The sequence below is a fragment of the Salvia splendens genome, chromosome 10 (assembly GCF_004379255.2).
Source record: "Salvia splendens isolate huo1 chromosome 10, SspV2, whole genome shotgun sequence".
Classification (NCBI taxonomy): domain Eukaryota; kingdom Viridiplantae; phylum Streptophyta; class Magnoliopsida; order Lamiales; family Lamiaceae; genus Salvia; species Salvia splendens.
Genome location: NC_056041.1, coordinates 16,174,188 through 16,226,657, shown reverse-complemented (window position 1 = coordinate 16,226,657; position 52,470 = coordinate 16,174,188). Strand labels below are relative to the sequence as shown.

At 38.1% G+C, this 52,470-nt stretch overlaps 2 protein-coding genes and 1 long non-coding RNA gene across 3 annotated transcripts; 2 read left to right on the top strand and 1 right to left on the bottom strand.

Moving 5' to 3' along the window:
- The first annotated feature begins 15,524 nt into the window (after positions 1-15,524).
- On the top strand, positions 15,525-17,710 carry LOC121752940 (BTB/POZ domain and ankyrin repeat-containing protein NOOT2-like). Its single transcript, XM_042148042.1, has 2 exons — positions 15,525-16,333; positions 16,589-17,710. Exons 1-2 carry the CDS (start codon positions 15,899-15,901, stop codon positions 17,426-17,428), a joined length of 1,275 nt encoding a protein of 424 aa, XP_042003976.1. The 5' UTR covers positions 15,525-15,898; the 3' UTR covers positions 17,429-17,710.
- A 7,929-nt stretch (positions 17,711-25,639) lies between these two features.
- LOC121751514 (protein FATTY ACID EXPORT 1, chloroplastic-like) lies at positions 25,640-35,283 on the top strand. Its single transcript, XM_042146261.1, has 6 exons — positions 25,640-25,868; positions 26,362-26,593; positions 34,287-34,454; positions 34,663-34,709; positions 34,797-34,837; positions 34,929-35,283. Exons 1-6 carry the CDS (start codon positions 25,758-25,760, stop codon positions 35,014-35,016), a joined length of 687 nt encoding a protein of 228 aa, XP_042002195.1. The 5' UTR covers positions 25,640-25,757; the 3' UTR covers positions 35,017-35,283.
- A 320-nt stretch (positions 35,284-35,603) lies between these two features.
- LOC121751515 lies at positions 35,604-36,390 on the bottom strand. Its single transcript, XR_006040103.1, has 2 exons — positions 36,038-36,390; positions 35,604-35,957 (listed from the first exon to the last, which is right to left on the bottom strand). It is a non-coding gene; the product is annotated as an uncharacterized LOC121751515 (long non-coding RNA).
- Positions 36,391-52,470: the final 16,080 nt, after the last annotated feature.

Below are 52,470 nucleotides of genomic sequence, written 5' to 3'. Positions count from 1 at the left end.
TCCCAAAATAGCAAATATAGCCTATTTTTAAAGAACAAAAGGAGTATATATTGGGTAGTGATAATTTGGGGCAAATAATTAGATTTCAAGATTTAATGTCAACAGATGACAAATAACGTCAACAAAAAATGTCACTACAACTTCAATCGATTGACAATGTTGACATTTTCCGTTGATGTTATTTTTCGTCTGTTGACTTCAAATCTGGAAATCTAATGGTACAGATCATAGTTTGAAGTTTGTACAATATATAGTTTTCATTTGATTATGTCCCTATATACACTATAGTTTATTTTCCTTTGAGTAGTTTTCGAAAGAATGAAGGAATTGTTTAAATACTACTCCCTCTATCACAAAGTAGATACTACTACTATTACACAAAAAGACAAAGTGTGACATCCATCTTGGTACATAGGAAATATATTACATTGGTACATAATCTCCAATTCATCTCCTTCCTTGCACATAAATTCTTCCATCTCATATTTCACATAAATTACTCCATCTTTCATAGGAGCGGAGTGATAAGGCTCATTTCATGCATTGGTTATGTGGTTAAATTCTATAAATTCAGTGAACTAATAAGTGTTTGTAAGTTCAGGTGCGTGAAAATCTGCCAGGCCTAGGAAATGCATACAAACCCGGGGCAGAGAAAAATGAGTAAAAGTGAAGCAAGGAGCAGTTCTAAAAGATCTTATTTCAAAGGGCAAAAGTGACAAATCATAAAGAAAGAAGTCCTAGGGATCTGAGCCTCAACTATAAAAGGGGCAACTATCTTGAAGAAGATCATCATTCTACACCAGCTCCACATACTCCTTAGTTTCACTTTAGTTAGCTCATTTCACACACGCACTTGGCATCAATGGGGTAATTCTGGGCAAACTTAGAGGGTTTAGTGTAATTTTTGTGGTGTAACACCGTCCTCACGGGGGCGAAGATAAAATCATTTTTGCTTTTCTGTTATTTTGTCTCGCCTTGAACATCCTTGCCGGAAGCTCGGCGACTGATATTTCCGTTTGAGCCTTATTTCAGTGGCTATGGAAGTTTATGTTTTCTGTTTTACTTCGGTCTTGATGCTTGATGTTGGATATTACTGATTTGGATGCTTTCGCAATTGGTTGTTGAATCGGAGTTGGTTTGTGGTTGAATTGTTTGGATCAGAGTCGAGGGAGATGGATCTAAATGTGGTTGATTTTGAATCAGGTTGATCTGGAGTGGAATTGTGATTTGGAGTTGTGGATCTGATACGTACTAGTGTGGATCTGCATGGTTATGGATAATTTTACTGTTTCTTTCGATTTACACGACCTGGTAGCTTAGATCTGATAGTTTTATGCTTAATCGTAATGTCTGAGATCCGATCTGAATTTGCTCTGGTTTTGACACCCTGTTTCGTTCATGCTCATGTTAACTTGCTGAATAAGATAAAGATTGTTGGTAGTTAGATTCAGATCCGTTTGTTATTTGCTTTCGCAGCTTTATCTGTCGCAGTAGCTTAATCGGGAAACCTGTCCCACTGCTTTTTCATGTTCTTTGTCTAACCGTTTTAGGAAACCTTTTTACTTGACCTGGTAGTTTGATAACCCTTCCGTAGTTAAATTTAAGTCTCGAATCAGGAATGCATTTGTGTTCCCCTGTTCTTAGGTCTAATACTCGAGTGCTTTTAATTTTCTTAACCCAGTAGTTTAAAATTCTCGACCCACTTGTGGCGTGGCAGCAGCCAACCCTCCCAAAACCCTTTAAATGCTTGTTGTCACATTCGTGCTCGGGGGATCGATCTTTTACTTCTCTATACTAGCCAATAGTGTAGTGGGTTGAGGTTTTGAAGCAGAAAAAAGTGTGTCCAACGACCGAATTCTGACAGATTCGTGATCTCCTAGACCCTGTGATCTAGCGAATCCTCTGGACCTATTGGATTGAGATATATCAATTGCACACACTCTTTTCCTAGCTACTTCACGGAGCACTGCAAATTCAGGTAAAAGAAGACTGAAGATACACGATTCAACCTTGGATTTTGTTTGTTTACTTCATGTCTCGTACTTTAATTTACTACTCTCTTCGTCCCAACTAAGTTGGGTCAAAACGTTTGGACACAAAGGTTAAGAAAGAGTTTTGAATGGGGGGATTAAATGAAAATAAAGTAAAGTAAGAGAGAGGGAAAAAGTAGGAAAGATAACAGAGAGTAAAGTATGTGATGAAATAAAGTAAGAGTAGTTAGATGTTTTGTTTTGTGTATAAAAAGGAAATGACTCAACTTTGTTAGGACGTCCTGAAAAGGAATACGACTCAACTTAATTAGTTGGGATAGAGGGACTATTTTTCTTCTTGTTTATGAGTAGCTAAATTGTAATTGACTTTTATGTAGTTCATTTAAATGTTTAATGCTCAGAACTCATTTCATTCGATTATTCCCAAACTTTTGTTCAACTGAATGACTGTTACCTTGATTAACGTGAATCTCTGATCGGTGATAACTTTGATTGGTTCATCTTATGGGATGAGTGGTAATACACGATAGAGAGAAATCCGAGTAAAACTCGAGTTGAATGGACGTAAAACTAAATAATTAGAATAACTTAAGGACATGTTTGGTTGACGGGAAAGTAAAGTTGACAAGGAAAATGATTCTTGAGAAAATGAATCCTGGAAATATGATTCCTAATAACTGTACTTTCCTATGTTTGGAAGATATCAAGATTATAAATTTTATACTATTTGATTTAAAGACTAAACTAAAAATATACTCAAACTTATTACTATTTTTATTTATGAAAAAGAATAATAACATAAAATTTTTAATAAATTATTAATTACAAATGATAATAATTATATTGTTATATTTATTATTAGTTTAAATATGCACTATCCATCATAATATATAATAATATAATTGTAATTATAGTTACGTGGAGTATTATAATCATAAATGATTATAATAATAAATATGATTATTATAATTATAATTATAATATTTACGGAAAATATAATTGAATAAATTTTATATTTAAAATTTCACTACGACTTTATTGATTAATTATTAATTTATAAAATTATTATTAATAATTATTATCATATAATTTGTACTATTTTATAGTTATATTTTAATTATTTAATAAATTATTAATTATTATTATGATAATTACAAATATATATAAATATTAAAATAATATAGTTATGATTAGGATAATTTTAATTATAGTTATTTATTATACCGAAATTAAGTATGATTTATAATTTTATGTCATTTTTAATACATTGTAGTAGTAGTAGTAGTAGTAGTAGTAATAATAATAATGATAATAATAATAATAATAATAATAATAATAATAATAAAAACAATTGTAATAATAAAACTATACTTATATTGCATTAAATATGTAAGAATCCTAAAACATGGAAAAAGAATACCTAAGAAAAGTTAGGATTCAGAATCCTGGAAAGTTGTACTAACTTTTCATGTTCTTGGATTCTGATTACTTTCCCAGTTTTATTAAAAACCGAAACAAACACAAGAATTTAAAATTTAAGGAATCAGATTACTTTCCCAGACAGAATCCTGGCAACCAAACATGGCCTAAGAGTCAATGAAATCAATTCCTTGGAACTCCATTCTTTGTCTGATTTATTTTATGTGTTTCTTTTCTTTATTTTCGCCTAATTTTAAAAATTCAAGCCCAAGAACATTTGTCTCTAATTATATAAGATGCTTTGTATATGATAGCCGGTTGTAATCTTATTCCCCATGTTTGATATTACGACCTTTAGCTATATTATCTCTAGATTGTACACTTGCATTTAGCTTTAGAGCTAATAACTAGTGCATCAGTGATGCACAATTTATTAGCATTAAAAATACTTGCAAGTATATAAGGTAAATCTAGTATAACTAAATGTAAGCATAGAGTATCGAACACAAGGAATAAGTTTAGTAACTGACTATCATCAAATATGTAACATCATACTAATATTTGGAGAAAGGAGGCTTTGATGTGTTTTAACTAAAATTAAAGGAATAAACAATTAAAGTAAATGAAAGCAATTAAAAAAGAACTGAGAGAACAATAGAGACAAGAGAATTCCCGAGATATGATTTCACTAATTTAGTCTATTTAAAACACTGTATTGATTTCCAAAAACGACTTCGGGGTTACTAGGGGAGTTATCTAATTGTTGCTTTCTACCGGAAAATGTTGATTAATAGCATTAAGGTTGTCAATCTTATCCAGTAACTCCGAACAGATTAATTAGAGCTTTAAAAAGACATCATTCTTAGATTTTCCTTTTTGGATATTAACTGTAGTAATTCTAATATAACACGTGGATCCTCTCATGGTTCCAACACATGACATTAAATCATATATATGTTGTGTCACTCAACTAGAAGCATTATCCATAAAATTGAACGAAATAAATGAAGTCTGAGATATCAAAATCTGTTATTAAATAAAAACATAAAGAGTTATTTAGAGATTTCCTTGGAACTCCATAAATTAGTTACCAATAGACGAGGCAATAAAATTAATAATAATAATAATAATAATAATAATAATAATAATAATAATAATAATAATAAAGAAAACATAAAAATAGTCAAAAGACAAAATCTAAAGGAGTGAATTTTGAAGTTTTCGTCTTCAATCTTGCCTTGCTTCCAAAACTCCAAGTTGAATGGTAGTGGAATGATGATGATGATGATGATGATGATGGAATGGTGTATTTCTGTTGGGGTACAAACCCATCCCACATCGGATGAGGGAGGGAAGTTGGAAGGTGTATATAATTCCTGTCCAACCCCAATTAGTTTGAGGCCTTTTGGGAGTGACCCAAAAACAAATCCGTGCGGGCTTGACCCAAAGCGGACAATATCAAACTAATGTTGCAGTCGACGATCCTAACAAGTGGTATCAAAGCCCAGGTGGCTATGGGTTGTGCCTGGATGAGCCCCGGTTAGGGTCGGGCCCTGAAGGACTCGGGTTAGAGTCGGGCCCAGGATGACCCAGGGGCCAGGGCTGGAACGACCCATGTTCGTGTCGACTGCGTTCCCGATGTGGTCTCGGTTTGAGGGGAGGTTTGTTGGGGTACAAACCCATCCCACATCGGATGAGGGAGGGAAGTTGGAAGGTGTATATAATTCCTGTCCAACCCCAATTAGTTTGAGGCCTTTTGGAAGTGACCCAAAAACAAATCCGTGCGGGCTTGACCCAAAGCGGACAATATCAAACTAATGTTGCAGTCGACGATCCTAACAATTTCTTGTATGGAGAATTCTCAATTGTAAGTCTGGACCTCTTCTATGTTGAATTATAGGGATTCTTTATAGACTTTGTGGCAAATTATTTAGTTAGGTAACAATTTTGGTTCAGAATGGTAAGCCTTGGGGCAAACTATGGCTAAATGAACTCGTCACACAAACTTAGCGGACTACTGACTTCCTCTCAATGGGTCACTGACTTTCTCCTGGACTCTCGGCTTTGCTTATTTTCCGCAACGGGCCGCTGGACCTCCATCGACCGTTGGCGCTCTCCGCGGCCAGGATTAGCAGACCGCTGAAATGGTCTGAATCCTTCGAACTTCAATCTCGACCTTTTTCTGCCTTTTTTCTGAGCCTATACAAATTTCTTATAAAAGACATACCAAATTGTACAAATAATGCAATTAAAGAACATGTTTTGCATGAAAGATTGTCAAATCATATCTAGGTCTTAAAAACATACAAAACTCATGTTTATCAATCAGCATGGGTGTTATGCTAACTGTACAATAGAATGAAAATAACAAATAAGAATAAGAATAAAAATGAAATATAATTATGAAAACAATAAAATAAACCAAATTGTAAGTCAATTCGGAGAAATGTTAGTCTCGGTTGGCACTCTTGGATTGACACATTATCCATAAAGACAAATGACTTCGTCATAGTTTAGAAGTACCTCAAATCTGTTAAGCAGTGGCGAACTTAACATCATTATGAGAATCGCGAGCCGATAAACTTCTAATCAATGCAAAGATAGAAAAGATTGAAAAATTAAATACTCAATGGAATAATTATGTATTTGCTCTCATGGAGTAGAATGCCGTTCAAAAGGTTCAGTATGAAGTTGTGGATGATAATGTTCTACATCACCACTTGGTTAATCTTTCAAAGATTGAAGCCAATTTGGGTGTTCGAAAAGCAACAACTCTTTTGACATCTCGGCGTTTTAGTTTGGATATTTTGTTTACGGTAGCAAAAATTGTGTTCTTCTTTTAGAGCCCAAAACAGCGATCATGATTTTTCAGGAAAATTATAAAATTTAATGGAAAATTAAGATGGAAAGTAGAAATCACAAGACAATTATAAAAATTAATGGAAAGTTGAGATGGAACCATCAATAAGACATAAGTATAAGCTTATCAGTTGATTTTTTTTATATATATAAATTTATACTCCATTTATTGCGGTGTGTTTACTTATTAATACAAATTAATATCTTATAATTTTAGCTACTACTATTTGGCAATTAATTACCCACCGACACGCAATGCTATTAAGACTGTATTCCTATATATCTACCACCTTTCTTGGCTTTTATTAATCCTTCTCAAGCAACATATATTATTTTTTATCCCTACTAAAATCCTGTCTTTTCGTTCATAACTCTAGACCTCAAAAAAGTAAGAAGGATGTTGCTTTTTTGACATCTTATAACTTAATAACATAACTACTTATAAATTAATAACGATAACAAACTACTATTCTATCATCATTGTAGTTATTAACATTACTAATTTTTTTTTGGGTTTGACCACATGTGTACCAAACCCGCCTTTGACGGAATCTGACTAATCCTGCTCGACCGGGTTTGTGGATTAAAGCCGAAAGTCTCTACTTTGTATTATAGAAATCTAGTGGCTGGTATCACTGTTATATTTTGAATAGTAGGGGCATTATTTTCTGATTTACAATATTGTTTTGGTAAAGTAATAAATAGAATATTAATATCTGCACAGACATACTACTCACTTATTTGATATGGTAACAGATAGTATATTAAGAGTTTCACTTTTTTCTGTTCCCCTTTTTTTGGGTGAAAATAATTTGGACATTCATTTTCAGCAGTGGCAATGAGTAATATCAGCAGTAGGGCTACATATAATTATATATGGTTATAATTTTAATGACCCGCTATAAATATTCTAAGTTGCCGATATAAATTTGGTATATATATTTACATGCCCTAGCTATTATTTCCTACAATTCATAATATAGTAAGTCCTTTTGGACTAGTGGACTGTGGACACATATTAATCATAAAAGAAGTACATTTTATTTTGGCTTAATTAATGATAATCCATCTAGCTAGTTTAATTAAATACATTTTTAAGTCTTTTCAAATTCACTACTGATATCATAGTTATCAAAATAATAATAGATCTCATAGTTATCAAAATAATAATAACAATAATAATAATGAATTACAGTGTTCTATTCCATTTTTTATGCATCAAAATAAGAATTTTCGTAAAACTAATAGCAATCCACCAATTAGTACGAAGATCACATGATTGTCATTTTGTTGCAAATTAATCCATCATAAAGTGAAAAAATCAAGACCATTACAACTACCCAAATTAGTCACAAAGACATTTTTTAACAAGATAAATATTGGTTCCTCATTTTTCCTCGGACTATTGGAGTGACGTAGACATTTCAAATGTCTACCTTAAGATTAATTTGGAAGCAATTAACAATCGTGTAAAATATTTAAATAGTTGAAATTGAGTTTTAGTTGAAATATGCAAAGCTAGAAGTTGGTGAAAGTGCTTGTATTTTAGATGCGTTTATCTCTGTTCAAAAAATCAATAAAATGATATCACTGTCAATGTAAATTAACAATATTGTTTTTGGTGGAGTAAATTAACCATATTGTACTAGTATGAGTTCATTTGTCCTAATCAGATTTTAAATAAATTAATTGACGAAAGTGGAACATCTACTGTCCATATATATATATATATATATATATATATATAATTTTTAGAATGTTTTCCCTGTAGCTGGCTTAAAGTATATATAGAACGGTTGTTAAAATTGGTATGCGAAGTACAAATAATTGAAATAACATTATGTCGTAATAGTAACATACCAAGTTGTAGTGATGCATGCTTACAGAATTATGATGGTTGTTGTAAGCCGTTTCTCCAATTTTTCTGGTATGAATTTAATAAGAGGTAAACTCTATAATTAAATACACATTCATTATATGCGGAAACTACACATACAATATCATCGAATTTTATTTATTGTTTCTCGATTTTAATTACTCATATTCCAATTGAAAGTAACGTGTTTCCAATAAAACAAAGAAAATAAAGGCGTCTATATAACGTGTTAATTAATTTGTTGTGAAAATGTCATTTCTATTTTATTCAAGTTCGTCATTGATTGAGAACTATAATTCAACTGTAACTTAAAAACTTTTTATAATTCATTATCCAATTTTTTTAATTTTTAGAAGATATAGTTGCAGTTTATCTGTGTACGTAATCTAATAAGATGTACCTGGCCTCTAAGAGCATCTCCAGTGGGCGGACATCCCACTAGGACATCCACTAGGACATCCCAAAAACACCTTCTGCCACGTCACTAGGACTTCTCATCCCACTGCCACGTCACTAGGACATCCCCTCCTATGTCCGACCTTCCCACTAGGACATCCCGCAATAAAAAAAAATCATACATTCACAAATAAAACAATTTACATTTACGAAAATAAAATTTGACCGAGAATACGAACGGGAAAAATTAACAACTTCATCGGAAAAAACATACATGATTCGAAAAAAAAAATTACATACTAATAAAAAAAACTTCATACATTATCACGTCAACCCCTCCGAGTCCAAACCTCTTCGATGATATCCTGCTGAAGTCGAACATGGGCATCTGTTTGCCGCATGTCGGCAAATGCACGCAGCCGCGCGACCTCTCCATGAGGTACCCCCATATTCACATTCGCGGTGGCCACGTCGTGACTTGGACCTGCACCCGTATCTTCATTGGTCCACTGAGTCAGTTCCGCAGCTTCATTTTCGACAATCATGTTGTGCATTATGATACATGCGTACATGATATCGCCGATGTTGGGAATATACCACTGCCGTGCAGGACCCTTCACAACCGCCCACCGACTCTGGAGCACACCAAATGCCCGCTCCACATCCTTACGCGCTGCTTCCTGACGGCTCGGAAAGTATGTCTTCTTTTGTCCGAGCGGATGCTTGATTGACTTCACAAAGACGGGCCAGTTTGGGTATATTCCATCCGCCAAATAGTACCCCATATTATGCTGGTTGCCGATGGCGACGAAACTGATGGCGGGACCAACGCCATTGCACTGAGTGTTGAACAGGGGCGACGACTGGAGAACGTTGATGTCGTTGTTGGACCCGGCGACTCCAAAATAAGCATGCCACATCCACAGCCGGTAGTCAGCTACAGCTTCAAGGATCATCGTGGGATGCTTGGCTTTGAAGCCGGTAGTGTACATCCCCTTCCAGGCGGCGGGGCAGTTCTTCCACTCCCAATGCATACAATCTATGCTGCCCAACATCCCAGGGAACCCGTGCACCGACCCATGCATATCTATCAGCATCTGGCAGTCTTCGGGGCTCGGACTCCGAAGATACCGCTCCCCGAATATCGCTCTCACGCCCGCGCAAAAATTCTGCAGACACTCGACGGCTGTCGACTCGCCAATGTGGAGGTACTCGTCGAACATGTCGGCCGCGCCTCCATACGCTAGTTGTCTGATTGCGACAGTGCACTTCTGCAAGGGCGTGAGTCCGGGTTTGTCAGCTGCATCCTCTCTGATCCTAAAATACAGGTATCTTCTCTCTAAAGCACCCACGATGTGCAGAAACAGCAGACGATGCATCCTAAAGCGTCGCCGGAATAAGGCTTCCCCAAAACGCGGTTGCGGAGCGAAGTAGTCCGCATACAACCGAATATGTGCAGCAATGTGGTCACGGGGTACTTGAGTTCGACGATGGATCGGCCGAGGTACCGCCGCCTGCTGCCGCCGCTGCAACCTCTGTTGTAGCAGCCTCTCTATCGCACCTTCAACAACGACCTCCAACTCATTATCGCTATCACTTTCACTAGACATTCTAGATATACTTGAAATTAGAGATGTAGAGAGAGAAACTTGTTAACACAAGTGGTGCGAATGAAATAAAATTCAACGAGCCGTATATATAGAGTTTTAAAAAAAAAATTTAAAAAACGGGACGTCCGACTGGACGCCACAATGGCGGACGTCCGCCCGCCCGTCGTCGGGACGTCCGAGGACACCCGACGTCCTCACGGGACGTCCGTATCCGACCCTAAACGCCACAATGGCGGACGTCCCGGTCGCCCGTCGCGACGTCCGACCGGACGTCCGCCATTGGAGATGCTCTAAGAGCATCCATATCGTCCGCCACTGTAGCCATGCGGATGATGTCCGATGTATCGTCCGCGGACGATGGCATCGGAACACACATCGTCCGCGGTATCGTCCACCCCATTGCGGGTCACGCGAACGATACCGCGTTCGATGCAACGAGTTTTCCTTTTTTTCCAAATTTTTATCTATTTAAACCTCCATTTCTCTTCCATTTCCCACACCAATAATTCTCTCCCATCTTTCACTTTCCCCACACACCAATATTTCACCCCCAATCTTTTTCACTGAAAAAAATGAGACCCGACGATGACTGGAGTACCTCGAAGGGCATGACTCGGGCCTTATTTGATTGCGTTCATGAGGCTGCGGCGGAATGCTTGGCCGAAATACTGATGTGGAAGGAGCATAGGGCGGCCTATAGGGCATCCCACTGCAGGTGGAAGGGTAGGAGGATGAAATGCTGATGTGGCGGAGCATAGGGCGTCCTATAGGGCGGACTATAGGGCGCCCAATTGTGGATGCCCTAATAGCATCTCCAAGGATGAAATGCATATAGAAAAAGTATATTATCTATTAACTTTTTTCAAAAGAGAAATATATTCTTCTAAAAAGTAATAAACTCTAAAGGGAAAAGATATATAGAAAGATAAATTATTTTACTAAATTAAAAAAAATAGTACAATATGCATTCTAAAATATAAATGTATAATACCTTCTCAAATTACCTTCTTCCTTGGAGTATGATTTTTCATGAAAAGAAAGTAAATATATAAATTATAAGATTTTACCTTTATATTGATGGACATGTAAAAGATATCTTTTTAAAATTGAAAAATGTATAAATATGGTAAATATGGTAGTTATAAATAAGATTTTATGTCACCATTAACATCTTCCCTTGGAAGATGCTGTAAAAATTAAGGTTTGTGGAAATGAGCTAGGATTACTAAATACTCCATTAGTATAGCTGTATGCAATAAAAGCTTGCCACTAATATACGTGAGTAAACTCTTTAAAATTTATACTCGCTCCCCTCCGTCCCACTGAAGATGACTTACTTTCTTTTTTAATTTGTCCCACGACTTCCACTCAAGATAACCAATTACTAAAAATGGAAACTCTTTTATCTCTACTTTATTCACTCTCTTTTACTTTATTCTTTTCACCTAACACATAAAACAAAACTACATAAAATCTTTTGTCGTCCATCTTCATTGGGATTGGGATGGAGGGAGTACTAAGTTTGATAATATGAAGCACTTTCTCCATCTTCTTAGGTAGTAGATACTCCCTCCGTCCCTGAAAATTTGTCACTTATTTCCTTTTTTTGTTCGTCCCTTAAAATATTTCACCTTTCACTTTTACCATTTTTGATAGTGTACCCCACATTCCACTAACTCATTCTCACTCACATTTTATTACTATATAAAACTAATACATAAAAGTAGAACTCACATGTCACTAACTTTTTCAGCCTACTTTCTACTATTTACATTTCTTAAAACTCGTGCCTAGTCAAATAATGTCAAATTTTAAGGAATGGATGGAGTATTTTTTTGGGCACAAAATTTAAGAAAATTATATTAAATAGATTAAGGAAGGAGAAAATACACTAGGAAAAGAAATAACCTAAATTCTAATTCAAATCCAACTCATTTATTTGATAAAAGAAAGTACTAATATGAAATCGAATTTGAAAGAGTTGCTCACATACACTTAGGCCATCCTCACCGCGTCTCGATGTTGTCTCTATCTCGTCTCGGAGAGACGAGGCAGCATCGAGGCAGCGATGTGACCATCCATCTCGGTCTCGTCTCGGCGGGCGTCTCGGCCCGGAGGGGGGGCTGGCGAGACGTCTCGCCACGCGCCAGCACCACGTGGCGAGCGCTGGCGCTAGGCGTGACGCCCACTCGCCGGCCCGCGAGTGGGCGTCGTCATGCTGACGCAATAAATAAATTTTTTTAAAATTTGATTTTAATAAAAAAAATTTAAAAAAACGGTAATATTACCGTTCAACGGTAATTTTAATAATTTTTTTCTTTTTTTCTTTTTTATTCTATAAATACTCCTCTTTCATTCTCATTATACACACAAACCACATCTATTATTCTCAATTCATCTATCTTTTCTCTCCAATTTTCATCTCAAAATGTCCGGCGACGGAAACTCCGGCGGCTATGACTTGAACACGTTTGGCGACTAGGGGGCATGTACAACGTTTTGGGTGCTTCCGGTTCCGGTCCGTCGACGCCGGCAGCGTACCAACCACCCTATTTTGATGTGGATGCATACTCTCGTCCCTCCGCCCAGAGGTATGGGCAATCGCAGGGATTATCCCAAATTAGGGGGATTTTCAGGATGAACCCAACCCGGAAGGAGGACGAGGCGGTGGAATCTCCGGGGGTCGCGCATTCGACGCCGTGGAGGAAGAGGAGGAGGCGGCCGAGGAGGAGGATGTAGGTCGTCATCCATACAGCCGCAACGACACAATGACTCTGTTCAACGCTTGGGTCAGCGTCTCGTACGATCCCATCGTCGGGAATTAACAAACCCGCAAGTGTTTTTAGAAAAAGGTCACCGACGCCTACAACGAGAACAAGCTAGAGGGGTCCCGCCGCCGCACCATGAAGATGCTCCGCAGTCATTTTGACCGAGTCGACAGAGATGTCAAAAAATTTTGCGGGATCTACAAGAATGAAGCGACGAATTACCAAAGCGGAGCTAGTGGAGCCGACATTCTGAGAGCGGCTATGCGAGTCTTTTTTGACGACAACAACAAAGAATTCAAACATGTTGATGTTTGGGAAGCGGTCAAAGACGTTGAAAGGTGGGCTGGCGGTGTCCAGTCCAGCACGGGCTCGAGCTCGAAACGCATGAAGCACACGGCAGGTGGCCAATACTCGTCTAGTGAGGGCGGATCAGGCAACGCCTCACAAGAGGTTGAGGGCACGACCACCGATGCAGGGGGATCTTCTAGTGGACGTCGTCGGCTAGAGGGAGGAGGGGTCGAGGCGAATCAAGCCAGGCGGGCTCGGTCTCGGGCTCGAACACCCTATTGTCCATGTACTTGACCGCCACGATGGCTGACACTTCCCGCATGACGCCTCCCCAATATCATGCTCATCTTGCCGGAATTGAGTATATGGCAAGACAAATTGGTATTCCGCCTACAGGTGGCTTAGTGCACCGCCACTGCCTTCGGGGGATGATTCACCGGCGGAGTAGTTTTTAAGTGTGTAATTTTTAATTTCTAGTATTTTAAATTATGTCTTATTTATTTATTTTTTTAGATTTTAATTATGTGTTTTTTTTTTATTTTTTTAGGATTTTAAATTGTAATTTTATTTTATTTAAGAGGGAACATCATTTTAGGTACACGAACTTTGTCAAAGTATCATTTTAGGTCCGTGAACTTTGAAAATATCATTTTAGGTACACGAACTTTGAGTTAGTATCATTTGAGGTTCTTTTTACTATTTTCAATTTTTTTTGGACGAAAATACCCTCAATACAATTCATTTATTCCTAATACAATTCATTTATACTCATTTTTCCTCACAATCCGTATATTTTCTTCATCACAATTCGATAATACCAAAATTAATCTATATGTCAATTCATGGTGTAATTTCTACATATTTCGGTGTACGAATCTTCTGCTTATATAAATAAATTGCTGCAATTCCACGCAATAAATTGCTGTAATATTAATCCATAAACTCCATACTTGTCACAAACTCCTTTTTCTGTAATTCACACGCAATAAACTGCTGTATAATATTGTACTTATATTTTCATAATTACTACCTCACATAACGTAATTATGCATACCTTTCTGTAAAACATTTTGTATATTAATTGCATGATTGATGTTCTTAATTAATTTTTACTGTAATATATAAATTTGACACATAGAGATCAATTAAATAACTGAGTATACTTCATGAATGAATAACATTTATAAATATATTGTGAGAAGAGCGAAAAGAAAAAATAATGGTGCCAAAAAAATAACATTTAGTAGGAAAAATGAGTATAAATGAATTGTATTAGGAAATGAATTGTATTAGGAATAAATAAATTGTATTGAGGGTATTTTTGTCCAAAAAAACATGGAAATAGTAAAAAGGACCTCAAATGATACTAACTCAAAGTTCGTGTACCTAAAATGATATTTTCAAAGTTCACGGACCTAAAATGATACTTTGGCAAAGTTCGTGTACCTAAAATGATGTTCCCTTTTTATTTAATGAAGTGTGTTTTTATTAATTGAATTTGTTAGAAATAAAAATAAAAAATAAAATTGAATGAATAGTTAAGGGATGAGATGGTTAAGAGACAGTTTAAAGATGGATGGATGCAGGTGTTGTCTCTTAGTTAAGGGATGGGGTGAAAAGTACAGTGGGGCCATGAATAGTGAAGAGATGAGACGGATAAGAGACAGGGATGTGGATGGCCTTATTTAGTGCACACACTCATTGAATACATACAATATACCCACCAACTTAATATACACAATAAGCACTACAAACATTCTATAATACGCACTACACCACACACAATGCATACACTTTATGTGTGTGTAAGTGCAATGTGTGCAGTATTTGTATTATGAGTGTATGTGTATTGTGTGAGTGTGTACGTATTTCGTGTAGTATTTATGTGTATTATGTGTGTAGTATTTATGTGAATTATGTGTGTAGTATACATGTATGTGTTATATGTGCACTATGCGTATAATGGGAATGTTACTGTTTTGTGTACTTTTAGGTCGTGCTATTATTTAAACATTTTAAAAACTGGTTCTAATTTGCTACAAGATCCAAATCAATATTGCAAACAATTATCACTAAAAATAAAATGAAGAAAACTTCGCCATTGACCTAAATTATCACTAAATCATGCATGTGCGTACTTAAAAGACCTACATTAATCTTGTTTTCCCACCCAAAAAGTAAGACGAAATAGACCACTACCTTATCCTCATGTATATACATTGCAATTAGGCACTAGTCCAAGGACCACCCACAAAATTATTTCCCCCATTTAGATCCCAAATTCTCTTAATATAAGCTTTTGTATCACAATAATTATGAAATAAAAACCCATTTTCCCCCAAAATAATCTCTGCCGCCTACATTATCTCTTGAAATATCTTGTCATCACAGAATCCCTTACCAGAAATAGCGACAGTAGAATCATCACCAGCATCATCATCACCATCAAGAAACTTGCCAGAACTGATCAAGAATGATTAGCCGCTGAAACCAACCAATATAATTTTTTTTTCATTACTGTTAGTATTTATTAGTAATTTCTCTCTTCTTCAATTCTTCTGCACCACCCACTTTACACAAAATCTTATCACCAAAAAGCACAACCATTTCTCCTTCTGCTTCGACACATCTGTCATCTACAGCAAAAAAACGCACAGCACACAGTAACCTTCTTTCTCTCTCTCTACAAACATGAGCCCTGACGACTCCTTAAGATCCCTCTCTCTAGACTACCTCAACCTCCTCATCAACGGCCAAGCCTTCAGCGATGTCACCTTCAGCGTTGAAGGCCGCCTTATCCACGCTCACCGCTGCATTTTAGCCGCCCGCAGCGCCTTCTTCCGGAAATTCTTCTGCGGCCCGGACTCCGGCCTCGACCCGCTCCGATCGGGCCATGGCCACCAGGTCATACCCGTGAATTCCGTCGGCTATGAAGTTTTCCTTCTCATGCTTCAGTTCTTGTACAGCGGCCAAGCCTCGGTTGTACCTCAGAAACACGAGCCCCGCCCTAACTGCGGCGAGCGGGGCTGCTGGCACACGCATTGCTCCTCCGCCGTCGATCTCGCCGTCGACACCCTCGCCGCCGCTAGATCCTTCGGCGTCGAACAACTCGCTTTGCTCACTCAGGTTAATTCATTCCCCCCCCCCCTCTCTCTCTTTCCATGGTAAATTGATCTCGATGAAATTCAATTAAATTAAATTTCTGCCATGATTTGATCTCGAAAAGGTTTTGATCTCTTGATTTCATGTAAAATTTGTTAATAAAAGCCTTCTTCTTCTTTGATCTCGTCGAATTCGTTCTTCTCCACAAAACCCCAGCCAGTTCCCCCAAAATGGTAAAACACAAAACCTAATTAAAACGAATTGAATTCAATTTTGCAGAAGCAGTTGACGAGCATGGTGGAGAAAGCTTCGATCGAAGATGTGATGAAAGTCCTAATCGCTGCGAGAAATCACGACATGCAGCAGCTTTGGAGCACCTGCTCTCACCTCGTCGCGAAATCGGGGCTGCCGTCGGAGATCCTGGCGAAGCACCTCCCGATGGACGTCGTCTCCAAAATCGAGGACCTCCGCCTCAAATCCTCCCTCTCCCGCCGCCCGATCCTCCCCAGCCACCACCACCACCTCTGCGTCGCGGCGGATCTCGAGGAGCAGAAGATCCGCCGCATGCGCCGCGCCTTAGATTCCTCCGATGTGGAGCTCGTGAAGCTGATGGTGATGGGAGAAGGCCTCAATCTCGACGAGGTCCTCGCTCTCCACTATGCGGTGGAGAATTGCAGCAGAGAAGTAGTCAAAGCGCTGCTGGAACTCGGCGCCGCCGATGTGAACCTCCGCGCGGGCCCCGCGGGGAAGACGCCGCTCCACGTCGCGGCGGAGATGGTGTCGCCGGACATGGTGGCGGTGCTTCTCGACCACCACGCCGATCCGACGTGCCGCACCGTCGACGGCGTGACGCCGCTGGATGTTCTCCGAACCCTAACTTCGGATTTCCTGTTCAAAGGCGCGGTCCCTGGATTGAACCACGTGGAGCCCAATAAATTGAGGCTTTGCCTCGAGCTCGTGCAGTCTGCGGTTATGGTGATTACTAGAGAAGAGGGGAACGCGTCGGAGCCGCCGTGCACCGTCCCGATTTTCCCCCAAATTAGCGATGATAATAGCGGCGGGGGAATGGCTCGGCACGGTAATGCGATGTATCATCACCTCTCACTTGATCAGTATTGACTTGTTCACTCTCCCTCTCTCTCTCTCTCTCTCTCTCTCTCTCAAGGTAATAATGTTTATCTATCTATCTATCTATGATAGATGATGATGATGGTGATGATCAGAATCCATGCATGGAGGTAAATTAGTTGATTAACTTTAATTATTTATTTTCAAGCAGTTTTCCATATATATTTTCTTTTTCTTTTTTTTAAAAATTTATTTCTGAATTATTGTTAATTATAAACCATTCTGTTGATTAATTGCCAACTTTGATTAATTACATAGCTTAGAATTGTGTTATTTAATTGTTGTATTTACCAAGGTTAATTAGTATTTTCTCTTAAAAAATCCTTCATTTTATATAAAATCTTGACCAACTGAAGCGTCAAATAGATCTACTTAGGTTAAACTTTAATTCACTAATAAATACGGTGGGTTAATTAACTATGACGGAAAATAATGGAGTATAATATTCCATTGTTATAACAATATATTTCAACATCGGGGCGATTTTTATTCTCTGCAAATTTGTATAATTAAAAATGATAGCGATATTCTCTGCGAATTTATATAATTAAAGATGGTAACTGATCGGATGTGTTTACAATACAATGATTTCATTTTATGTATACACTATACAGATTGATGAAACAATACGAAATGATGGTCTGAACATTCGTGATTTGAGTTATCTTTGTAAGAAGTGTCGCTTTTGTATGTGTAAGAGGAGTTTCAGAAATCGAATTTGAGAAGACAGAGGTCAAAGACCTTCCTTAAGCTCTGTCAATTCAATCTGTTTTTTTTGTTGGTAGAATTAAATATAATTACCCAAAGAGTACATTCAATAATGTTTTTGTTTGCATTTATGAGGTTGTACGTGAGTTATCTATTTATATTTAGAGGGATCTTTTTAGGTCCACAAACTTTGTCAAAGTATCATTTTAGGTTCGTGAACTTTGAAAATATCATTTTAGCTTTGTTAACTACAAGTTAATATTATTTGAGGTATTTTGAACTTTTTCCGGACGAAAATGCCCTTAAGGCATTCAAAGGGCAATTTGGACAATTCTTTCGCCACTCATCTTGCGTCAAACACCTAGAGTTCAACAATTTTTTTTACTACTGTTTAATTCAATTACCATCCAAATTGAATTTAAATATAATTAAAATTTGCCGTAAAAATAGTACTATGTGTTAAATTTTTAATTATTAGATGACCAATTATATAGGGATAGTGAATTGGGACTTGATAATTTATTTTATTTTTTCAATCTAAACTGCATTTTAAGAACTTACTATAGGTGATTTGTGAATTATATTTAGTTTATTTGTCTTGAAATTAGATAGTTATTAATGTGGAAGGTCATTCGGAGTATTATTTATATGAATTTTAGAATGGAGATCAATTACCATCCAAATTGAATTTAATTATAAAAATTTTCCGTTAAAATTTGTTGGACTATAGGCTTCTGGCACAAGATGAGTGGCGAAAGAATTGTCCAAATTGCCATTTGAAGACCTTAAGGTCATTTTCGTCCAGAAAAAAGTTCAAAATACCTCAAATGATATTAACTTTTAATTGACGGACTTAAAATGATATTTTCAAAGTTCACGGACCTAAAATGATACTTTGACAAAGTTCGTGGATCTAAAAAAAATGTTCCCTCCTATATTTATTTTCATGCAGTCAATGCACCTATATATCAATTGGTTTTAAAAATTATTTAGAATAATTAGTGATTATGAGATCGAATCCGATGAAGATGATAATGTTAAATTTTCAAATTAATTATTTTCTTAACATTCGTAATTATATTTTAAAATGGGTTTTTAGTCCCATCTTTATCTGATACCAAAAGTGTTATTATTAATTAGATGAATTTCTTTCAAAAATGATTATTTTTCTCCCCCGCCTTAAAATTGAGTATTAATTCAAAGGTTCTATCAGAAATCATCATAGCTAATATCTAAAACGAATCTCCATCAACTAAATTAGTCAAGGCAGTTGGAATATTTAATTATTTAACAGATAAAACGAATTACGAAGTTGCTTCGATAGGAATCTGGTATTTATTTCTTATGCTTCAGTATGGAAGTTTTCTTGATGGTAAATATTAAATTGTCATAAATAGTTTGGGTTGATTCAGTCTCTATCTTCCACGAGTGCAGGAATAATTATAACTGGTTTCATTAACCTGATCCATATTTTTGCACTTCGGAAGCATTATTTTGGGTAATTTAGAAAAAATATTTATTGTAGCCTTTGCATTAATAAATGCAGCATTGACACAACATTTTATTATGTCGGAATATTTAATTTTCTTTCCGTCCCTATCTCTTCTGAATTATTATGTTTATATTTATACATCCAAATATGGTTCTCTTTCAAGATTGAGAACATAGATTTCTGTGCTTTACAACATCAATATTTCCATGCAAGTTATAATTTTTAGGTGATCAACTAATAAAATAGACAAATTTTCCATTTATAGTTCCTCAATATATATCGAAATCGGTAACTATAAAGCTATACATATAAAAAAATATGTACTATAGCTTAATTAATCAGTAACTATAAAGGTCAAACTTGCTAATTGTTCATATAATAATAAACTTTTCATATGTAATATTAAGAAGTGCGATTAATTTGATCAATCATGTGCGTACTTGTGTACGATATATGTTTCATGTCTCTAGAACTTTAAATTTAATAAATAGTTGAAAGAACACGTATATCTAACTTTTTTGCTTTTAACTATTATATCTACTACATTAAATTTTATGTCCAAGAGACATGAATACCCATATAAAAAACTCCATTTCACTAGCTAACTTCTTGTCTATATGAATATCATGCACAATTTTAACGTTTACAAATTACAAGCATCCCATATACTTTTGTTTTATGTACATATGTTAAAATCAATCAGAGTATTTCTTAAGAGTTAAGGGGGTAGGGCGTTAATTTGAGTAATACAATTTGAAGAATGTAGATACTAAACCGAGTAAATAACCTATCCTTTATTTTTTATGGCTTGAATAATTAATTGATTATGAATTTGTCTCCATTTTATTTTTGAAATATCCAATCCTATGTTTTGTTAATAAGTGCATCATATCACTCAAAGTCTCGATGGAAGTTGAAATATTAATCATTAGATCAAAACTAGAAGAATGAGGTTAAAAACACTAAGGTCATCTTAAGATCGTTTTAGTTCATAAGAGGTGTATGAATTAAAACGATCTAATAGTGACCTTTGAGTTATGAACATAACTAAATCAATTTTAAAAAATACCTAATTATTATCTAAAAAATGACCCACGTATTTAGTTATTTATTGATCACTGCTCTTATTTACATTTAACAAATATGAATAGTATCAAAACTTAAACCGAAATACAGTATATATATGAGAAATTTTACAAGTCACTTTCCTTACATTTGGATTGTAATCAAAAGAAAGTTATTAAACGTTGAATAATTAGAAAAAAAGGACTGGATTAGGTTTTAAAGGACTGGCTAGGTTATAACCCTATAGATTAGACTTTTTTAGGGTTCGTTCCTTCAATTTTCACCAACGACAAAATCTTGTGGGATTGGACAGCTTATCGCAGGTGACGAAGCCAGCGACAAAATTCTAACTTTTCCTTGAATTTTATGCTGTTTGCTTTGGAGATTTTGGGATTCTAGCTTGATATGATAATCCAAGAGTTTAAACATACCTAAATTGGCCAGTTTATTTTTCTGGTGGATAATTTTGAGTTGCATTCAACAAAACACGTGTCGAGACATTAATGGGATGAAATGATGGAAAAACAAGATTTGTTGTTTGGGTATAATTACTATTACAAGGTCTACAAATGTTATAGAAATAGTTGTTAGGCAGAAATGTTTTACAGTTGTTTCCACACCAAAAGGAATAAATCCAAGAAACAGTGTGATCAGTATTCTTTTTCAATAAAGGCTACCTAAAACACAACAAAAAATTTCTGTTTGTTTAATTAGTGTTCTGTTTCAATAAATGGATATCTTTTACACTTCACATTCTTTTTCATTCTTAATCCCATTTCTGTATTTGAAAGGTTATTATAATTTTATCAGTTCCTTTCCTTATACATGTAAAATCTATGTTAATTTGTGCTAAATTGCATACAAATTCGTACTATTTTGACTATTTAGTGGTTTCAATACGGTTTATACATGTTTCAGCAATAGCCTCTAATTGCTTCACGGTTTAGCATAATAGACACCCTCAAAACGAAAATACAATCTATTGGATCTTTAAATAAATCATCTATCGGAAAATTTAGGGCATAGTTTCTCTTACAATTCATTTCATTTATATAGATATGCTATGTGCCTTATAAAAAAAATTACGATCTGTATTAGTATTAATTCCATTAAAATATCATGTGTATAGAACCTCGTCACCCGGCTGGGAGACTTTCGGCCTTATAATCCGTAAACTCAGTCGAGGATTAGTCGGATTTTATCAAATACGGATTCGGTACACCTGTGATCAAACCAAAAAATATTAAAAAAATATATCGCCGGTTAGGGGAATAAAAAACAGAAAGATATTCTAATATATAGTGAATATAAAATCTGTAAGAGCTAAAATCATTAGATAATAACATGCGGAATAATTAACAGTTTGTTTCAGTTTTATAAATGGGCCGCGCAAATCAAGTATAGTACCTCACTCGAGATATATTTTATTGGATCCAAAGGCTAGGGCCCAGCCCAAATATGGAATCTATGAAAAGACATAAAAATAATAGGAGGAAAACATGGATAAGTGTGGTGGAATTAATGTACAAATAAGGACGAGCTATAAGACCAACAAAGGTTATTTGGTGAAACACATTCACAAATGAGCAACAACAAGACCAATGAGCAAAAGGAAGTCCAAGACCAGATCAAGACTTGTTCACAACAACAAAGGAGCGTACCAAATAAAAAGGCGACAACAACAACAACAACAACCACAACCGATAGCAAGTCAGGAAACAAAGAAACAAAGTAAAGTCAAATTTGCCTACCTCTTCAGATGCTCATTTAGCTGGACCAATGTATAATGTCGTTCAAAATTCTTAATAGGATATTTCGATGGCACTATCCTTTTATCTATATACCATTGTTTTTACATAAGGTTTTCTCTCAAAATTGTTTAGTTCATGCCCTTCCCAAGTGATTCCTCTTCTGAGCTAAGGTTTTCGATGGCACTATCCTTTTATCTATATAACGTTTTTCCAACACCCATTCTCTCAACATGATAATTTTTCTAAGTAGTCACATTGAATAATTAATATTGGAAAGCAGTGGCGTATCTACATAGGAACAAGGGGTATTGGAAAGCAGTGGCGTATCTACATAGAAAGAAGGGGTACCGTTGTACCCCAAAATGTTCTGGATTAATATAAAATGTAGTCTTGCATTTTCAAAATCTATTAGTAGCCTAGTGGTAAAGATGTAATATTTTTGCATGGAGGCCTAGGTTCGAATCCTCGCCACATGCGCTACTCCTTTCAACTTCTATTTGTATTAGTAATTAATGCATAATTCTTCTTTTCTTTTCAACTCAATTTGTTGAACTTCTATTTAGTTTTCTTAAATACTTTATTTTTAATAGATGTTCTCTCATGCTATTTTCAAATTTAAATTGTTTTTATTCGTATTTACTTTTAAATAATTATTTTAACTTCCATTTGTATTAATTCAATACATAATGCTCTTTTTCAACTCAATTTGTTGCACTCCTAATTTTCTTAAATACTTTATTTTTAATAGATATTCTGTTCATGCATTTCTCCAAACTTTTTCTAGAATTTGTATTAATTCAATACAAACTAACATGCTCTTTTCAAATTTAATTTTTTTTTATTTGTAGTATTTAGTTTCTAATAATTACTTTATTTTTAATAGATGTTTATGAAATTAAGTATCGTTAGTAAAAATTTATAAAATTAACATCTATGTAATATATTCCGAACAAAGCATCGATATTTATATTTCTAGTGAATAATTTATTTATTTTATTTAATATGAAGTTTTACGATGAAAAAAAGAAATTGTATTTGAAAAGTATAGAAAATTTGTGAAAGCAAAATAAAGTGAATAAAAAGAATTAGCCGAATTTTGAAACTTTACAACGTTGTAATTATTTTTTGCACCCCATATCAAAATTCATGGATCCGCCACGAAAGAGATTTTTAAAGCACTCGTAGCCCATAGGTAGGCAAGCCAAAATCTCGTGTTGGCCCCATTATCCACATTCATGAGAATTCTTTTTAGCCATTTCTATAATTCCATGGTTAAGCTCTTTGGAAACACATAATCAAGTTAAATTTTTGATGTGGTGTGAGTTTTTGTTTTCTCATTAACATAAATCATTAATCAAATGTCAGGAAAGACACTAGCTACTGAATTGATAATAGATGTCTAATTATAAATTGAAAAAAAAATCCTAATATAGATTTGACGCCGTGTGAAAATAAATATTTACAAAACGGTAACTTTCAGTTTCTAAAATCATAAGCTTGTAGAAGTCTAGAAATGTGACAAAAAAAAAATTATTATTATTATTATTATTATAATTATTTAACGAAACATAAACTTTTCAATTTTAGAAATGAGACTATTTTTTCGGATATCTCAAAATGGTAAAATGGGATTATTCTTTGGACAGAGGGAGTTATAATTTCTTACCATGTTCTATTAGTGTTGGAACATATTTCTTTTTGATTAGTTTTATTACATTTGAATCATCATATTTTTTAGAAAAATACAATCCATCTCATTTCTCTTACTTTATTCCTCCTCTTATGTTATTCTCTTCTATTTATCGCCGTCCTACTTTATTCTCTCAACTTCCCTACTCATCTCTCTTCTACTCCTTCCGTGCCACTCAAGATGTCCACAATCTGAGTGACATAGGATTTTAAGAGGAGATATTAGGTGGAGTAAGAAAGAGAAAAATATAATTGAATATTTCAATGAGAAGAGATGAGAGATGAGAGAGAAATTTATTTATAAATATAAAAAGTTGATATTTTGAGGGGACAAACTAAAAAGAAAAAATAAACATCTAAAAATACTTTACTCTCACTATTTAACTCATAATATTTATTTTTTAATCTACGAACTCACTCAGAAGATATACTCCAAGACTAATTAAAATGAGAGGAGTAATATTTAGTCTAACTATACATTCCAGGTCTAATCTATCTCAAACTACGTCTCTTCTGCAATCCTACAACTTTAGATATTAAATTTCAATATTTAATGTCAATTGATTATTAATGGTCCAAATTTTATTTTATAAATTATTTTACTGGGAGTGATCAATTGCTAACTTACTTACTAGTTACTAACTACAACTAATTTAAGACTATAAGATTTTAGAAATCTAGTGGTCTAAAATTTGCCATGTGTAATTTTTATTTTTATTAATTAAATCGAAAAAAATAAAAAAAACTACCAAATTAGGGTTTTGGATGAAAATGTCAATATAGTATTTTGAAAATATCAACACATTGCTTATGTGAACACATTGCCTTAAGAATGACATTTTACATGTATTATATTGACATATTTTATATATTATGTTGACATTTGTTGCCGTACGAAAAAATTGAAAATTTTTAATTTTTTTTTAAATTTTGACGTTGGAACATATGCAAGTGAGATCTCGTTAGAATCCTTATGAAATTATCTTTAATTTGATATATGTTGTGCAAAATAAAATTTAAATCGAGAAAGTTATATGTGTTTTAAAGTTATATGATATTTTTCAAAAGTTAGTTACAACTAATTTGTTGTAAATTGACATTAATACATTTATTGACGTTTCTTGTTAATTGTATTGATATTTCGGAGATGATGATCTGGATCTTTGATTTGAATATCTAAGGGTCATTATTTAATTATGATGATGATCTGGATCTTTGATTTGAATATCTAAGGGTCATTATTTAATTATAGTTAGCCATTAAGTATTGAGTTAGCAATATAACACTCTCCTTATTCTACAAAGTATATCAAATCTTAAAATTTAAAGATACAAATTTTATTTTGTACTCCGAACTAAATTTTTTAATGCAGTGTAGACCGAACTAAAAAATACTTGTAAATTGTGTCCAAACATTATGGGGCCCACTACGTTTTTATTAGCCGAATTCAATTAAATTATGCTGAATACTTTTTATTTAAAAAACATTTTCAGTTGACTATTTTCAATCATCTCCATATGAATTTTTCCATTTTATCGACTGGGTCTTCACACTATTCAACATAAATCACATCAGCAAATTTAATCAAAATTCTGGCAATCGCATATCGAGAACCATGTCGTCGGCGATCTCTCAGCTCTCATGCTTCTCCGCCGTAGTTGACAGCCGCCGTTCTCATCTCCACCAGAGATTACATCTCTCCCCCACGAAATTTCGTTCCATAAAGGTACAATTTTGATCCCTATTGCTCGCGGTTTCGTTTTTTAATATCAATATTAAACCTTGAATTTAGTAGAAATTTTGTCTTGATTAGCTGATATAAGTTCAACTGTGGGTAGGGTTTGGTGAAATTGAATTTTGATTTATCCCAATTTCTGTATTGATTGAAGAGTTACTGCTTCTTTGAAAGGGTTTAGGTTAATTGGACTTCTTTTTATAGTTTAGCCGAATTGGACTTGATTTAGTTTAAGAAACGATTTTACTTCGATCTGAAGCTTGGATTATGATTAAAAATGTTGAATAGATCAAATAAATTGAAGATTTTCTATTATTATTACTGTTATTGTTATTACTATCATCATCATTATCATCATTATGAGTTTGCTGAACTGAAATGCCTAAGACATATCCATTTTTCTGTGTGGAACTTCTAGTGTTATTGCTTATTGCTAATCATAATATGCTGAAAATGATGCAAAGTTGATGCTATCTTTTTTTAGGTTATAAATGTTATGAACAGTGATGGGCACGGCTCAAAATTATCCCAATTAGAGAATAATACTCCGAGTTATGTAGAAGATGCATCGGCATCCTATAATGGAAGCTCGGTGCAGCCGCATTCTGCTGCTGATAGTTCTGTTGCCGGAGGAGCAACAAATGAGCAGGAAAGCGCAGTCAACCAACCAAAGAGGGCAGCAATGATTCACGACTTCTGTTTTGGAATTCCCTTCGGTCAGTTGACGTCTTGATTCTGGTCTCCCCCCTTGATGGAGTACGTACTAAACAAGCCCAAGAAAGAGTATCAGTCCGGCATGACTAAAGAGTTCAGTTCGGCACAACCAAAGAGTTCGGCCCCAGCCTACAGCTCGGTAAAAGCCAACCAATCAAACTCTGCTCTCAGGTCGGCAAAAGCTACTCGGCAATAATTCAGCAGTTCGGTCTCAGTATTCGACCGAACTGGGAGATAGCGGACTCATGCATGACCTCCACGACATCCACGACATAATTACTGATGATGTAAGCCACTGCCTAGTTAGTGGCCACGCAGGATCTCATGACCTCCACGACATCCACGACATAATTACTGATGATGTAAGCCACTGCCTAGTTAGTGGCCATGCAGGATCTCATGACCTCCATGACCTCCACGACTTAGGGTGGTGATGCAAGCCACAATCTCTGTTCAATATATAAATAGAACTTAGATCTGACAGAAGAGGACTCTCACTCTTTCGTTCTCTAGAGACAGAATAGATTATATAGCAAGTGTGTATTGTAAGCTGTAATCCCAGATCAAGCAATACAACTCTGCCCTCTTTTCTTCCCGTGGACGTAGATTTACTTCAGTAAATCGAACCACGTAAAATCATTGTGTCGTGATCTTTATTCTCTACCAGCATTTACAAACATCAGAAATTCGCAGCTTCATCACTGGCGCCGTCTGTGGGAAACAGAGAACCAAATCTGTGATAAAGCGAATTTTTGACCCTTTTTCCACCAAAAAAAAAAAATGCATGCCAGATCACATAACTCCCGTGCCTCCGTCCGTGATGACCATGAGGAAGCTAATCCAGCAGCCCATAGGCCTGGAAAGCAGCCTCGTGAGAAGTCTGTCTCCAGTTCTCACGGTGAAGGAACAAGCCGCTCAAAAGGTCCACACACCGAGTCTTCCCAGCAGCCTGATTTGAATGAGGCTGTCAAGCTGTTCTTGGCTGAGAAGCAGGAGGAGTTCTTAGCTTTCCTGCAAAAGAGCCAACAGCCGAAGACGAAAACGGTAGATTCTCCTTCCTCATCCAGACATGAAAGTCACTACCGCAGTAGTGCCGTGTCCTCCAGGAAGAAGAATCCTCAACCCCGACATGTTCCTGTTTCTCCTCGGCACCGGAATCACAGGAGAACTCCTCCTCCGTACCGAAGAGCTGTCGGATTCGCCATGTACGGAGCATTAAAGACTCCGTTCTCGGACGATATCATCCGAACTCCTTTGCCGCGGAACTACCGGACACCGTCAATGACTTATGACGGGCTAGTGGATCCTCATGACTTCTTGGGATGCTATCAATATAATATGGCGAACCAGGGTCTCAATGAGGTCCATATGTGCAAGCTGTTCCCCGAGCTGCTCATCGGGAACGCCAGAAGGTGGTTCGACAGCCTTCCTCAAGACAGCATTCGATCCTACCGAGATCTAATGGATGCTTTCCATAGGAGGTTCTTTCAGAAAGCGGAAGCCCGAATTACCTCGGCTCAGCTGCTTTCTATACGTCAAGGTCGCGACGAAAAGATCAGCGACTTCCTGACGAGATTCCATAAGGAATGCCTACAAGTAGATAATCTCAATGATCTACTTGTCATTTCGGCATTCCAAAATGGAATCCTGCCCGGAGCTCTCTACAGAAAGCTCGTGGAGTGCGGCCCGCAAACAGCTCAAGAAATGTGGGACATTGCGGACCAATTTTCCCGTGCGGATGAGGCAGACCGTCGAAAACGGTCTTTAGACAGCTCATCCCAAGAAGAGAAAAAGAAGCCCGATCAAAGCGGCCAGGTGCTTCCTCGCCGAACTCCTTTTGAAAGAATTCAAAGGGCACCGGTACAAGGCAGATTGGGGCCACGGCTCAATCCTGAGAAGCCGCCCGCTCAGTTCGTACCATTAAACAAGTCAAGAACGGAAATTTTCGAACTACATTCCGATATGTTCGAAAAACCCAAGCGGATGACGAAATCAGCCGCGCGGCGACCTCAGGATCAATATTGCTCCTTCCATCAAGCCCACGGTCATGATACCGAGGAGTGCCGAAATTTGGCTGCAGGTATTGATGTTCTTGTGAAAACAGGAACGTTAAAAAAATACCAAAGCAAGCAGCCGAAAAAGAACAAAAAGCAGAGAGGTGCGAACTGCAATCCTCAGGATCCGAAAAGGCATGAAGATCCCGAAGACGACGACGAGCCGCAATATGATGGAGTAATCCAGACTATTGATGCTCTCCCTGCCGGGAAGACTAAGTCGTCCCTAAAAGCAGAACGCAGAGGTTCCAATCAAGAGGAGCCGACACATAAAAGGCTGAAGAAAGACGAAGTGATTACATTTTCAGATGCCGATCCCGTCCCAGCCATCTCTCCTCACCGAGACGCTATTGTCATTCAAGCCGGAGTGGCAAACAAACTGATCCACAGAGTATTTGTGGATACAGGAGCGTCAGTCAGCGTTCTTTTTAAAGAATGTTTTGATAAAATGGAAGTGGATCCAGCTCGGCTCAGTCCGGCTCCACTTCCTCTGAAAAGTTTCGCCCAGGAGGACACCCGCCCTGAAGGTATTATCAGCCTTCCAATCACGGTGGGAAAAGCGCCTACAAGCTCCAATACGATGATCGAGTTCTTTGTGGTAAAAGCTCGGTCCCCGTACAACATCATCCTGGGGAGAGACTGGCTCAACACAGTTCGGGCCGTTTGCTCTACTTATCACCTCACCATCAAGATCCCCACTAAAGGTGGGGTAGCGGTCATCCGAGGTGATCAAAAGAGAGCAAAAGAATGTCTGCAGATTGCGCTTAAAAGTGCCGAGCAATCAGTTCGGCACCATCAAGCATAGCAATCACAGCAACCGGAGTCAGAGGCAAGCGAGATGACCGAAGTCACTTCAGAGCCGAACTCAATGACCGTTCGGTTATACGAAGACGATCCATCCAGAACGGTCAAGATCGGCTTCGCAGGAACGCCTCTACTCCGAGAAAAGACCATTCAGCTCCTCAAGGAGTACAAAGATGTCTTTGCATGGTCTTCGTTGGACATGACCGGAGTGCCCCCCGAGGTAATCACTCATCGGTTAAATATTGATCCTTCAATCCGGCCAGTAAAACAGAAGCAAAGACTCTTTGCGGCAGAAAGAAGCCAAGTCATCCATGACGAAGTCCGCCAATTACTAAAAGCGGATGTACTATTCGAGGTGAAATATCCTTCTTGGGTGGCCAATCCTGTGATGATCAAGAAAAAAGAAGGAGGATGGCGGATGTGCATAGATTTTACCGATCTAAACAAGCACTGTCCTAAAGATTGCTATCCCCTTCCGAATATAGATAAAAAAGTAGAAGCTTTGATCGGCTTCGAAATTTTCTGTTTTCTTGATTTATACAAAGGATATCACCAAGTGTTGATGGATGAGAGTGACGCTCCGAAAACAGCTTTCATTACCGATTTCGGCATTTTCGCTTATAAAAAGATGCCATTCGGTTTAAAGAATGCCGGAGCCACTTATCAAAGGATGGTAGACAAGCTTTTTCGGCACCTAATCGGAAAACAGGTTGAAGTGTATGTCGACGACATAGTTGTCAAAAGCAAAAGCACTTCGGAGTACGAAGACAACCTCAAATCCACTCTCGACGTGCTCCAAAAAGCCAACCTCAAACTCAACCCCCAAAAATGTACCTTTTTGGTAGATTCGGGAAAATTTCTGGGTTGTTGGGTTTCAAAGGACGGACTCAAGGCAAACCCTTCAAAAGTTCAAGTTATTCAGAACATGGCGATGCCGAAGTCCATACACGATGTGCAAAGACTAACTGGATGTCTAGCCGCATTGAATAGATTCCTTTCCCAAGCAGCCGAAAAGCAACTGCCGTTCTTCAAAGTGTTAAAAAAGGCACCAAAGTTTGAGTGGGGAGCCGAGCAGAAAAAGGCTTTTGACGAGCTCAAAAGTTATTTAGCCGAGCTTCCAATTCTCTCTGCTCCAACAGATGCCGAAGTGATTTTCTTATACTTAGCGGCATCCGATCAAACCATTAGTGCGGTGCTTGTACGAGAAGAAGGCCTAAAGCAGTTTCCCATCTACTTTACAAGCCGAGCATTAAGAGGTCCAGAAACAAGGTATCAACCTCTGGAAAAAATTGCTCTGGCATTAGTAAATGCAGCAAGGAGACTGCGGCCATACTTCTATGCTCACAAGGTATGCGTCTTAACCGATCTGCCTCTTCGGCAAGTTTTGACCAAGCCAGAAGCATCAGGCAGAATCGCCAAATGGGCCCTAGAGCTGGGAGAACACTCAATCGAGTACCTACCTCGGAAAGCCATCAAGGGACAAGCCTTGGCAGATTTTCTTGCAGAGGCCAAGTTCGATCAAGCAATCCCTGTCATTGCCGAACAGAAAAATTCTGCCAATGCCGAACTAGCACAGCCCTTGGAATCCGAAGAAGAGCCGCCGGACTGCTGGAGCGGATTCGTAGATGGAGCTTCAAACAAGATGGGAAGTGGAGCTGGTATTTTACTCGTCGCTCCCGACGGACACGAGGTAACCTACTCACTTCGGTTCCTATTCCCCACTACTAATAATGAAGCCGAGTACGAAGCCCTCCTTGCCGGACTCCAGTTAGCGCAAAGTCTGCTCGTCAAATCTCTCAAAGTCCATTGTGATTCACAAGTCATAGTAAATCACATGTTGGGTACAAGTGAAGCTCGTGACGAGAGAATGAAGAAGTATTTGGACAAAGCGCTAAGCATCAGCCGAAGTTTCTCCTATTTTCGGATAATCCGCGTTCCCAGAGCGGAAAATAGCCGAGCAGATACCTTAAGTAAGTTGGCCTCAGATCCGAGCTCAAAGGCGGAAGAATTAATGCATCGAAGCATTGATGAAGCCGAGGTACATTCAGTATCCAGCTCGCCGAACTGGATGACGCCGATCTTGCAGTATCTGGATCAGGGACAATTGCCCGAGGATAAGAGAGAAGCTCGGAAGATCACGTGCCGAGCACTTCGGTACGAACTTCATGAAGGAGTCCTCTTTAGAAAGTCTTACCTCCAGCCGTTATTGCGGTGCGTAGGACCAGAAGAGACGGACTACATCCTCAGAGAAGTTCATGAAGGATCGTGCGGCAGCCACATCGGAGCTAGAGCTTTAGCTAAAAAAGTTCTAAGATGGGGATATTATTGGCCAACCTTGGTACAAGAAGCAAGGCAGCTCGTTAAGACATGCCCGAAGTGCCAAATCCATGCAAATATCCCAAGAATGCCGCAGACCGATCTATCCACTATGCAAAGCCCTTGGCCTTTTATGCAATGGGGTATAGACATAGTAGGACCACTACCACAAGCTCCTCGGCAAATGAAATTCCTTATCGTTGCCGTGGACTACTTTACGAAGTGGGTGGAAGCTGAACCATTAGCTACGATAACGAGCTCGAAGGCATTGGATTTCGTCTGGAAGAACGTAGTGTGCCGATTCGGCATACCCCACATCCTCATCTCGGATAACGGGACTCAGTTCACCGACAAGACGTTCAAGAATTGGTGCCAAGAGCTGAATATTCAACAACGGTTCACTTCGGTCTCTCATCCACAAGCAAACGGACAAACGGAGGTAACAAATCGTATCCTGGTGAAAGGGTTAAAAGCTCGGTTAGAACAAGCCAAAGGACAATGGGTAGAAAATCTCCCTCAAGTCCTATGGTCCTACCGAACTACCCCCACAACCTCCAACGGTGAAACTCCGTACAGTCTTGTGTACGGCACTGAAGCCGTGATTCCGGTGGAGATCGGCATACCCAGTCCCCGAACTCTAAATTTCTCGGCAGAAATGAATGACGACGGACTGAGAGCCGAGCTAGATCTTACCGAAGAAAGAAGAGAATTGGCATGCATAAAAGCAGCCAAGTACAAGGAGCAAGTAGCCCGGTATTACAACCAAAGGGTGAAGAAGCTGCAATTTCAAGTGGGAGATCTCGTCTTGAGAAACAACGAAGTAAGCCGAGCAGAAAAGCTGGGCAAGCTCGAACCCACATGGGAAGGTCCGTATCGGGTGTCAGAAGTCCTCGGCAAAGGGTCTTACAAATTGGCTCACATGTCAGGAGAACAGGTACCCCGAACATGGCACATTTCCAACCTCAAAAAATTCCATTTGTAAGAGACAGTCCAGTCAGTCAGTCTTGAGTCCTGTTCGGTCAATGTGCTTTCTTTGGTTTGCTTGTTCTTTGTTTGTCTATGTGCGTTTTGTCTATGTGCGTTGTGTCTGTCTATGTGCGTGTCGTCTCTTACAAATGTTACTGAGGTATCTTGTTCTTCAAAGGCTGATCCCCTTTTTAGAACATATATAAGCTAACGATTGTGAGTCAAAGCTTCTAAAGAGGATACAAGACCACAATTCAGCTTAAACAAGCAGTTCGTCTGAAACGAGCTGCAATAAGCCAACGATTGTGAAGTCCAAGCTTCTAAAGAGGATACAAGACCGCAATTCAGCTTAAGAATCAAGCACTTCGTCTGAAACGAACTGCAACGAAAGTCCGACTCTCGCGATAAAACTTGCCTGAATTAGGACAAGGGAAAGTCCGATCCACGCGATAAAACTCGCCGAATTAGGACAAGGGAAAGTCCGATCCCCAAATTAGGACAACGGAAAGTCCGATCCGAGCGATAAAACTCGCCAAATTAGGACACAAGCTTAGTCCGGTCAAAGATGTTTATTTCATCAGACCAAAGACGAGTCCGGTCAAAGATGTTTATTTCATCAGACCAAAGACGAGTCCGGTCAAAGATGTTTATTTCATCAGACCAAAGACGAGTCCGGTCAAAGAAGAGTTCACTTCATAAGACCAAGGACAAACATCAACTTACCCCGTACCTTTATCCAGAATACCGAAGTAATTCACTTCGCTTTCCGGGGGGGGTAGTGATGGAGTACGTACTAAACAAGCCCAAGAAAGAGTATCAGTCCGGCATGACTAAAGAGTTCAGTTCGGCACAACCAAAGAGTTCGGCCCCAGCCTACAGCTCGGTAAAAGCCAACCAATCAAACTCTGCTCTCAGGTCGGCAAAAGCTACTCGGCAATAATTCAGCAGTTCGGTCTCAGTATTCGACCGAACTGGGAGATAGCGGACTCATGCATGACCTCCACGACATCCACGACATAATTACTGATGATGTAAGCCACTGCCTAGTTAGTGGCCACGCAGGATCTCATGACCTCCACGACATCCACGACATAATTACTGATGATGTAAGCCACTGCCTAGTTAGTGGCCATGCAGGATCTCATGACCTCCATGACCTCCACGACTTAGGGTGGTGATGCAAGCCACAATCTCTGTTCAATATATAAATAGAACTTAGATCTGACAGAAGAGGACTCTCACTCTTTCGTTCTCTAGAGACAGAATAGATTATATAGCAAGTGTGTATTGTAAGCTGTAATCCCAGATCAAGCAATACAACTCTGCCCTCTTTTCTTCCCGTGGACGTAGATTTACTTCAGTAAATCGAACCACGTAAAATCATTGTGTCGTGATCTTTATTCTCTACCAGCATTTACAAACATCAGAAATTCGCAGCTTCATCACCCCTCAATGAAGAACTGAATGCTTTTTTTTTTCTTTTTGATCCGTTTACTGATCTATGTTGTGTGATATTGAGTCGTTTGTTGCTTTAAGTTGATTGTTTTTGAGCCAGGTGGACTAGTATTTTCCGGGGGTCTCGTTGGCTTTCTGGTTTCGAGAAACCCTCGTACTCTGATGTCTGGTGTGCTCTATGGAGGTGCCCTGCTTGCCCTTAGCACGCTGAGCTTGAAGGTGTGGAGACAAGGGAAACCGAGCTTTCCGTTTATACTAGGTCAAGCAGGTGATTACTTTCTTCTCTAGAAATGGATTGTTTTTTCTCTTCTGGTACGTTGATACAATCACATGTCTAAAATGGAATCAATAGTTTTTTCTCTCATTTGTTTGATATTGAGAGTAGGTATAATGTTTTTTTTAAAAAAATTGTGTTCTTTCTTATCCTTTATTTTTTGGGATGCATAACTTTAATCATCCCAATCTCTGGCTTGCAGTACTCTCGCTTGCCCTCCTACTTAAGCATTCTCGGGCCTATACATTGGTAATGCTTAACACAATCAACCTCTTTACTTCCGTTCTGCATATCATGTTCAACAATTTAACTGTGGCATCTTGTATTTTCTCGCAGACAAACAAATTCTTCCCGGCAGCCTTCAATGTCGTCATCAGGTAATGCACTATCATGCTTCTACTAAATAATAATCTACATCTTCTAATTCTAGTTTGTGATGATCATCGCTTGCTGTTTTGAACACCACAGTGCTGCAATGCTGTTGTTCTATGCCTATGTGATGATATCCGGAGGCAATCCTCCGCCGAAGAAGCTGAAGCCTACTGCTGCAGTTTAATCCTCGTAGTCAAGAGATGGATACTGGAGGTGAGTTACTGATCACTGGCCTTCGAAGAAGTTTCTTTCGAGTAAATTTAGATTATTAAAACGACGCCTTGGGTATCACGATAGAGATACTGAATGTATCACCTGAATTTGCCTGTATAAATCCGAATTGACTTACCAGCATGAACTCAGAGTAGATTATTATGGTCTTGTTGTAGGTGACTTTCAGCAGCAACTTTTGATCATTTCTATAGCTATATATGTTGTGACACATAGCAAATAGTCTTGCCCCTTTTGATTAGGCATTTTGCGATGAGGGACATATTCCCGATTTCGTGCTTTTGCTGCTAAAATATGCCCCCGATGAGTGGCGTAGTTGGTACAACCGGGGAGTCTGTGGTTTAAAGGTCGCGACTCCTAGTTGCATTAACACTTTCTAAGTCGATATATGTGATAATGCGATGTTTAAATACTTTAGATTAAATTTTGTAATATTATGATCCAAGATTAATTTTGTCATTCAAGGACGCCAAGATTCATGGCTAATCCTAAGATGCAATACCATGAGAGACTGGGTCCATCAAATTGAACAATATAGTATTAAGTTGTCGTTTGGTTGAAAGATTATATATATATGTTTGGTTTACGAGATTGAATCTTACAACTTAATCATAGATGGATAATCATATGATAATTAGTCATAGCCACCTCACTTCAACTAAAATAATCCCACAACTTAATTCTAGATTATAATCATGTGATAATGAGTCATAATAATCAAACCACACCATTTGTTTAGTTCATAAGATTGAATTTCACAACTTAATCTTAGATGCATAATCTTATGATAATACTTTCCTCCAAATTTTGAGATAGCAAAAGGAGTAGGGCAGCCGTGAGTTTCCACAAATTTATTCCCGATTTTTAATCTGCAGTAGTAATTGGCCCTTTGAACTAATTCAAATTAAGCCTTGTGAGAACCAATTAAAATACTTTATAACCCTTAGAGTTAAAAGGGGAGGGGGAAAACTTACCGGTTGGAGAAGCGGCGCTGCCGATGGAGGAGCTGACCGCCTGGAGCGGCGGCGACGGAGACAGCATGATAGCAGCGATGACGGCGGTTGTTGCTAGTACAGCAGCGAGCGAGAGAGATGTGCAGTAACTAGATTACCAATTTTGTGAAGAAGGGTCAGAGAGAATCTGCGAATTGGGTGTGGGAGTTTGAAGAATTTAGAGAGACAGTATTACAGTAGCAGTGCTTTTTGGAGAGTAGATACATGTAGTGTTGGGGGAGTATATTTTTGTTGACTTTTCCTTAAAGTTTAAAGAATATATTAAATGCTAGATGACTGGTTTTTATTTTGTAATTGGAACTAATGTGTGGGAAATTTACATTACTTGACCGAGAGATTTTAGTATGTGGACTTTTGTGTTAAACTAATGAATCGGTTTTAACTAAGGATAATTTGAGCACACACAAGTAAGATACATGCATTCTTTTATTTTGCAAAGTCTAATTTTAGCATATCATATTATTTCAAAAAAAAGTAAACTTTTGCATGAGATTTGGGGTTGGAACATGAAGGTGACTGAGGAGTTAAGCTTTTGAGGTGGACTTTCTTTTTAAATAAGGACTATGTCCTAAGTATATTTTGAGATGTTGTGAATATTTGTCATGCCATGTTTTGTTTTATCTATGGAACCTATCTGATGTGGCTTATGCCATCAATGGATAATCGAATTCGGGTCTGACTGGGGAGTGAGTCCCTACTCAGGCAAGTGTACACCTATGGAGATCGTACGCCATCTTTCGAGTTGACCGATCTAGTGACTTGGAATGTGGCCACATTCCTTGTCATCAATGGTTCAGATATGGTAGACATCTATGGGAAAATGACTGATCAGTCGACTTTTACAATGGAAATTGTTTTAGTATCTCAGGCATTTTCAAAGTTAAAACCCCGAGGTCACTCAATGGTGGCGGCATGATAAATACTTTTTATAAAATGTTTTCGGCATGAGTCCACTGAGTGCATCAAGTACTCAGCCCTGCATGTGTTTTCCCTACGTGCAGATTGAGCTGTGATGAGCGCGAAGGGTGTTGAGCATTAAAGTGAATGGGGATAGTAAATAGAATGTTCCGAATATATTATGTCTTCATACATGATATTATTCTTCTCTCGAATGCTTCCGCTGAATGCTTATTTTGATTTCATTTATTGTTGAGATACTCTGATTTTATTCGAGCTATTCCTATTATTTCGAGCTATGATCAAGTTGTGTTGTTTTCCCTATTTCTTCCCCGTTTCTTTAACCCTCCCCGAGTCGTGATGCCCTGTTTTCTATCATTAGAAAATGCGGGCGTGACAACAATATTCATTACGTCCTAAGTTATTTGAATTGAGTTGTATTTCATTTTTAGTGTTTTCAAATTATTTAAATTATTTTTCTTATTTATAAAAAATAAACGTTAAAACCCTCATCTATTTTATTTTTTCTCAACTCAACGTTTTCTTCTCTTTCCTATTATATTATTTTATAATTTATTTTATCTTTATTTAACATGTTAAATGTGTTGGCGTGTGTCTGGATAGAGATTAGATATTTGAAATAAAAAGCCAAATTTATTGGTAGGCGGCTTTATTAAGCATGTGTCGAATGAGTAGAGTGCGAGTGGCCTCCCACGTGGTATTCACGTGAAGCCCACAAGTAATCTTACTTGAAAATGACCATAACAAACCTCTGCTCATTTCATTCACATGCTAATTATTCACTACTTCTTTAACACACATTGGAATTTTCTACACCCTCACCCTCAAAACTCACATCCACTTATAGATTTTCCATTAATTAGGAAATCAATCAAGTCTTCAACAACCAGATTTCCTGCCAACTTGACATCATAGTTGTCGCAAAAATTTCATAAATTACTAGCATTTAAGATATATTGCAATGTTATATGAAGAAGCATTTTACAAAAATAAAATGGAGGTTAAAGCATAATCGTAGCTCCAATGAATTAGAAACATCAAATTATTAATACTGTATGTGGGCCAAAAGCCACATGGGATGTAAATTTGATGGCTCAAAAAAAAAAAGTAAAGTGACCCTCAACACCCAAAGTGGCTTCACAAGTTGCTAATTATACTATGAGTAATTAATATCATTAGGTATATTAAATTCTCAGTTTTCAAAAATTACTAGTATATTGAATTGTAGATGTATGATTGAATTCGAAATCCAGATCTGGCATCCTTGATTGAGTTTATCATAACCACAATAAAGGAAAATATATATAATTGGACAAAAATTTGAATCATAATTAGAAACATATGATCATGAATCATTATTAATTTGTGAGGACGTACTATGTAGACATAGAAGATCCCTGTTAATTCCTTAATCATTATACATCTTTTTTCGCTTTTTTTTCTTGAAACTTTTGTCGCGGATTAAAATCAGGAAACATAATCATAGATTTTACCACTATATTTAGTTAATAATGACCATCACAATCACCATCAATGAAATAACGGTGGCAAAAAAATTTCTTTGGCCTCATCATAGTTATAGACAAACATGACACATTTACTTTAAGTTTAAGTACCGCTGTAGGATTTTCAAATTTCATTCTATTTTTACGGAAATTATTATGTATAAGCACCCATCAATGAATCAAATCTCTTGAATATACTCCAAAGATACATTAATTATTTAAATCCTTATAGTATGAATAGTAGATTTAAATTTTTTTTATTGTACTGTTCTGTAACAAGAAGAATAAAAGCTTCCAAAATACACCTTCCGTCCTATAAAAATATGTATATTTTTCATTTTTATTTGTCTCATAAAAATATGGGCATTTCTATTTATGAAAAGTTGTCCCAAATTCATTACCCATATATATATATATATATATATATATATCAAATTATTTACAACTTATATCCTTATGATTATCATTATAACATATTAAACACTAATAATAATAATGTAGGTCCTATTATCAACTAACACTACTTTAACTATTCTTCTCTTCCTTTTTTTTATTTTACCAATTGTACATTAATTCTCATGTCATTTCAAATGCATATATATTTTGAGGACAGAGGAATTACTTGTATATCAAACAAGAATGAGTGAAAAGTAGCCGTCGACAACCAGACTCATTGGCTAAGAGTCAAGAAAATGACATGAGGGACATGATAACAAGAACTTAAGAATAGATTCTTATTAGGATTTCGGTAACATCGTTAATTAATTGAAAAATTATTCAGTTTAAAATGAACTATGTTTAGCATAGTCTTGCAACAGACAGTTAGAAAAATTATTCAATTTAAAATAATATGTTTGGAGAGTCTTGCATCATACATTAGACCTAGGGTGAACATCTGAATCAAAAAGAAAAATTGAAAGTTTGTAAAAATGAAAACCGAATTATCCAAAAAAAAATTGAGCCAGAAAAATTGAAATCCGAACTATAAAACCAAAATTTCATAAATATATCCCAAATAATCCAAAAAACCGAAATTCAAACTACAAAAACTGAAATCCAAACTACAAAAACCAAACCCAAAAAATTGAAATTGCAAAATATATCCATAAAAATCAAAAGTTCAAAAATTTTAATTCTATAATTAACACAAAAATTATATGATCATATACCGCCAATTAACACATCCAAATAGAATTAGTTTTTAGGTATTACTAATAAAAACCATCACAAATATAATTAGTTTTTAGGTATAATATATTTTTTTATCTCCATTCCATAAAAATAAGCTAAATTTCTCATCAGTCCCACAAAAATAGTCAATATCGAATTATGAAAATATTTTTTCAAGTTCTCATTTAATTACTTTATGAACCCACCTCCAAATAGTGTTAATTTAGTTGTTATTTTAAAACCATGTTAAAGGTGTACGTACACATTACAGATTTAAATGATATTATTAGAAAATAAATAAGACGAGTACATATTTAATGAACATTCAGAAAATGAAAATAAAATGAATGAACCGTATGATCTGACATCAAATTAAAACCGTTGCTACAATACACACCATTATGATTATTCTGACTTCAATGGAATACATATGATTCATACAATATCAATTAGCTCAATCACATCTTAATTATTATATTGTGCAAAAAGTAGTGAATGAGATTTCATATCATTCGTCTCCAAATTCAATTTTTTTCCCTTTGTTGTATATGAGATTTTGTGGTGTAATAGCCTATCTGTATTTTCTGATCACACATAGACCATGTTCGTTATTTATGGGTGGCTACAACAAAATAAAGATGGATTTGAATAACGAGCTTGGTAATCGTGGTTTGTGGAGAATGTTCCACAATTGAGCGATAACTTAATTAGTATATTTTTATTTTATTTTATTTACAATCTCCCCCACACTGATGTGGACAGGGGCATGTCGGGTGAAGGGCGTTGTGAGTATCGCCCACACTGGCGCGGGCCCTCCGCGGTGCCCGTTGCGGATGGCGGAGACGCGACGGGGGTGGGGGTGGGGGTGGGGGTTGGGGTGGTTTTCATGCGGTGGGGTGGGGTCGGTATAGGGGGCGAATTTTGTTTCGTAAAAAAAATCAAAATCTTCAAATACAATCTCAATTTTCATTCATTTCGTCAACAATCTCTAATAAAAATTATCTTCCTAAAAAATTAAATCCAACACCGGACGAGAAAACCCTCCGCAATCAATTTATAAAAATGTTCACAGATGTCACCTGATCGAAGAAGTTTGGTTGGACTATCGTTTTCTGGCATTGACTCTCCTATTCTATAAATTCACATTTTGGATTTTTAAATTTTAATTTTCTAAATTTTTTAATGAGTTGGTATTTTAATTTTCTTCGTAATTAATTATAGATTTGAATATTTGATGTTACATATTTATGTATCTACATCAATTTTATAATAAAATTAGTGAATAGTGAAATTAATGCGAGAGGCGTGCAGAGGGGCATTAATGTGGGAGTTGTGATGTGGCTTAAAAAATGAGGGGAATAATAGTGTGGCGAGAGGAGTGAGTTGTAAATGCTCTAAGTATATATTTTGCCTAATTTTTTATATGTACAGTAATACTTACTATATATGATAATTTTAAATTTTTTATATCACAATTATGCTAACCATTAATGAATAACACACATGTGTTAACTATTTGTTTTATGAAAACTGATTTAGAGACATAATGGCAATGTCATAATGGGGTTTAAATGGTAATTTTATTTTACATTTAATTTAATATTAAGTTTGGATTTTGTAAATATACTTTCCTACCCCTACATTACCGTTACATTCATTTCAATTAAGGCTGGTTGAATTTGCTTAAATGAGTGTCTAACATCTAATTCTATTTCATTGTTTTTCTTCTTATTCAATTATTCCATCAACAAATTTACTTTTCTCTTAGTTACTAAATTCTAGTTTTTCTATAACAATAAAAAACTCACTATATTATTTAATTAAACAATTCAAATTTCAATAGCAAAAATGTTTAATTTTTTCTTATTTATTTTGCATATTAAGACAATGATTTCATTGTTACAATATTGATAAAATGTTTTAAAGCATTTAACCAAAAAATAAACTACGAAAGAATAACAATAAAGATAAAGAAAAAACTAAAAGTTGAAGTGTAAAATGATTAAATAAAAAATAGATAGTAATTTTTATTTGCATGAAGTTTTGTTCACAAGAATTGTAATTTTTTTTATTAATTTGAACAGTTAACTTTTTTTTTATTAAAACACTAACTTTATTTTTTTTAAAAGAACATTTTTAGCAAAAAAAAAGGTAACTTTGTTTAGCAACTTTTATTAACAAAATTAATACTTACGTTTTGCTCCTTAGAACAAAATTATTTATCTATAAGAATAATAACTTTTATTTACAAAATAGTAGTACTAACTTTTATTTGCAATAAAAATAACTTTTGTTCGCAAAACATTAACTTTTGTCCCCAAAAATAATACTCTTAATCTTTATTCGATGATGAAATGCAGTTGAGTAAGTAACAAGATTCATGTCTGTTCAATAGATCAAAGAGTTTGAGTCATCACATTCACATGTAAAATAGAAAACCATTATTGATCCTTTAAAAATAATAAATTTTATTGATTATAATAATATAATTTTTATTCATAAAAGCAATAACTATTCTTGAAAATAACAATAGTACTATTTATTTTTTAAGGTAATAAATTTTGTTAATAGAAAGAATAACTATTATTAAAATAATATTAATAACTTCTATTCACAAGATTTATAAATTTTATTAATAAACTAGTAGCTTTTATTGTAAGAACAATCATTTTCAATTTTATATATTTTTAAAAATCTTATGAATATTTTCTCATAAAATTAAATAGTATATAAAAAATACTCTAACTAAAACTATAAATACTCTAATTAAGACTTTAAGTACTTTGATTAAAACTATGAATACAATAAATATGAGCATAATAAGCATGTTTTAATTGAATTGTGGCAAAATGACATAAGGGTTATATTGTCCATATTGAAATTAACTTTATGGTAGGGGTATTATGGCATACAGATATTATGTCCCTAAATCACTATTCTTGTTTTATTTTGATTCATGTCATTCCTTTTAATTATTATCATCATTACTTCACCAATTAAGTGTATGTACAAGGATTAGTGGACGTTACTATATTTCCAACAACGGGAAGTGGCACAAGAAATTGTGATGTTCAATCAAATCGATTCCCCTAAAGTAGAAACATATTGAGATTAAGGCAAAACCACCTCCAACTTGACTCCCATTTATTGCAATCAATAAAAGAACTTTGTTTGTTATTCTACATTTTTAAGATAAATTTAGAGTTTCACAATTGGCTTCTCTTTTCCTAAAATGGGTCTTTGCATAAGATTGAGATTGATTAGATGGTTTCTGATGGGATACGAACTAAATAACTAAACAATAATTGCGAGCCCAATAGCAGTGACGGCCCATCAGCCCAAAACCCAAGAAAGAGTATCAGTTCGGCACAACCAAAGAGTTCGGTCACAGCCTATAGCTCGGTAAAAGCCGACCAATCGAGCTCAACTCTCAGATCGGTAAAAGCTTCGGCACAACCAAAGAGTTCGGTCACAGCCTATAGCTCGGTAAAAGCCGACCAATCGAGCTCAACTCTCAGATCGGCAAAAGCTGATCGGCAAAGTTCAGCAGTTCGGTCTCAGTATTCGACCGAACAAGGAGATAGTGGACCCATGCAGGATCTCCACGACCTCCATTACACCCACGATCTATTTAGTGGTATTAAGCAGTTATCAACCCCCCTACCAGGGCTGCAAACCACGATCTTAGTTCGAATGTATAAATAGAACTTAGATCAGATAGACCAGGGTTAAGTTCTCTAGATCCTGAATCTCATATAGCAAATCAGCCTTGTAATCTGTAAGCTAGATCAAGCAATACAAATTTGCCCTCTATTCTTCCCGTGGACGTAGATTTACCTCAGTAAATCGAACCACGTAATTTTCAGTGTTGTGATCTCCATTTATTACTTGCATTTATTCCCATCAAAAATTCGCTAAATCATCACTGGCGCCGTCTGTGGGAACACAGAAAACCAAAACTGTGATAAAAGCGAGTTTTTGATCCTCTTCCACCAAAAAATGCGTACCAGATCACATAATACCCATACTTCCGTCCGTGATGAACGTGAGGAAGCTAGTCCAGCCCGTAGGTCTGGAAAACAGCCTCGGGAGAAATCTGCCTCCAGTTCTCACGGTGAAAGAACAAACCACTCAAAAAGTCATCGCACCGAGCCTCCCCAGCAGCTCGAATTGAATGAGGCTGTCAAGTTGTTCTTGGCTGAGAAGCAGGATGAGTTCTTAACGTTCCTGCAAAAGAGCCAGAAGCCGGAGAAGAAAACGGCGGATTCTCCCTCCCCCTCCAGACATGAAAGTCACTACCGCAGTAGTGTCGTATCTTCCAGGAGAAAGAATCCTCACCACCGATATGTTCCTTCTCCTCCTTGTTACCGAAATCACAGGAGAACTCCATCTCCACCATACCGTAGAGATGTCGGATTCGCTATGTATGGAGCGCTGAAGACTCCATTTTCGGATGATATCACCAGAACTCCGTTGCCACAGAATTACCGAACTCCGTCAGTGACTTATGACGGGTTAGTGGATCCTCATGATTTCCTGGGACGCTATCAGTATAATATGGCGAACCAAGGTCTCAATGAGGTTCATATGTGTAAGCTGTTTCCCGAGCTGCTCATCGGGAACGCAAGAAGGTGGTTTGATAGCCTCCCTCAAGGCAGCATTAGATCTTACAGAGATCTAATGGATGCTTTTCATAGGAGGTTCTTCCAGAAAGCTGAAACCCGAATCACTTCGGCTCAGCTGCTTTCTATACGTCAAGGTCGCGATGAAAAGATTAGCGACTTCATGACAAGATTCCACAAGGAATGCCTACAAGTAGATGATCTCAATGATCTACTTGTCATTTCGGCATTCCAAAATGGAATTCTGCCAGGAGCTCTCTACAGAAAGCTCGTTGAATGCAGTCCGCAAACAACTCAAGAGATGTGGGACATTGCGGACCAGTTTTCTCGTGCTGATGAGGCAGACCGTCGAAAACGGTCTTTAGACAGCTCTTCCAGTGGAGACAAGAGGAAGCCCGATCATAGCGATCAGGGACATCCTCGCCGAACTCCTTTTGAAAGAATTCAAAGGGCACCGGTACAAGACAGATTGGGACCACGTCTCAATCCTGAGAAACCACCCGCTCAGTTCGTACCATTGAACAAGTCGAGAGCGGAAATTTTCGAACTGCATTCTGATATGTTTGAAAAACCAAAGCCGATGACGAAATCGGCCACGCGCCGAAGTCAGGATAAATATTGCTCCTTCCATCAAGACCACGGTCACGATACCGAGGAGTGCCGAAATTTGGCAGCAGATATTGATGTTCTTGTGAAAGCAGGGACGTTAAAAAAATACCAAAGCAAGCCGCCGAAAAAGAATAAGAAACAGAGAAGTGCGAACTGCGCTCCTCAGGATCCTAAAAGGCAACAGGATCCCGAAGACGATGACGAGCCGCAATATGATGGAGTGATCCAGACTATTGACGCTCTCCCAGTCGGGAAGACTAAATCGTCTCTAAAATCAGAGCGCAGAGGCTTCAATCGAGAGGAGCCAACACATAAAAGGCTGAAGAAGGAGGAAGTAATTACATTTTCAGATGCAGATCCCGTCCCGGCCATTTCTCCTCATCAAGACGCTATTGTCATTCAAGCTGGAGTGGCAAACAAACTGATCCACAGAGTGTTTGTGGATACAGGAGCGTCGGTTAGCATTCTTTTTAAAGAATGTTTTGATAAACTGGAAGTGGATCCAGCTCGGCTCAGTCCGGCCCCAATTCCTCTGAAAAGTTTCGCCCAGGAGGACACCCGCCCTGAAGGTGTTATCAGCCTTCCGATTACGGTAGGAAGAGCGCCTACTAGCTCCAGTACGGTGATCGAGTTTTTTGTGGTAAAAGCTCGATCCCCGTATAACATTATACTGGGAAGAGACTGGCTCAACACAGTTCGGGCCATTTGCTCTACTTATCACCTCACAATCAAGATCCCCACTAAAGGAGGGATAGCAGTCATCCGAGGTGATCAAAAGAGAGCAAAAGAATGTTTGCAGATTGCGCTTAAAAGTGCCGAACAATCAGATCGGCACCATCAAGCATAGCAATCACAGCAGCCGGAGTCAGAGGCAGGCGAAATGAACGAAGTCACACCGGAGCCGAACTCGATGAAAGTTCAGTTATACGAAGATGATCCATCCAGAACGGTCAAGATCGGTTTCGCGGGAACACCTCTACTCCGGGAAAAGACCATCCAGCTCCTCAAAGAGTACAAAGATGTCTTTGCGTGGTCTCCGTTGGACATGACTGGAGTGTCTCCCGAGGTAATTACACATCGGTTAAATATTGATCCTTCAGTCCGGCCTATAAAACAGAAGCAAAGACTCTTTGCGGCAGAAAGAAATCAAGTCATCCATGACGAAGTCCGCCAATTACTGAAAGCGGATGTATTATTTGAAGTAAAATATCCTTCTTGGGTGGCCAATCCTGTGATGATCAAGAAAAAAGAAGGAGGATGGCGGATGTGCATAGATTTTACGGATCTAAATAAGCACTGTCCTAAAGATTGCTACCCCCTTCCCAACATAGATAAAAAAGTAGAAGCTCTGATAGGCTTCGAAATTTTCTGTTTTCTTGATTTGTATAAAGGATACCACCAAGTTTTAATGGATGAGAATGATGCTTCAAAAACGGCTTTCATTACTGACTTCGGTATTTTTGCTTATAAAAAGATGTCATTTGGTTTAAAGAATGCCGGAGCCACATATCAAAGGATGGTACATAAGCTATTTCGGCACCTGATCGGGAAAGAGGTTGAAGTATATGTTGACGACATAGTTGTTAAAAGCAGAAGCACTTCGGAGTACGAAAACAATCTCAAATCCACTCTCGACGTGCTCAAAAAAGCCAACCTCAAACTCAATCCCCAAAAATGTACCTTTTTGGTAGATTCGGGAAAATTTCTGGGTTGTTGGGTTTCAAAGGAAGGACTCAAGGCAAATCCCCTAAAGGTTCAAGTTGTTCAGAACATGGCAATGCCGAAGTCCATACATGATGTGCAAAGGCTAACTGGATGTCTAGCCGCACTGAATAGATTCCTTTCCCAAGCAGCCGAAAAGCAAATGCCGTTCTTCAATGTTTTGAAGAAGGCACCAAAGTTTGAGTGGGGAGCCGAACAGAAAAAGGCCTTTGACGAACTCAAAAGTTATTTAACCGAACTTCCTACTCTCTCTGCTCCAACAGATGCCGAAGTGATATTCTTATATTTAGCAGCATCAGATCAAACCATTAGCGCGGTGCTTGTACGAGAAGAAGGCCTAAGACAGCGCCCTATCTACTTTACAAGCCGAGCATTAAGAGGTCCCGAAACAAGGTATCAACCTCTGGAAAAAATTGCTCTGGCATTAGTAAATGCAGCAAGGAGACTGCGGCCATATTTCTATGCTCACAAAGTATGCGTCTTAACCGATCTTCCACTTCGGCAAGTTTTGACTAAGCCAGAAGCATCAAGCAGAATTGCCAAGTGGGCCATAGAGTTGGGAGAACATTCAATAGAATATCTACCTCGGAAAGCCATCAAGGGACAAGCCTTGGCAGATTTTCTTGTAGAGGCAAAGTTCGATCAGGCAATCCCTATTATTGCCGAACAGAAAAATCCTACCAATGATGAACTAACACAGCCCCAGAAACCCGAAGTAGAGCAGCCGGACTGTTAGATTGGATTCGTAGATGGAGCTTCGAATAAGACAGGAAGTGGAGCTGGTATTCTACTTATCGCTCCCGACGGACACGAAGTAACTTATTCACTTCGGTTCTTATTCCCAACCACTAATAACGAAGCCGAATACGAAGCCCTTCTTGCCGGACTTCAGTTAGCGCAACATCTACTTGTCAAATCTCTCAAAATTCATTGTGATTCACAAGTCATAGTGAATCACATGCTGGGTACAAGTGAAGCCCGTGGTGAAAAGATGAAAAAATACTTGGACAAAGCGCAAAGTATTAGCCGAAATTTCTCTTATTTTCGGATAATCCACATTCCCAGAGAGGGAAATAGCCGAGCAGATACTTTAAGTAAGTTGGCCTCATATCCGAGCTCAAAGGTGGAGGAATTACCGCACAGAAGCATTGATGAAGCTGAAGTACACTCAGTAACCAGTTCACCAAACTGGATGACGCCAATATTAAAGTATCTAGATCAAGGACAACTGCCCGAGGATAAGAGAGAAGCAAGGAAAATCACATGCCGAGCACGTCGGTATGAACTTCATGAAGGAGTCCTATATAGAAAGTCCTACCTTCAACCGTTATTGCGATGTGTAGGACCAGAAGAGACGGATTACATCCTTAGAGAAGTTCATGAAGGATCTTGCGGTAGCCACATCGGAGCTAGAGCATTAGCTAAAAAAGTTCTGAGATGGGGATATTATTGGCCAACTTTGGTACAAGAAGCAGTACAGCTAGTTAAGAAATGTACGAAATGCCAAATCCATGCAAATATCCCAAGGACGCCGCAGACTGATCTATGTGCTATGCAAAGCCCTTGGCCTTTTATGCAATGGGGCATAGACATAGTAGGACCACTACCACAAGCTCCCCGGCAAATGAAATTCTTGATCGTTGCCGTGGATTACTTCACAAAGTGGGTGGAGGCTGAACCATTAGCTATGATAACAAGCTCAAAGGCATTAGATTTTGTCTGGAAGAACATAGTTTGCCGATTTGGCATACCCCATATCCTCATTTCAGATAATGGGACTCAGTTTACTGACAAAACATTCAAGAATTGGTGCCAAGAGTTGAATATTCAACAGCGGTTCACTTCAGTCTCTCACCCACAAGCAAACGGACAAACGGAAGTAACAAACCGTACTTTGGTGAAAGGATTAAAAGCTCGGTTAGAACAAGCCAAAGGACAATGGGTAGAAAATCTTCCTCAAGTCCTATGGTCTTACCGAACTACACCAAAAACCTCCAACGGTGAAACTCCGTACAGTCTAGTGTACGGCACTGAAGCCGTAATTCCGGTTGAGATCGGCATACCCAGCCCCCGAACCCTTAATTTCTCAACAGAACTGAATGACGACGGACTGAGAGCCGAACTAGATCTTGCCGAAGAAAGAAGAGAATTGGCCTTCATAAAAGAAGCCAAGTACAAGGAGTAAGTAACCCGGTATTATAACCAAAGGGTGAAAAAGCTGCAGTTTCAAGTGGGAGATCTCGTATTGAGAAACAATGAAGTAAGCCGAGCAGAAAAGCTGGGCAAACTTGAACCCACATGGGAAGGTCCGTATCGGGTGTCAGAAGTCCTGGGAAAAGGGTCTTATAAATTAACCCACATGTCAGGAGAACAAGTACCCCGAACATGGCATATTTCCAACCTCAAGAAGTTCTATTTGTAAGAGACAAGGTCCGGTCAGTCTTGTGTCTAGTTCGGTCCTAGGTTTATGTGCTTTCATATTTTTATTGTTCTTTATACTTGTCGTTTTTTAAAAGGTTAAAATCTTTTTCGTCCTTTTTATTTGTCTCTCTATGTGCGTTTTGTCTCTCTATGTGCGTTTTGTCTCTCTATGTGCGTTTTGTCTCTTATAAATGTTACTGAGGTATATTGCTCCTTAAAGGCTGATCCCCTTTTTTTAGAGCATGTATTAAAGACAATTGTGAGTCCAAGCTTCTAAGGAAGATACAAGATTCCACAATTCAGCTTAAGAAACAAGCAATTCGTCTGAAACGAACTGCAATAAGCCGAAAACCACTTCGGTTAACTAGGGAAAGTCCAATCCAAGCGATAAAACTCGCCAAATAAGGACACTAACTAAGTCCGGTCAAAGAAGAGTTTACTTCATAAGACCGAGGACGAGTACAATAAATGAAATAAAAAATCGCTGAACTGTAAATACGCAGTGATAGAAGCGAAATGAAAAAATTTCATTTACTAAGTCTTGTTGGGCATACAATTCCGCTGCCCTACGAGAATGCGTTACACCATTACAAAGGACTATTCTACTGTCTACGATTGCTAAAGTTGAGCCACCTATCCGAAAAATCCTCATGATGCTGAGTTCGGGCATTCCGAGCAGTTGAAGAATAAGTAGGTGGACGAGATGCTCTGATCGACCTACCGCCTCTTCCCTGAGTCCGGGAAGTTCTAGCACCTCGGCGGCGAAGAGTCTCTTCACGAAGCATTCGCTGATCTTGCTCACTCATATTCACAACTCCTCTACGAACTTCAGGGCGTTCTTGTCTTGACGTTTCCGGTTGCTCCTGAGTCCGTTGCTGATTTGGAGTAGAAATTTGAGTAAGTGGATTAGAGGTTTGAGTTGGAGTGTGAGCATCTGTTAGCGGGAAACGGCTAAGGAATCTCTCGATTGAGGGACGCCGGGAAAGAATGATGTCGTACAGAGAAGCCAAGCGCCGCAATGATTTCACAACTTGTTGGCAAGCCGAGCTCTCCAGCACATTGTTCTTCCGGAGTACATGAAGCTTCTCCCACAGTTCATCAACTTGATTCTGAACATCAGATATAGTCATTCCCCCGCGCCCGCAGATGAAATCTTCATATGCAGTCCTCTCAGCGATGACAGTATTCAGCTCGGCCTCCAGATCTTTCTTTATGCACTCTAAGTCCTTATTGTTGGACTCCAGCTCCACTAAACGAGCCAAGAGTTCATCATACTTCACCTGGTCATCTATAGCTTTTTTCTCAGCTTCATTTAAAGCCAAAGAGTATAGCCGCTTCCAGTGAAGTACCTCCAGCTCCTTAGAGTTAAGAATACGAAACAGCTATGTCAGTTCGGCATTTCAGTTTACCGAGCAGGCAGTAAACCACAATAGGAGTAAAAGAGATTAAGAAAAGCTATAAGGAAGACACGAGTGTAGAAAGAAGAATTTTTTTCATTCACAAGAAAAAATTTACACAAGGAGGGCTTCAAGGCCATTTTACAAATAGAAAGAAAGAAACTAAACTAAGAGAAGGGAGACGAAATCATACTCCGGCAGTTTCGTCTCCGGCTTCCCTGTGGGTTTCAGCTTCTTTCTCCTTGTCGACCTCGGTCTCAGCCTCGGCCTCCCTCCTCCCTCCCTCCTGCTCGGCGCCCCCATCGCCGATCTGCTGCACCTCTTGCTCGGCGTGCCCGTCGCCGGTCTGCTGATCCTTCTGCTCGGTCTCCTTGCCGGCCTCATTTTCCTGCTCACCCTCCTCTTTGAAAATTGAAGCGGGTGAAACAGGCCCCAAGGAGGCAAAGATGGCCTCCATGTTCTCGTCACGGTCAGCACGGCAATTACGGACTCGTTCAGCAGAAAGCAGGACCGATGAAGACGCAAGCTCCTCAAGGAGCGGCAGACTCTGGAGACGCGCTGCAATCTCTCGGCCATACAGCGGCAAGACGACTTCGGGTTCCTGCTCAGCATTATCGGTCATCAATTTCAGCAGATCACCGATAAGGGCCGAAAATTGATTGCTCAAAAAGAGTTTCTCCGTGTAAACACGGAGAGCCTCCCCCTGAGCCACCTCGGCAGCCGCCTCCCTCTGTTTCGACCGCTCTCTCTGGATGATGAGCTGGTCTTTGGCACGCTGGGCTTCATCCTGAGCCGAGATCATAGCGGCCCTTGCCCTCTCAAAGTCTGCCCGAGCCTGTTCGGCCTGGTGACGAGCAGCATTCAAATTCCTCTGCATCTCATCATAATCGCTGGACGCTTTAGAGAGTTCAACTGTGACGAGTTTGCAGAGCATATTGTTCCTCTGAAAATGGAAAAAGGAAAAAGTCAACAGAGGGGCCACAAAAAAAATATAGGAAAGAAGCAAAGCCAGAAAATCAAGAAGAAAATTCACCTCTACAAAGTCCTTTGGCCATAAAAAGGGCTCAGAGATATGTTCCGAAGTGGCCGTAACCACTCCTGATCCATAACCCCCCTGGACAATGTCTCTCTCTAGCGCTTTTGGGGGTTTCTGAGTCTTCGCCTTCCCCTTTGCCGAGGTCGATCCCGGTTTTTTTGGATCCGAAGACTGACTCGAAGAGGTCTTCTGCCTCTTCGGATTCTTCTCGGCATCAGACGCCGAGCTGGTGTTTTTCTGTTTCTCCGGCTCCTTTGATTCGGAGGATTTGCGACCAAGCCTGCTTAGCATGTTCACTGCCAAAAAGCAAGAAAACAAAGTTAGTTTTCGCCGCTAAAGCAGTAAAGCATAAAAAAGAAATCCTCACCCTCAGTCTCTTCGTCCGAAGACGAGGAGTCGAACACGAAGTCACCCTTGACGAGCTCAGATTCCAAATACTGTTTCCTAATCATGGGAATCTTATTGAGCCCGCCCTCGAGCTCGTCCAACGGTTCTACCCGAGGATGAGGAATTACGGACTTCGGCCTTCTCCAGGAAAAGTCCAGAGCCGCTGTCCTATTGTAAAAAAAGAAGCGATTTTTCCACATCGGCCATTTGGTTTTACAGAAGGCTCTAAAGGGCTGTAAAGGGATCAAGTAAAACCAGGATCCCTTTCTCTTAAACTGAAAGAAATTAAGGATTGCCCTCAGAGACAGATCCTTTTCTAGTCTACGCAGCTCGGCAGCAAAGGCCGATAAGTGCCTCCAAGAATTTGGAGTCACCTGACCTAAAGGAAGTTGGAAAAAATCAAGAAGCTCTACAAAGGCGGGGGGAAGAGGGAAACGAAGCCCGCATTCTAAGCAGGCTTCGTAAACGGTGGCATAACCCTCCGGCGGCGAGTTAGCCCTATGAGTGTCGTCGGGAATCACCACTAACCCCCCAGGAAGAAAATATTTTCTATGTAAGGATATCACAGTATCCTTACTCAAAATGCTGTGAAAATATTCTACCGTCT

Coding starts and splice junctions, on each gene's coding strand:
- LOC121751514 (XM_042146261.1), top strand. CDS start 25,758: ATGTCGTCGGCGATCTCTCAGCTCTCATGCTTCTCCGCCGTAGTTGAC. Junction 25,869..26,361: donor CGAAATTTCGTTCCATAAAG/GTACAATTTTGA, acceptor ATCTTTTTTTAG/GTTATAAATGTTATGAACAG. Junction 34,455..34,662: donor GTTTATACTAGGTCAAGCAG/GTGATTACTTTC, acceptor TCTGGCTTGCAG/TACTCTCGCTTGCCCTCCTA.
- LOC121752940 (XM_042148042.1), top strand. CDS start 15,899: ATGAGCCCTGACGACTCCTTAAGATCCCTCTCTCTAGACTACCTCAAC. Junction 16,334..16,588: donor AACTCGCTTTGCTCACTCAG/GTTAATTCATTC, acceptor TCAATTTTGCAG/AAGCAGTTGACGAGCATGGT.